This window comes from Eriocheir sinensis, chromosome 50, assembly GCF_024679095.1.
Source record: "Eriocheir sinensis breed Jianghai 21 chromosome 50, ASM2467909v1, whole genome shotgun sequence".
Classification (NCBI taxonomy): Eukaryota; Metazoa; Arthropoda; class Malacostraca; order Decapoda; family Varunidae; genus Eriocheir; species Eriocheir sinensis.
Genome location: NC_066558.1, coordinates 12691177 through 12746063, shown reverse-complemented (window position 1 = coordinate 12746063; position 54887 = coordinate 12691177). Strand labels below are relative to the sequence as shown.

Sequence of the window (54887 nt, the reverse complement as noted above, 5' to 3'; positions counted from 1 at the left end):
GATGGGTGGTCTTCAGGACAGCATGTGGGTAGTTTTAAGCCACTCGGTGACTGAAAAATCCCAGGTGGTGGCGTGGGGATTCAACCCGTCGTCCATCACGCGGTGAATGTGGGCCCAGCGCTACCACTCAGCCACCGCCTACCCTGTATATGAATGTATGCCTGTATGTCTGTATGAATGTATGCCTGTGTGTCAAGCTCAAGCTCAGTGACACAGATGTTTAACAAAACGTGGTGCTTTTGGCCGGAACTGTGCTGAGCTAACAGTGGAATCAGCAAGACTCGCACCGAACCTTGTAAGGGTAGGCTGTGGCTGAGTGGTAGCGTGCTGGGCCCACATTCACCGTGATGGACGACGCAGGTTGAATCCCACACTACCACCTGGGATTTTTCAGTCACCGCCGAGTGGCTTAAAACTACCCACATGCTGTCCTGAAGACCACCCATCAACCCGGACTCTAGAGGAAACCGTCCAAGTGAATCAAGAAGGAGTTCCGGGGGGCAGCATGAGCCAAGAGAAGATGGCGCCACTATAAACACTTGCCTGCGCCATGATGGGCTGGGGCTGACTACCATCCAGGCCCCTCAAGCAAGCCTACCGGCACTATAGGCGTGGACGTAAAAAAAAAAAAAAAAAAAAAAAAAAAGTCCGGCCAATCATCAGCCGGAAGATCAACACTTCCGTAACAGCTGCAACACACACAGTCTCACATTCATATACACATGATGATATATATAGATTACAAGTTATAACAAAAACAACACGTTTTTGGCAAATGGTTTGAGCCTGAGTGAGAGAATGCCCAAGGAAGGAAGGCTGACACACTCCCCCAGACGTCTGGCAGCGGCAACCTCCCACCAACCGTACATAAGGTCTTGCTGCCATGCTAAATCACACTTCCCTAATCTGTTAAGTTCCTCTAGACCAATCACCTCATGTATGTTGTTGCTCTGCGCACACACACACACACACACACACACAATCCTATACTGCTGAATTTGGTCGACCTGTTATTTTTTGGGTAAACTCAGAATTCTTTAACCCTTAGAGTACGGGTGGCGATGTATTTCTCTGGATGGTGTGCATGGGGAAAATTTAGGCATTTAAATGAAGTGGAAATGGTGTCTTTCTTCCCTGCAATAATTGTATATTGATGTAGTATATATGGTGGAGTAATAAAACTTCTCTCATAATAATAATAAAAAAGTTATGACACCCGAAAACATTGCGCATTTTCTCGTGGCCGTGACGCATCGCATGGAAGCACCCCACACTCTCTCTCTCTCTCTCTCTCTCTCTCTCTCTCTCAATGTCAGTACCACAGCAGTCATCAGAGTCACTACCACTTTGATCCTCCCGCACTCTACTTTCGCCCGGACAGAGGAACTGCTTGACGCATCACAAGACATGACAGATGTATTCCCAACAAGAGTGTAAAATGATCTGTGGCCTTCGGTAGGCTGAGACGAATGAGTGTGTACGGATGCCAGATGTCTCCACCATTCCTCTGAGTCAAGAACTTGCCGTATATTTGAAACGTAGGGAGTGTAGAGTGTGATGATTATATATATGATCCCCGTACGGGTGGGGCGTGTGGCAGCCCACTTATATATACGATCGCCGTAATGTAAGGGTTAACAAATTAATCAACTTGAAATATATCTTTTCCATCAATCAGCGGAGGGTGTGAGCTGGTACCATCGACGCTTCCACCAGGTTATCTGAGTGGATGCAAGTGGATGATTTTTAAGATGAATACATGAGGCTGTGCACACAGAATGGCCATACTATTTGATTTGTACTTCTTTGTCTCAGTTTCCCCTTCAATATCCACAATTTGCCGGCTTGTTCTACCTGTAAATTAGATCTCTCACTATTTGGACCTCACTACACATCAAGGAAGCTCCCCCCAGGCTGGCCACGGGAGCACTGGAGACTCGGCTAGGTGGGGGAGGAGGCCGCTGAACCACTGGCACTCGGGCTGATCATGTTTCGAGTCCTCAGCTTCTGAACTTCCTCCGCCAGATTCACTTGTTGCTCAAAGAAGCGGACCAGGTTTTCTTCGTTGGCGACATTAGCGAGAAACTGCCTAATCCATTAGCGAAGAAACTGCTCTGACGAATACTCTCCACTCCCGGTCAGGCGGCTGTATAGTGGAGGCGTGGCACTCCTCGGGGCTGTGTTGTTGGGTGCCAGAAGTAGTGTGATGCTGGTTCTGTCCCTCCTCTTCTGTATCTGTTGGCATGGTCTGGAAGTGCTCTGAAGGTTTGCCGCTGATGCTGGAACTGGAATCGAGTCTTGAGGTGGTGGTCATGTCGGCATCAGAGGGGTTGGCGGTCAGGGAGGATTTTACAGCACACTCGGGATCAGGGTTAGAGATGAGAGGCTTGGATTCTGCTATGGGGGAATGGCTGCCAAGGTGTGTGTCGAGTTCACTGCTCCTCCTGCCTTGCGTTCTGCACTGAGGTGAGTCTGCTGCGGCTGGCACTGCACCTGTTTGGCCCCCGCATGCCTCAGCTTCTGGGTTGTCACTGGGATGGCTACAGCTGCTGCCCAAGGAGTCACTGCAGATCTGTGGGAAAAACACCTCCTATTAGTCTTGTTCCAACAGGTCTGTGGTGGTGGTGGTGGTAACAGCGGGATCATGTTTCTTAATGGTCCCTCGAAGCGAGAAAAATGAGAAAAAATCACCCTCACACAAACCATTTCATAATACAGGTAACTCTCGATTTACGCGAGCTTGGTTTACACGTTTTTGAAATAACGCGTGGTCCAAAATCCAAATAAATGTTTAATTTACATGTTTTTTTCACTTCTACGTGATATTTCATGGAGTGTCCACCAGATGTCTCACGCAACTGTACTCACACGGCCACACAGCTGAGCTCAGTTCTTCCCGCGCGCCACTTGAACAGCTATACAGTACCCACGCTACTCAACAACAACAACAACAACACCCTCGCTGCTGTGCTACCACGAGGGGAAGGGCAGCCAGAGGAGGAACCACAAGAGGGAGAGGAGTCAGAGTGATACAGTAGGCAATAAAGGTACAAACCTACCTCTTGTTGGATTTACTACATTGTTTTGGATTTACGCCACCTCTTCAAGGACACAAGACTCGCAGAAATCAAGAGTTACCTGTACAAGTCCTTGCAGGAATCCCAAAGTTGCAGGAGATCCCAGAGTGCCCCACAATGCACTGAGTTAAACACTTTCTTGAGATCAACAAACGCTGGACAGTAAGGTTTGCAGTAAATAGATACCTTTTGTTTTACGCAAGTTTATCACCATCATTTCATGGACGCCTGCCCCTAGGAGCTCCCACCAGGGGATGGCCACGGCAGAAGAGCTTCCAACTTTCTCTATCCAGACACTCCCTCCTTGCCTGCTCAGAGTTTCTCAAAGATCTTTCCCCCTCTCCCTAACGTACTCTTGCACCCTATCCCTCCATTTCACAGGTCATCCTCTAGCATTCCCTCCCTCTATCTCACTCACATACACCCTTCTGGTCATCTTACTCTCCTCCATTCGCTCCATGTGGCCAAACCACTTTAAGGTCTGTCGCTTCACTTCTTCCACCACTCCACACTTGTTCCCTTCACCCCCATGACACATTCCAAAATGCTCGTACACAGTTACATCTTCCCCCTTCCCAAAGCAGAATGCCGTTTCCTGAAGGAAGATTACAAAAGTTAGCACAAGGCATGAAAATGAAGGATCTTGCCTACTCCTCCACCTTCTAATTCATCAATGCTCCTACACTCATCACTCCTACTTACAGTGGTCTGGGGGCTCTTGGAAACCTTCTCCTTCATTTTCCGACCCACTTCTCCAATCTGCAGCAACAGCGTGCCTGGGGAAGGGTTGATTTGGGTTAGACAGGAAATGCTTGTCATCAGAATTATGGCTTGTCACGATTTTTTAACAGGAATGATGAAGTAAATTTTAAGGGTGCTGGCAATGCTCTCTCTCTCTCTCTCTCTCTCTCTATCTTTCTCTATCTATCTATCTATGTATATTGCTTTAACCATTGGAAGGAGAGATGGATCAGTACTCTCTCTCTCTCTCTCTCTCTCTCTTCAATTTATCTCTCATTCTATCTTCCTTTTCTTCCTCCTTCTTTGTTTCTGAATTTCTCTTTCTTTTTTTTTTCTCTCTCTCTCTCTCTCTCTCTCTCTCTCTCTCTCTCTGACTCACCCACTCTGGATAGGGAGGTAACATCTCCTGGTCCGTCTCGAAGGCAAAGAAGCTGTACACTGTTCGCCACATATTGATGAACTGCTCCTGGGTCATAGTGGGCAGGAACCGCTGCTCATAGAGGCGATAATCACGGTTGTGGATGGTGGCGAAGCCGGTCAAGGGGTCGCAGTACTCTGGGGAGGAGAGGTGGAGGGGATATATAGACACAGACAGATATAGGATCGTATTTTAAAACATTTTGTCGCCCAAGTTCACATATTTGACAAGGCTTTCGTAGGAGCTGTAGGCCTTTCCAGGGGTAGTTTTATGACCCTGGTGGTAGTGTGACCCTTCCTCTGTACCATGAACCTAAGAAACACATATCTGACAAGGCTTTCGTGCGAGCTGTAGGCCTTTCCAGGGGTAGTTTTATGACCCTGGTGGTAGTGTAACCCTTCCTCTGTACCATGAACCTAAGAAACACATATTTGACAAGCCTTTCGAAGGCCTTTCCAGGGGTAGTTTTATGACCCTGGTGGTAGTGTGGCCCTTCTTCTGTACCATGAACCTAAGAAACACATATCTGACAAGGCTTTCGTAGGAGCTGTAGGCCTTTCCAGGGGTAGTTTTATGACCCTGGTGGTAGTGTGACCCTTCCTCTGTACCATGAACCTAAGAAACACATATTTGACAAGGCTTTCGTACGAGCTGTAGGCCTTTCCAGGGGTAGTTTTATGACCCTGGTGGCAGTGTGACCCTTCCTCTGTGCCATGAACCTTAAAAAACACTTATAAAGACCCGATTGATCCTCTCTTTGACCTTTAGAAATAGTCGATTTGAGAAGCGATGGTGTCTAAAAGTTTGGTCAATACACGAAAAATTGCGACAATCTTAATTATCACTTTGCTTTCACAACAAGAATCCTTCAATACACTTTCCTGTCACTCTGCAATCCTTCAATACACTTTCCCTTAACATGGTAGCAGCGACGGGCCAAATTTGTGGCTTTACCGTGTAGCAGCGATGGGCCAAATTTGTGGCTTTACCGTGTAGCAGCGACGGGCCAAATTTGTGGCTTTACCGTGTAGCAGCAACGGGTCACATTTGTGGCTTTTCTGTGTAGCAGCGACGGGACAAATTTGTGGCTTTACTGTGTAGCAGCGACGGGCCAAATTTGTGGCTTTACTGTGTAGCAGCGACGGGCCAAATTTGTGGCTTTACCGTGTAGCAGCGACGGAACGAATTTGTGGCTTTACCATGTAGCAGCGACGGGCCAAATTTGTGGCTTTACTGTGTAGCAGCGACGGGCCAAATTTGTGGCTTTACCGTGTAGCAGCGACGGAACGAATTTGTGGCTTTACCGTGTAGCAGCGACGGGCCAAATTTGTGGCTTTACTGTGTAGCAGCGACGGGCCAAATTTGTGGCTTTACCGTGTAGCAGCGACGGGCCAAATTTGTGGCTTTACCATGTAGCAGCGACAGGCCAAATTTGTGCCATGATTTAAACCCCAAAAAATAGAGGCATAAGGTATCGGAAAAGCCGCCCAAATTTTTCCACTCCGCCCGTACCACCTGACAAGCGATCTGTATTTCAAGTGGGTGTTCGCTGTTACGGAGTTGAAGACAGCCTCTCAGTGGATGGCCTTCCCTTAGGGCCGATGGGGTAGTGGCGGCTGCAGGGTTAGCCTCGCCCCGCACCTTGCCACACACTCCCAACAGCTCTCCCTTCCTCTGCAGCCGCCACTACCCCATAGGCCAGTTTCACGTGGAAAACTATAGCGTCGATCGCCGCCATTGGTAACGATCAAAACAAACAAAGTGACTGTGAAAGCGGCCCTAAATCTCTCTCGCACAAATTTGGCCCGTCGCTGCTACACGGTAAAGCCACAAATTTGGCCCGTCGCTGCTACACGGTAAAGCCACAAATTTGGCCCGTCGCTGCTACATGGTAAAGCCACAAATTTGGCCCGTCGCTGCTACACGGTAAAGCCACAAATTTGGCCCGTCGCTGCTACACGGTAAAGCCACAAATTTGGCCCACCGCCGCTGCTACACGGGTTATAGGCAAAAAAGTCCCACTGGATAAAGGGCAAAGGAGGTTAGGTACAAAGTCTATGATAAAAGTGTTACATAAGAGAACCAAGATCAAGAGGCTGAGAGGTTAAGGAACAAGCACAGATTGGCTGACCTCTCTTGGGCGAGGAGGAGGCTGCCGAGGGGGAGGCCGGGGAGTCATCGGAGAGGTCTAGGTCGACCCTGCCCTTATTTGAGTCTTCCTCCATGCAGTCAAAGTACTCCTGCGCTTCCACTGCCGTCTCCTCCTCCACCTCGGCTGAAAGTGGACGAGGGATGTTATTTTTTTCTATAGCAATGGAAGATTCGCAAGGGGAACAAAAGACAGGAAACAAAATTCCGCTAAGCATCCTTACAGCAAAGAGAGAACGTTTTGTTTAGTGGGCGCAACATCTGTGGTCATATGCCGGAGAGAGACAGAAGGGGAAGGAATTATGGGAGAAGGGAACAGTTGGAAAGTTTTGTTTAGTGGGCGCAACATCTGTGGTCATATGCCGGAGAGAGACAGAAGGGGAAGGAATTATAGGAGAAGGGAACAGTTGGAAAGTTTTGTTTAGTGGGCGCAACATCTGTGGTCATATGCTGGAGAGAGACAGAAGGGGAAGGAATTATAGGAGAAGGGAACAGTTGGAAAGTTTGGTTTAGTGGGCGCAACATCTGTGGTCATATGCTGGAGAGAGACAGAAGGGGAAGGAATTATAGGAGAAGGGAACAGTTGGAAAGTTTGGTTTAGTGGGCGCAACATCTGTGGTCATATGCCGGAGAGAGACAGAAGGGGAAGGAATTATAGGAGACGGGAACAGTTGGAAAGTTTGGTTTAGTGGGCGCAACATCTGTGGTCATATGCCGGAGAGAGACAGAAGGGGAAGGAATTATAGGAGAAGGGAACAGTTGGAAAGTTTGGTTTAGTCGGCGCAACATCTGTGGTCATATGCCGGAGAGAGACAGAAGGGGAAGGAATTATAGGAGAAGGGAACAGTTGGAAAGTTTGGTTTAGTCGGCGCAACATCTGTGGTCATATGCCGGAGAGAGACAGAAGGGGAAGGAATTATAGGAGAAGGGAACAGTTGGAAAGTCTGATTTAGTGGGCGCAACATCTGTGGTCATATGCCGGAGAGAGACAGAAGGGGAAGGAATTATAGGAGAAGGGAACAGACCCCAGGAGACGGGACACAACCCCCGATTAACCCTTTCATGGCTAAACGCTGGCAGCAGGCGTTAGGCGTATTTGTTGGTGGTGCTAAACGCTCGCTGCGGGCTCCAGCCGCACTCAAATCTCCCACATATGAGAGTGTTCCAACACTAATTCTCACAACACAGGATTGCCAATAGAGTGTGTTCATCACTAAATTTGGTGTAAAATCATATCAGCCCAGCGCGGCGAATCTATGGACGAGTAACTGGTGGATGTTCTTGCCCAATATAGCGGCATTTTTGCACAGCTTCACCTATCACCGACTGATTCTTTGACCAAATAGTTGTAAATATTGCAGTTGGCAATGCTCCCTTGCCAGAGTCTGAAGGAGAGATGTCCGCAGTTCCCTCAATATGGCTGATCATCGCGCACGCACCGACGTTAAGTGTTAACATTCAACACTCCCTGAACGTGCCTGTACGTTCACAAGAGAGGCATACATAACCAACTCCTATAGATCTGGACCTCCTCTTTCCAATGGTGTTTTGGTTTTTTAGCTGTGATGAATAGTTTTTGAGATACAGAGGTTAAAAGAGCCCCCCCATTGGACTGCCTGACTGTGCCTGAGGGGATAGTCGCGTCCACACTGCGCGCAAGGAAAGGGTTAATGGCTGGTACACTGCTGGGCACGATAACAGAAAACCTTGTTCCCGATAACCAATAACTGATAATGGAAAACCTTATTGGTGATAACCGATATTCATTAACTGGAGACACAAATATAGGCGATAACCGATACCGATATAAATCCACAATTCCGATACTAGCTAGTGATAAGTCCGATTGGCGAAAACGATACTATATTGATATTTCAAATAAAAAACCTAGATGAATTCAAATTTTCATTATCTGTATTTTAGAAAACTTACAAAACCTGAAAACCACACGTTGACACGTACCTATGGACGGAAATACTAGAAACGCCTGAACCGTGTTGTGTTATTTGGCGTCCCCGCCGTCAACGCTTTTGTTTACAAACACTGGTCTCTCGTGAACTGCGCATGCTCAGACCAGCAAGCGTAGACCTGTACAGTCTCACAAAGCTTTTTAACCATAATTAAGAGTTGCTGGAAGGCTGAATCAGACATACAGTGCCACTACCACCATCCCCGCTGTTTCTAGACCGACACTCTGTACGAGTTGTATTTATATGTACAGAGTGTCGTTCTAGAAACAGCGAGGATGGTGGTACTGTATGTCTGATTCAGCCTTCCAGCAACTCTGTTAAAAAGCTTTGTGAGACTGTACATGGCTACGCTTACTGGTCTGAACATGCGCAGTTCATGAGAGACCAGTGTTTGTAAATGACAATGGGACACCAAATAACACAACACCGGGTGCCTTCAATACCATGGCATGCTCACAAACGAATATGGAATATCAAATTTGAGGCAGTGAATAATCATTTTGGGGGCAAAGTTAAATGATTTTTCTCTTTGATATATTGATTTTTGTGTCTAACATGAAAAAAAAAATAGTGTTTTAATGTTGATGATCTAAGTATGAAATCTCTTCACCGAAGATATTTCATACCCCAAAGTTTTTTCATACAACACCGGGCGCCCGGCCACGTGTAGGGAGGAGACAATGTTTTTTTTTTGAGAGGCGGAAAAAAGTAGCGATTATCGCTAGTTTGCTTACACAAGTAACGAAGATACCGATATATATTTAAGTAAGTAGCGGATGGCCGATAACCCGATTTTGTTATCAGCGATAAAGTATCGCGATAACGCCCAGCTATGCCTGGTACCCACTCACTGCTGGGTGGACAGGGGCGTAGGGTATCGGAAAAGCCGTCCAAATTTTTCCACTCCGCCCGGGAATTGAACCCGGGCTCTCTCGGTTGTGAGCTGAGTGGCTCAGCCTCTTTGTGCAAGGTCATATCTCACACCTTCCACAGCCATCCACTCTGCTCAATCCCTCTCCACCAATCTGCTTCAACTTGTAGCTACCTGGGCTTCCTGGGCGATCCACCTCATCCAGCCTGGGCGGGAAGGCCAGGTGGAGGTAGTAGAACAGCCGCAGCTTCCTGGCCAGGTCGGCGCAGCACAGCACGCCAAACAGCCACGCCAGGGCACGGAAGGTCACCAGGTGTGTTCCCGCCACGTCCAGCATCTGTGGGGGGGTGGGGAGGGGGGGAGGAAAAGGTTAGGGAGAGGAAGGAAGGTGACATGTGGTAAATAACAGCCTCAAATGTAGAAATACTATAGTCTGTTTACTTAAGCTGGATTCCTGGTGCCTAGGCAGGTTGGTAAGCTTGCAGGTGATTGGCTGCACCGCTCCCCTGCTAACACTCATGTTGGACCACATCTTGCATGCTGGAGTGAGACATGTTTCTTTATTACATGCCACAGCTCACCTCACATACGAGGTAGCCAGCTTTGGTTGACACCGTCAGACTCAGCAGTGACTGTAGAATCAAGATGTGTTGTAAAAACTCAACAAAACAAAAAAGAAAATGGTATTATGATGAGTTGAACCGTGAAGATGTTAAAAAATGTTTATAACATGTTTTACTTATGCTCACTGTTTACAACAGTTGTTCATTGACTGCAGAAATATATTATTACGTTATGTAGGAAAATATCTTGTGAACACGACAGTGTGATCAGAATGCAGATAAAGCTCCATGTATGGAAAACACAGAGTTGTTTATAGCAACATGTCACTCGACACAACCATCACGGTGCACGACACCCTGCGTGACTATGTTAAAAAAAATGAGTGTCGTGCACCGTGATGGTTGTGGCGAGTGAAATGTTGCTATAAATAACTCTGTGTTTTCAATACATGGAGCTTTAACTGCATTCTGATCACACTGTCGTGTTCACGAGATATTTTCCTACATAACGTAATAATATATTTCTGCAGTCAATGAACAACTGTTGAAAACAGTGAGCATAAGTAAAACATGTTATAAACATTTTTTAACATCTTCACGGTTCAACTCATCATAATACCATTTTCTTTTTTGTTTTGTTGAGTTTTTACAACACATCTTGATTCTACAGTCACTGCTGAGTCTGATGGTGTCAACCAAAGCTGGCTACCTCGTATGTGAGGTGAGCTGTGGCATGTAATAAAGAAACATGTCTCACTCCAGCATGCAAGATGTGGTCCAACATGAGTGTTAGCGGGAGAGTGGAGCAGCCAATCACCTGCAAGCTTACCAACCTGCCTAGGCACCAGGAATCTGGCTTAAGTGAACAGACTATAGTATTGGTAACAGTAGCAGCACTTGTGGTATTACTATTGTCAGTACAGGTAACTCTGGATTCACGTGAGTTTGGTTTACGCGTTTTTGAAATAACGCGTGGTCCAAAATCCAAATAAACGTTTAATTTACACGTTTCTTTCACTTCTACGCGATATTTTCTGGAGTGTCCACCAGATGTCTCACGCAACTGGACTCACACGGCCACACAGCTGAGCTCAGTTCTTCCCACGCGCCACTTGAACAACAATACAGTACCCACGCTGCTCAACAACAACAACAACAACACCCTCGCTGCTGTGCTACCACGAGGGGAAGGGCAGCCAGAGGAGGAACCACGAGAGGGAGAGGAGTCAGAGTGATACAGTAGGCAATAAAGGTACAAACCTACCTCTTGTTGGATTTACTACATTGTTTTTGATTTACGCAATGACCTCTTCAAGGACACAATACTCGTGGAAATCCAGAGTTAGCTGTACTACGTCTACACACAATCGGTCGCCTGATATAACCGTACGAGAATGAGCCAAGTTCACCGAGTCCGTACATTGAAGGTGCTGGTGGCAAGGGCCTCTGCGCGGTCTCCCTGGCCCCACGGCGCCACGGCCAGGAAGAGCTGCTGGAAAGTGTCGTAGCCCAGCGTGTAGCCTTCCTGCGTGAGGGGGCCGCCCGAGCTGCTCCGTTGACGCACCTCCTTGTCGTCCCCGCCAAGGATCTGTTCCCCTCTCACGTACACCACCAGCTCCTGTGTCGGGGAAGAGACAGTTTGATTTACATAGAAATTCAGACCACACAGACCCCATGGTCCAGACTAGGTGGTGTGTCCTTAAGCCTAAGTGATTCTATGTTAATCAGATGGCTCCAAAACGCTGCATTTCAACTCTAGTTAATATAAGTTGAATGATTTTTTTTTTTTTTTTATTTACGTCGTGGCCTATTGTGCTGGTAGGCTTCTTCCCGGTGGATCCTGATGGTTGGTCCAAGGCTTCTTCCCGGTGGATCCTGATGGTTGGTCCAAGGCTTCTTCCCGGTGGATCCTGATGGTCGGCCCAAGGCTTCTTCCCGGTGGATCCTGATGGTAGGCCCAAGGCTTCTTCCCGGTGGATCCTGATGGTCGGCCCAAGGCTTCTTCCCGGTGGATCCTGATGGTCGGCCCAAGGCTTCTTCAAGGTGGATCCTGATGGTCGCCCAAGGCTTCTTCCGTGGATCCTGATGGTCGCCCAAGGCTTCTTCGGTGGATCCTGATGGTCGGCCCAAGGCTTCTTCCCAGTGGATCCTGATGGTCGCCCAAGGCTTCTTCCGTGGATCCTGATGGTTGGCCCAAGGCTTCTTCCCGGTGGATCCTGATGGTTGGCCCAAGGCTTCTTCCCGGTGGATCCTGATGGTTGGCCCAAGGCTTCTTCCCAGTGGATCCTGATGGTCTGCCTAAGGCTTCTTCCCGGTGGATCCTGATGGTCGGCCCAAGGCTTCTTCCCAGTGGATCCTGATGGTCTGCCTAAGGCTTCTTCCCGGTGGATCCTGATGGTTGGCCCAAGGCTTCTTCCCGGTGGATCCTGATGGTTGGCCCAAGGCTTCTTCCCAGTGGATCCTGATGGTTGGCCCAAGGCTTCTTCCCAGTGGATCCTGATGGTCGGCCCAAGGCTTCTTCCCAGTGGATCCTGATGGTTGGCCCAAGGCTTCTTCCCAGTGGATCCTGATGGTTGGCCCAAGGCTTCTTCCTGGTGGATCCTGATGGTTGGCCCAAGGCTTCTTCCCAGTGGATCCTGATGGTCTGCCCAAGGCTTCTTCCCAGTGGATCCTGATGGTTGGCCCAAGGCTTCTTCCCGGTGGATCCTGATGGTCGGCCCAAGGCTTCTTCCCAGTGGATCCTGATGGTTGGCCCAAGGCTTCTTCCCAGTGGATCCTGATGGTTGGTCCAAGGCTTCTTCCCAGTGGATCCTGATGGTTGGCCCAAGGCTTCTTCCCAGTGGATCCTGATGGTTGGTCCAAGGCTTCTTCCCAGTGGATCCTGATGGTTGGCCCAAGGCTTCTTCCCAGTGGATCCTGATGGTCTGCCCAAGGCTTCTTCCCAGTGGATCCTGATGGTCGGCCCAAGGCTTCTTCCCAGTGGATCCTGATGGTCGGCCCAAGGCTTCTTCCCAGTGGATCCTGATGGTTGGCCCAAGGCTTCTTCCCAGTGGATCCTGATGGTCGGCCCAAGGCTTCTTCCCAGTGGATCCTGATGGTCTGCCCAAGGCTTCTTCCCAGTGGATCCTGATGGTCGGCACAAGGCTTCTTCCCGGTGGATCCTGATGGTCGGCCCAAGGCTTCTTCCCAGTGGATCCTGATGGTTGGCCCAAGGCTTCTTCCCAGTGGATCCTGATGGTCTGCCCAAGGCTTCTTCCCAGTGGATCCTGATGGTCGGCCCAAGGTTTCTTCCCAGTGGATCCTGATGGTCGGCCCAAGGCTTCTTCCCAGTGGATCCTGATGGTCGGCCCAAGGCTTCTTCCCAGTGGATCCTGATGGTCGGCCCAAGGCTTCTTCCCAGTGGATCCTGATGGTCGGCCCAAGGTTTCTTCCCAGTGGATCCTGATGGTCAGCCCAAGGCTTCTTCCCAGTGGATCCTGATGGTCGGCCCAAGGCTTCTTCCCAGTGGATCCTGATGGTCGGCCCAAGGTTTCTTCCCAGTGGATCCTGATGGTCAGCCCCAGCCCGTCATGGCTCAGGCAAGTGTTTATAGTGGCGCCATCTTCTCTTGGCTCATGCTGCCCCCCGGAACTCCTTCTTGATTCACTTGGACGGTTTCCTCTAGAGTCCGGGTTGATGGGTGGTCTTCAGGACAGCATGTGGGTAGTTTTAAGCCACTCGGCGGTGACTGAAAAATCCCAGGTGGTAGCGTGGGGATTCGAACCCACGTCGTCCATCATGCGGTGAATGTGGGCCCAGCACACTACCACTCAGCCACCGCCTATACAGGTAATAGGCCTTGATTCAGTCCCACAGAGTGATCACTGATGTGGGACTGTCTTTCCAGGGATATCCCATGATTCTGTGTATGAACTTATTACTAAAGGCAGCAATATAATGGGGAGGCGGTGGCTGAGTGGATAGTGTGATGGCGCCGCGTTCAGGACGACGCGAGTTCAATCCCCGCCCGGTGCCACCAAGCTGGGATTTTTCAGTCACCGCCGAGTGGCTTAAAACTACCCACATGCTGTCCTGAAGACCACCCATCAACCCGGACTCTAGAGGAAACCGTCCAAGTGAATCAAGAAGGAGTTCCGGGGGGCAGCATGAGCCAAGAGAAGATGGCGCCACTATAAACACTTGCCTGCGCCATGATGGGCTGGGGCCGAACACCATCCAGGCCCCTCAAGAGAGCCTACCAGCGCTATAGGCATACACGTAAAAAAAAAAAAAAAATAAATAAAATAAATAAATAAATAAAATAAAATAACAGGCAACACTCACCCTCAGATCAGCCTGGCTCAGGAGACAGTCCGGGCCAACCGTACGCAGAGTGTTCCGCATCATGGCGTCCTCTAAGGTCTGCACCACCCTCAGCCTGTGCTTCACCCGCAGCCGCTCCACAGCCAGGTTGGTGATGAAGCCATAGTCCCTGTAAGCCGCCTCAAGCACCCCAATGATATTAACCTCCTCCTCCGCCTGGGTCTCGTCCGCCACGCTGTTTCGTCTCCTCCCGTAGCGACTCCCAGGGGTGGTGATGGATCCCAGGTACTCCGACAGAACCATCATGGCTTCTCCTTCATCACTGCAGCGCTCCAGCTTTGCGTGGTTAGCCCCCAGGATAGCCAGGGCGACCATGAACACCACCCTTGCACCGTCGTAAAAAAAACAGTCCACCACATGCACAGCAGCTTCGAACGGCATCACACTGAGGAAGAGCGTGAGGAACCAGGAGAGTGATACCAGGGAGATGACGCCAAGCTCGGAGAGGCGTGTGTGTAGCCCCGGCATGTGGTCCAGGATGAGGTCTTCCAGCACCCCTTGGTCGACGAGTGCCCCGACGACGCGTGTGTTGTAATAGTCTGGAAGCAGGCGTTCACTCAAGGCCGCAAGGAGCCAGAACGCCTCCTCTTCGTTGCAGTACACCAGCAGAACGGACGCTACAATGTTCATGGCCTGGCAGTACCCTGGGGATGAAAGCGATGTATTAAAACCAGTGCTCTAACTTGGGGATGTTCTGACCCTATTGGTGTGGTGACAGGGAGTGCTGGGGGGCAGCGTACGCAGAAACAAAGCTGGAAAGTTTGGTTTAGTCGGTGCAACGTCTGTGGTCATATGCCGGAGAGAGACAGAAGGGGAAGGAATTATAGGAGAAGGGAACAGTTGGAAAGTTTGGTTTAGTGGGCGCAACATCTGTGGTCATATGCCGGAGAGAGACAGAAGGGGAAGGAATTATAGGAGAAGGGAACAGTTGGAAAGTTTTGTTTAGTGGGCGCAACATCTGTGGTCATATGCCGGAGAGAGACAGAAGGGGAAGGAATTATAGGAGAAGGGAACAGTTGGAAAGTTTGGTTTAGTGGGCGCAACATCTGTGGTCATATGCCGGAGAGAGGCAGAAGGGGAAGGAATTATAGGAGAAGGGAACAGTTGGAAAGTTTGGTTTAGTGGGCGCAACATCTGTGGTCATATGCCGGAGAGAGGCAGGAGGGGAAGGAATTATAGGAGAAGGGAACAGTTGGAAAGTTTGGTTTAGTGGGTGCAACATCTGTGGTCATATGCCTGAGAGAGACAGAAGGGGAAGGAATTATAGGAGAAGGGAACAGTTGGAAAGTTTGGTTTAGTGGGCGCAACATCTGTGGTCATATGCCGGAGAGAGACAGAAGGAGAAGGAATTATAGGAGAAGGGAACAGTTGGAAAGTTTGGTGTAGTGGGCGCAACATCTGTGGTCATATGCCGGCGAGAGACAGAAGGGAAGGAATTATAGGAGAAGGAACAGTTGGAAAGTTTGGTTTAGTGCAACATCTGTGGTCATATGCCGGAGAGAGACAGAAGGGGAAGGAATTATAGGAGAAGGGAACAGTTGGAAAGTTTGGTTTAGTTGACGCAATATCTGTGATCATATGCCGGAGAGAGACAGGAGGGGAAGGAATTATAGGAGAAGGGAACAGTTGGAAAGTTTGGTTTAGTGGGTGCAACATCTGTGGTCATATGTCGGAGAGAGACAGAAGGGGAAGGAATTATAGGAGAAGGGAACAGTTGGAAAGTTTGGTTTAGTCGGTGCAACATCTGTGGTCATATGCTTGAGAGACACAGAAGGGGAAGGAATTATAGGAGAAGGGAACAGTTGGAAAGTTTGGTTTAGTGGGCGCAACATCTGTGGTCATATGCCGGAGAGAGACAGAAGGGGAAGGAATTATAGGAGAAGGGAAGAGTTGGAAAGTTTGGTTTAGTGGGCGCAACATGTGTGGTCATATGCCGGAGAGAGACAGAAGGGGAAGGAATTATAGGAGAAGGGAACAGTTGGAAAGTTTGGTTTAGTGGGCGCAACATCTGTGGTCACATGCCGGAGAGAGACAGAAGGGGAAGGAATTATAGGAGAAGGGAACAGTTGGAAAGTTTGGTTTAGTGGGCGCAACATCTGTGGTCATATGCCGGAGAGAGACAGGAAAGGAAGGAAAGTTTGGTTTAGTCGGTGCAACATCTGTGGTCATATGCCGGAGAGAGACAGAAGGGGAAGGAATTATAGGAGAAGGGAACAGTTGGAAAGTTTGGTTTAGTGGGCGCAACATCTGTGGTCATATGCCGGAGAGAGACAGAAGGGGAAGGAATTATAGGAGGAGGGAACAGACCCCAGGAGACAGGACACAACCCCCGATTAATACCTGGTACACTGCTGGGTGGACAGGGGCGTAGGGTATTGGAAAAACCACCCAAATTTTTCCACTCCGCCCGGGAATCGAACCCGGGCTCTCTCGGTTGTGAGCTGAGTGTGCTAACCACTGCACCACGAAGCCCCCTTACTCAGAAACAAACAAGGGACAGTAGTAATAAGTGTAATTCAAAGTAGTAATATATGTAATTTTGAAAACTAAAACCGCATCTTAATCGCTATTGCAGAATGGTTAGGCCTGATAGCCACATCTGAGTATGTCTAAACTTACAGCAGACACATAGACAATATATACTTGATGTTCACTCCAGCAATGTTACAACACCCAAGAATACACTGGTCATATAATTATAACACCTGTCATCTAAAGTCATACACACACACACACACACACACACACACAACTGGGGAAACATACAGTCTTCTCAGAAACACAAAAGCATCATTTACATATTTAGATGAAAAAATGCTGAACTAATATTTCCTCTTCTCTTCTCTTCTCTTCTCTTCTCTTCTCTTCCTTCTATAATCATTTCCCATTCCTTCCCTTTTCTCCCTTCCTTTCCCTTCCCTTCAATCCCTTTCTCTTCCTTTTCTTTCCCTTCAATCCCTTTCTCTTCCTTTCCTTCATATTTCTTTATCTTCCTTTCCTTTCCCTATATTTTCTCTTCTCTCCTCTTCTCTTCCTTCTATAATCATTTCCCTTTCCTTCCCTTTTCTCTCTTCCTTTCCCTTCCCTTTTCTCTCTTCCTTTCCCTTCCCTTCAATCCCTTTCTCTTCCTTTCCTTTACATTTCTTTATCTTATTTTCCTTTTCCTATATTTTCTCTTCTCTTCTCTTCCTTCTATGATCATTTCCCTTTCCTTCCCTTTTCTCTCTTCCTTTCCCTTCCCTTCAATCCCTTTCTCTTCCTTTCCTTTACATTTCTTTATCTTATTTTCCTTTTCCTATATTTTCTCTTCTCTTCTCTTCCTTCTATAATCATTTCCCTTTCCTTCCCTTTTCTCTCTTCCTTTCCCTTCCCTTCAATCCCTTTCTCTTCCTTTCCTTTACATTTCTTTATCTTATATTCCTTTTCCTATATTTTCTCTTCCCTTCCCTTCCCATCTTCTTCTCTTCCTTTCCTTCTTTATCCCCCTCCCCCTCCTACACACACACACACAATAAACTAATCACATTGATGATACGTCCAAGGCTGGAATATGCAGCATTAGTGTGGTCACCAAGATTGAAGAAAGAAATTATAAAGTTGTAAAGAATACAAAGAGCAGCGACTGAATTACCGGAAACTCTGAGAGAACGTACTTATGAAGAAAGACTGGAGAAATTGGGACTAACAACACTGGGGAGCGGAAGAGAGAGAGGGGACCTAATAGCATTGTACAGGATACAAGAGGGATTGGAGAAATTGGACAGGGAAGACCTAGTGGTACGTGACAGAAGTGTGACAAGAGGCAATGGTAAGAAACTGAAGAAGAGCGACTGTAGGAGAGACATCAAGAAATACAGTTTTCCACACAGAAGCACAACAACATGGAACGGACTTGACGAGGAGACTGTGTGTGCAAAAACGATTCATGAATTTATTAAAGCCAAACTGGATAATAAGGGTTATGGAGACAGGACAGCACGAGCCTAGTACGGCTCTTTTCCTGTATTTCACAACTAGGTAAATACAACTAGGTAAACACACACACACACACAGATTAAGTGAAGAAATAGTATCGGCAAAGAGTGTGCAAAGTTTCAAGGAAAAGTTGGATATTTATAGATATGGAGACGGGACCACACCAGCGTAAGCCCAGGCCTGTAAAATTACAACTAGGTAAATACAACTAGGTAAACACACACACACACACACACACACACAAATTCAAAACCTAACCTAACCTTGCCTAACTTTGCCTAACCTAACTTTGCCTAACCTAGCCTTGCCTAACCTTACCTAACCTAACTTTACCTAACCTAACCTTGCCTAACCTTACCTAACCTAACTTTGCCTAACCTAACCTTGCCTAACCTTACCTAACCTAACTTTGCCTAACCTAACCTTGCCTAACCTTACCTAACCTAACTTTGCCTAACCTAACCTTGCCTAGCCTTACCTAACCTAACTTTGCCTAACCTAACCTTGCCTAGCTTTACCTAACCTAACTTTGCCTAACCTAACCTTGCCTAGCCTTACCTAACCTAACTTTACCTAACCTAACCTTGCCTAACCTTACCTAACCTAATCTAACCTTCCCTAACCTAATCTAACCTTACCTAACCTAACCTTGCCTAACCTTACCTAACCTAATATAACCTTCCCTAACCTAATCTAACCTTGCCTAACCTTACCTAACCTAACTTTACCTAACCTAACTTTGCCTAACCTTACCTAACCTAATCTAACCTTCCCTACCCTTGCCTAACCTTACCTTGCCTAACCTTACCTAACCTAATTTAACCTTCCCTAACCTAACCTAACCTTGCCTAACCTTACCTAACCTAACTTTACCTAACCTAACCTTGCCTAACCTTACCTAACCTAATCTAACCTTCCCTAACCTAATCTAACCTTGCCTAACCTTACCTAACCTAACTTTACCTAACCTAACCTTGCCTAACCTTACCTAACCTAATCTAACCTTCCCTAACCTAATCTAACCTTGTCTAACCTAACCTAATCTAACCTTGCCTAACCTAATCTAACCTTACCTAACCTAACTTTACCTAACCTAACCTTACCTTATCTAACCTTCCCTAACCTAATCTAACCTTACCTAACCTAACTTTGCCTGACGTAATCTAACCTTACACACACACACACACACACACACACACAGACACACACACTCATGAATTTAAAGCCAAACTGGATAATAAGCGTTATGGAGACGGGACAGCACGAGCCTAGTACAGCTCTTTTCCTGTATTTCACAACTAGGTAAACACACACACACACACACACACACACACACACACACACACACACACACCACACCAAAACCTTGAGGAGGAGGTGGAAAAGATCGATAGGATGGGCCCTTACATAGAAGGAAAAACAAGGCCATTTAAATTAAGCTTAAGATCGTGGAAGGCAAGAGAGGAAATTTTATACAGAACAACTAAATTAAGGGAAATAAAAGAATGTAAGGAAAAATATATATAAAGAAAAATAGAAGGAAAGGAAGAAATGGAATGAACTTCTAGCAGAGGCAAAAGAGAGGAATAGTCTTGTGGTGTAAACTTGTGGAATAAATCAACACAGAATGATGTCACTGTGTTGTATGGAAAGTCTCATTAGTAAGGAAGCATATATGAATTTTCTGAGTCAAGACTGTTTGGGGTTTTGTTAGGTTAGGTTAGGTTAAGTTTACCATAAGAATGACCTCACTGTGTTGTATAGAAAGTCTCATTAGTAAGGAAGCATATATGAATTTTCTGAGTCAAGACTGTTTGGGGTTTTGTTAGGTTAGGTTAGGTTAAGTTTACCATAAGAATGACCTCACTGTGTTGTATAGAAAGTCTCATTAGTAAGGAAGCATATATGAATTTTCTGAGTCAAGACCTATAGTGACTGTTTGGGGTTTTGTTAGGTTAGGTTAAGTTTACCATAAGAATGACCTCACTTTGTTGTATAGAAAGTCTCATTAGTAAGGAAGCATATATGAATTTTCTGAGTCAAGACCTATAGTGACTGTTTGGGGTTTTGTTAGGTTAGGTTAAGTTAACCCTAAGAATGACCTCACTTTGTTGTATAGAAAGTCTCATTAGTAAGGAAGCATATATGAATTTTCTGAGTCAAGACTGTTTGGGGTTTTGTTAGGTTAGGTTAGGTTAAGTTAAGTTTACCATAAGAATGACCTCACTTTGTTGTATAGAAAGTCTCATTAGTAAGGAAGCATATATGAATTTTCTGAGTCAAGACCTATAGTGACTGTTTGGGGTTTTGTTAGGTTAGGTTAAGTTAACCCTAAGAATGACCTCACTTTGTTGTATAGAAAGTCTCATTAGTAAGGAAGCATATATGAATTTTCTGAGTCAAGACCTATAGTGACTGTTTGGGGTTTTGTTAGGTTAGGTTAAGTTTACCATAAGAATGACCTCACTTTGTTGTATAGAAAGTCTCATTAGTAAGGAAGCATATATGAATTTTCTGAGTCAAGACCTATAGTGACTGTTTGGGGTTTTGTTAGGTTAGGTTAAGTTTACCATAAGAATGACCTCACTTTGTTGTATAGAAAGTCTCATTAGTAAGGAAGCATATATGAATTTTCTGAGTCAAGACCTATAGTGACTGTTTGGGGTTTTGTTAGGTTAGGTTAAGTTTAGGTTAAGATCTGAAGAGGAAAAAACAGAGGTATTGTTTTGCCCTGTATTTCATAAGTAGGTAAACACACACACACATACACACACACACACACACTCACCAATGGCAGGGTTCCTCCAGGCATAGGCACACAGAACTCTCCTCAGCGCCGAAATCCCCGTGTCACTCTGGAAGGCTGGGTGTTCAGGCAGCGAGCGATGGAGGTCTCTCTCAATCTCCTCGTTGGCCGGCCCTCCTCTCTTCAGACCGGCCACCACCGCCTGCTCATAGTGGCCGGGGTGTGTGGCCTGTTCATTGATGGCACCTGGAGTGTTTGTGTGATAAGGGAGAGGGTGTTGAGGAAAGCTAAATGGCATGGACACACAAATCAGGTAGTAATAGAATGGAAAATGTTGGAAAGTTTTGTTTAGTCGGCGCAACATCTGTGGTCAAGACCTATAGTAACTGTTTGGGGTTTTGTTAGGTTAGGTTAAGTTAAGTTTAGGGTATCTTCAAACACATGATAGCCAGCCAGCACCTTATGGTATAAATCAACACAGAATGACCTCACTTTGTTGTATGGAAAGTCTCATTAGTAAGAAAGCATATATGAATTTTCTGAGTCAAGACCTATAGTAACTGTTTGGGGTTTTGTTAGGTTAGGTTAAGTTTAGGGTATCTTCAAACACATGACAGCCAGCACCTTATGGTATAAATCAACACAGAATGACCTCACTTTGTTGTATGGAAAGTCTCATTAGTAAGAAAGCATATATGAATTTTCTGAGTCAAGACCTATAGTAACTGTTTGGGGTTTTGTTAGGTTAGGTTAAGTTTAGGGTATCTTCAAACACATGATAGCCAGACACTTTTGGTATGGCATAAATCAACAAAGAATGACCTCACTGTGTTGTATAGAAAGTCTCATTAGTAAGGAAGCATATATGAATTTTCTGAGTCCTATAGTGACTGTTTGGGGTTTTGTTAGGTTAGGTTAGGTTTAGGGTATCTTCAAACACATGACAGCCAGCACCTTATGGTATAAATCAACAAAGAATGACCTCACTGTGTTGTATGGAAAGTCTCATTAGTAAGAAAGCATATATGAATTTTCTGAGTCAAGACCTATAGTGACTGTTTGGGGTTTTGTTAGGTTAGGTTAAGTTTAGGGTATCTTCAAACACATGACAGCCAGCACCTTATGGTATAAATCAACAAAGAATGACCTCACTTTGTTGTATAGAAAGTCTCATTAGTAAGGAAGCATATATGAATTTTCTGAGTCAAGGCCTATAGTGACTGTTTGGGGTTTTGTTAGGTTAGGTTAAGTTTAGGGTATCTTCCAACACATGATAGCCAGCACCTTATGGTATAAATCAACCAAGAATGACCTCACTTTGTTGAATGGAAAGTCTCATTAGTAAGAAAGCATATATGAATTTTCTGAGTCAAGACCTATAGTGACTGTTTGGGGTTTTGTTAGGTTAGGTTAAGTTTAATGTATCTTCAAACACATGATAACCAGCACCTTATGGTATAAATCAACACAGAATGACTTCACTGTGTTGTATAGAAAGTCTCATTAGTAAGGAAGCATATATGAATTTTCTGAGTCAAGCACTATAGTAACTGTTTGGGGTTTTGTTAGGTTAGGTTAAGTTTAGGGTATCTTCAAGCACATGATAGCCAGCAACTTGTGGAATAAATCAACAAAGAATGACCTCATTTTGTTGTATAGAAAGTCTCATTAGTAAGGAAGCATATATGAATTTCTGGGGTTTTGATAGGTTAGGTTAAGTTTAGGGTATCCTCAAACACATGATAGCCAGCCAGCAACTTATGGTACAGTATAAATCAACAAAGAATGACCTCTATTGTTTTTCCCTCATTCAAGTTGGACGGTGAGGATGTTGAAGTGAGATTAATTGAAAACATTGACTCGACGCTCACCAGAAAAGATCATCCACACTTCTCGCCGCACGGAGCCTGGCAGCCCCTTCAGGACGAGCCTCAGAGTCTCCACCGTTCGGTACATGGTCACCCCGCGGCCGTACTCCTCCCAGTGACGCTCCCAGTTCTCCTCCCGGCGACGATTCTGCTCCTCCTCCTGTGTGGGCGAGACAAGTTGAGTGGCTGCGGAGAATGCCAATCTGCCTTTGGTCGGCATTATAAGAGGCTTTCGCTCCCTACATCAGCTGTTTCTAAAGGTCAAAGATGGGGGCAGTTGGGTTCTAATGAGTGTTTCTTTAGGTTCATGGCACAGAGGAAGGGTCACACTACCACCAGGGTCATAAAACTACTCCTGGATATGCCCACAACTCCTATGAAAGTCTTGTCAAATATGTGTTTCTTTAGGTTCATGGTACAGAGGAAGGGTCACACTACCACCAGGGTCATAAAACTACTCCTGGATATGCCCACAACTCCTATGAAAGCCTTGTCAAATATGTGTTTCTTAGGTTCACAGTACAGAGGAAGGGTCACACTACCACCAGGGTCATAAAACTACTTCTGGATATGCCCACAACTCCTACGAAAGCCTTGTCAAATATGTGATCTTGAGCGACAAAATGTTTTATATATATGAACCTCGATCTTCAAAGTCTCTCTCTCTCTCTCTCTCTCTCTCTCTCTCTCTCTCTCTCTCTCTCTCTCTCTCTCTCTCTCTCTCTCTCTCTCTCTCTCTCTCTCTCTCTCTCTCTCTCTCTCTCTCTCTCTCTCTCTCTCTCTCTCTCTCTCTCTCTCTCTCTCTCTCTCTCTCTCTCTCTCTCTCTCTCTCTCTCTCTCTCTCTCTCTCTCTCTCTCTCTCTCTCTCTCTCTCTCTCTCTCTCTCTCTCTCTCTCTCTCTCTCTCTCTCTCTCTCTCTCTCTCTCTCTCTCTCTCTCTCTCTCTCTCTCTCTCTCTCTCTCTCTCTCTCTCTCTCTCTCTCTCTCTCTCTCTCTCTCTCTCTCTCTCTCTCTCTCTCTCTCTCTCTCTCTCTCTCTCTCTCTCTCTCTCTCTCTCTCTCTCTCTCTCTCTCTCTCTCTCTCTCTCTCTCTCTCAGGTGGGTGAGCAGAGAGGAAGGGAGGCGTTTCTTTGAATGGAAGGTGACTGACAGAAATAGTGAGGGCCTAGAATGGAATGTGAGAAAGTGGAAGAAAGAGATAGACAGTGCAGTGAAAGGTGACGGTCTGAGGAGGTGGAAGCATGTGATGGAGCGAAAGACTACTTTGGAGTGGTACAGGGAAAAGGAAGCCCCGCAGTGTGTCAGCTGGTATGATGGAAGCCTGGGTGGTGATCTTCTCTTCCAAGCTCGAGCGCAGTGTATGAATGTGAATGCAAGAAACTACAGGTGGTCTGAGTCCCGCAGCAAAGTGTGTCAGATGTGTGACAGGGGTGTGGATGAAACTGTCGTGCATGTGATACTGGTGTGCGGGAGGTACCGGAGAGAAAGGACGGAGATGATGAGGGTGGCAATGAGTGAGATGGGCTGGGATGTGAATGGGAGGATTGCGAGGACAGAGAGGGAATGGATGCTGCTGCTGCTGGGACTGAGTGATGAAGCAAATGATAGAATTATAGAAGCCATGAAGAGTTTTCTGGAAAAGATGTGGTGTGCAAGAAATAGGGAATTGGAAGATTTGTAATGGATACTGCTTGTGTTGTTTTTATTTTTACAGGGCGTGCCGATACGAAGGCCTGACTCTCCAACGGGTCACCTGTACAGCAAGAGCAAGAGCAAGAGAGCTCTCTCTCTCTCTCTCTCTCTCTCTCTCTCTCTCTCTCTCTCTCTCTCTCTCTCTCTCTCTCTCTCTCTCTCTCTCTCTCTCTCTCTCTCTCTCTCTCTCTCCCTTCCTTCCCCAATAAATTCCTCCCTTTCATTTTATTTCTTTTTTTACCTCACATATTTTCCCTCCCACCCTTTCTCTCTCTCTCCTTTCCTTCCTTCCTGCACCCTATCCTTTCCTCCCTTCCTTGCCTGGTATATTTCTCTCCCTTTTAATTCTCCTTCTTTCTTGTTTTCCTCCACATTTTCTCCCACCAGCAGCCTTCTCTCCCTCTCCCTCTCTCTCTCTCTCCTTCTCTCACTCACTCACCCCAACATCCTCCTCTGGGTCGCTGTACAGGGCCCTCAGTGGCAGGGTGCTTGTGCCAGCCTCTGAGGTGTCGGTGGGCAGGGAGCCGTTGTTCTCGGAAACGCTGCTAATGCCTGGCAAGGAAGAGACTGGTTGTATTATGTTCAGTGGAAAGTTTTGTTTAGTGGGCGCAACATCTGTGGTCATATGCCGGAGAGAGACAGAAGGGGAAGGAATTATAGGAGAAGGGAACAGTTGGAAAGTTTGGTTTAGTCGACGCAATATCTATGGTCATATGCCGGAGAGAGACAGAAGGGGAAGGAATTATAGGTGAAGGGAACAGTTGGAAAGTTTGGTTTAGTGGGTGCAACATCTGTGGTCATATGCCGGAGAAAGACAGAAGGGGAAGGAATTATAGGAGAAGGGAACAGTTGGAAAGTTTGGTTTAGTGGGCGCAACATCTGTGGTCATATGCCGGAGAGAGACAGGAGGAAGGAATTATAGGAGAAGGGAAAAAGTTGTAAATTTTGGTTTAGTGGGCAACATCTGTGGTCATATGCGGAGAGAGACAGGAGGGAAGGAATTATAGGAGAAGGGAACAGTTGGAAAGTTTGGTTTAGTGGGCGCAACATCTGTGGTCATATGCCGGAGAGAGACAGGAGGGGAAGGAATTATAGGAGAAGGGAACAGTTGGAAAGTTTGGTTTAGTGGGCGCAACATCTGTGGTCATATGCCGGAGAGAGACAGAAGGGGAAGGAATTATAGGAGAAGGGAACAGTTGGAAAGTTTGGTTTAGTGGGCGCAACATCTGTGGTCATATGCCGGAGAAAGACAGAAGTGGAAGGACTTATAGGAGAAGGAACAGTTGGAAAGTTTGGTTTAGTGGGCAACATCTGTGGTCATATGCCGGAGAGAGACAGCAGGGGAAGGAATTATAGGAGAAGGGAACAGTTGGAAAGTTTTTCACCATATTGTCGCGAATGATAGTCTCCATTAACTTACAAACAATAGATGTCAGGCTAATTGGTCGATAGTTTCCTGGATGAGACTTGTCCCCCTTTTTGAAAATTTGTGTGACATTTGCAAGTTTCCAATCCGACGGAACTTTTCCAGCTGTTAAAGATTTATTGAATATGATGGAGAGCGGTTTACAAATTTGATGTTTGATTTCTTTTAAGACCCTAGGGGTAATTTTGTCTGGACCAGGAGCTTTGCTTACTTTAATCTTTTCAACTGTGCGTAAAATGTCACTTTCTACGATGAGCACGCCACTTAACATCTTTTCGGCCCTTCTAACCTCCGGCGGTTGAGGTGATAAACAATCTTCGTCGGTAAATACGGATGCGAAAAAGTTATTTAGGATTGTAGCCATTTCATTTTCATCGTTCGTGTGGTTACCATTTTCATTAGCAAGCGGTCCGATACCACAAGTGAGTGACTTTTTATTATTTACATAGCTGAAAAATTCTTTAGGATTAGATTTACTTGTTTCCGCTATATATTCTTCAAGATTTTTACGAGATTTTATTTTTAATTTCAATGAAGACCGTGTCTACATTGGTTATAATATCTGTTTTCACGGATACTGGATGGAGAGAGTTGTGGATATAAGAGATAACGCCTCAACCCTGTCTGTCGGTAATCTATATTCCGCAATGAAATCTCTGTTTGAAGTGTCTATCCAAGATTCTGTGACTCCGATGATGTGATAATGATTTGTAGCTACAAGGACTTTTAAGTCTTCAAATTTGTTACGTAGGCTACGAGCGTTTCCATAGCAAGCTTTAATGTGATTCGAGTCGGGGGTTTTGTGGGTTGAGTGCTCCCTTATGGTGGAGCTGCTGGTGTTCTCGCCTCCGCGTTTTTTGTCTTTGGAAGAGCCACTTGGTCACAGAGCAGCCTCCCGAGACGGGCTGCTCCAACAGGGTTTAAGTGGATGCCATCAGGAAGGAACAAGTCTGAATCGTAGTAAAAACTGTTCCACAAGTTGGCGAACTGGACGTTTTCTTGTGAGCAGAGGGACTGAAGTCTGTTGTTTGTGCTGAAGGCCTTACTGTAAAAGCTAGATTCGGCACCGACCCTCGGGAGGATTCCTGAGATTATGATGTTACCGGCATGCGTTTTGCGTTTATACTGCTTGATCATGCGGCGGTATTTCTCAAGCAGTTCCTCAGAAAGGGTTGTCTGTACGTCATTCATCCCCGCATGAATGACAAAGAGGGTGTTTCGGTCGGCATTTCTCGTGACATCATCGCACGCTGCGGTGATGTCGTCCAGTCTGGCACCTGGATAGCAGTAACGTTTTCTGCGGCCGTTTGATGAACGACCACAGAACTCAACCAGCTGGCCACGCACCATGGAGTCCCCAACTAGGCGAGTCTCGAACTCATCCTCCATGGTGTCTGCCAGCACCTGGAACCTATTGAGGGTAGTGGGGGTCAGTAAATCCTTGCTTGCCTGCTTCGGTTTGGCTCCGTTCCTTACAGATTGGAACCCGACATCCTGTGAGGCAGGAAGAGAAGCGTTAAGTGGGGCAGGCTGGCAGGTGGCCTCTTGTCTCGAAGTCTCATAATTCATTCAGGAGTGGTAAGTAGCGGGCTTTTTTTTTTTTTATAATATTTTTTTTACCCCCTTGAACTGTCTCCTCAGCTGTAAAAAAAAAATAAAAAATAAAAATAAAAAAAAAATGTTGTCGTTTTTTTATTTTTTTTGGGCGAGACACGCACTCAACACACTGGCCACTCACTGAGGCTGCTGAGGCTGACCACTTCACTCTTGTCCTCGCTCACTGAGTTGGAGCGGCTGGCGGAACGCTCGCCACCCACCACCATCATCCCGTCTGGCAACACACTGCTGGGGAGGGGGGGGGAAGGCGGGGTGAGTAGACTGAGGTTGTGTGTTTGTTTATCAAGTTATTAATCTTCCAATACAAAAGCTTAACTTGATGAATGTAATACTATGGTTTGCTTGCTCGGCCCCTAAGAGGAAGATAATTGTTAGGGGGATATTCAGTAACCTAGCAAAGAGGGGACACAGCCACTCATCAGCACAGGGTAGGCGGTGGCTGAGTGGTAGCGTGCTGGGCCCACATTCACCGCGTGATGTACGACGCGGGTTCGAATCCCCACGCTACCACCTGGGATTTTTCAGTCACCGCCGAGTGGCTTAAAACTACCCACATGCTGTCCTGAAGACCACCCATCAACCCGGACTCTAGAGGAAACCGTCCAAGTGAATCAAGGAGTTCTGGGGGGCAGCTTGAGCCAGGCAAGATGGCGCCACTATAAACACTTGCCTGCACCATGACGGGCTTCAAAAAAATCAGAAAATAAAAAAAAGCTTTACTGTGGTCTGTATATCACCCTCGTACCCTTCTATTAGAGCCTCATACATACTTCTTAGTTGGGATACTCTTGCCCAGCATCTCCGAAAGCTTGTTGATGACGAAGTCCCTGTCTCCTACATCCGTGAAGAGGAAGGTATTGGACAGCGATGAGTTCTGGGCGGTGCAGACGAACACAACATTCTTCACATCACTGTTGCCCTTGATGCTGTCCGCCTTCTCAACGCTCTGAACCTCTCGTAGCGGGCAAACCACACTGACAAGGTTGGCGATCTGGGGATGAGTTTGACAGGGTTTGACAGGGGAGAAAGCTGAGAGTGGATGCTGGAAAGGTTAAGGGTAATTGAGAGGGCGAGAGAGCAGGTCATTGATTTTGAAAAGCTGTACAGAGTTTGAGCAGTGAGTACAATGTTTGGAAAGTTTGGTTTAGTGGGCGCAACATCTGTGGTCATATGCCGGAGAGAGACAGAAGGGGAAAGTATGGAAAGTTTGGTTTAGTGGGCGCAACATCTGTGGTCATGTGCTGGAGAGAGACAGAAGGGGAAAGTTTGGAAAGTTTGGTTTAGTGGGCGCAACATCTGTGGTCATATGCCGGAGAGAGACAGAAGGGGAAAGTTTGGAAAGTTTGGTTTAGTGGGCGCAACATCTGTGGTCATATGCCGGAGAGAGACAGAAGGGGAAGGAATTATAGGAGAAGGGAACAGACCCCAGGAGACGGGACACAACCCCCGATTAATACCTGGTACACTGCTGGGTGGACAGGGGCGTAGGGTATCAGAAAAGCCGCCCAAATCTTTCCACTCCGCCCGGGAATCGAACCCAGGTTGTGAGCCGAGTGTGCTAACCACTGCACCACGAAGCACCCCATGGATTAGGAAACAGGCAAAAATATATTGAAGATAACCTCAGAACAATTGAAAATATAAAGAGTGGAGTTGGTTAGGTCATATCACGAGTAGACTAGATAATAGATAAATGACCAAGGTGTGTGTGTGTGTGTGTGTGTGTGTGTGTGTGTGTGTGTGAGTGAGTGTGTGTGCCTTACCCTGCTCTCAAAACAGATGTAGTTGAGGGATATGCTGAGTGTTCCGCTGATGTAGGACTTCTTGTAGGGCGCCCACATACAGCAGGAAGTTGAGCCGTCCAGCTTCTCCGTAAGTGGCAATCTGGAGGGAGATGTGGCATGGGTACACACACACACACACACACACACACACACACACACACACACACACACACACACAAACACATATGTACTTATTCCGATATATATTTCATCAATTTTCGCATTCCTTCCCTCCTCCTCCTCCTCCTCCTCCTCCTCCGGATAACAGGGGAAACATACAATCTTCTCCATCACAGGCAAAACAAGATACAGGAAAGGCCTGGAATAAACTGCCTTGTAAAGTATAACATGAGATGACGTATAGAGATAATTCAAATGGAGGAGCGTACTGATGACCTCCCCTTGAGAGAGCGTTACAGGGTCGAGGAAACACACACACACACACACACACACACACACACACACGGGATATGATAAACAAATGAATTACCACTAAGATCAGGCCAAAGTTGGAATATGGGGAGGCAGTGTGGTTTCCCCATAAGAAGAAACACATCGAGAAACTAGAAAGAACACAAAGGATGGCAACGAAAATTGGTTCCGGAGCTTGAGGGATTGACACACCAGGAAAGACTGAAGGAAATGGACCTACCAACACCAGAACAAAGAGGAGAATGGGGAGACCTAATACAAATCTACAAATTATTGCGGAAAATGGGGGAAGGATTTACCACCAGGAACACAAAAGGACACAGTAGAAACTTGAGGAAGGGAAGATGCTTGAGAGACATAAGGAAATATAGCTTCCCGCAAAGAAATATAGAGGTTTGGAACAGACTAAGTGAGGATGCAGTATCGGCGAGGAGTGTGCAAAGCCTTAAGGAACAGTTGGATAAATGTAGATACGGAGACGGGACCACACCAGCGTAAAGCCATATTCAGAAAACACTTAGGGGCGGATTATAAGACAATTCGCTGCCCAAGAACACCTATTTGACAAGGCTTTCGCGGGAGTTGTGGGCATTTCCAGGGGTAGTTTTATGACCCTGGTGGTAGTTTGACCCTTCCTCTGTGCCATGAACCTAAGAAACACCTATTTGACAAGGCTTTCGTAGGAGTTGTGGGCATTTCCAGGAGTAGTTTTATGACCCTGGTGGTAGTGTGACCCTTCCTCTGTACCGTGAACCTAAGAAACACATATTTGACAAGACTTTCATAGGAGTTGTGGGCATTTCCAGGAGTAGTTTTATGACCCCGGTGGTAGTCTGACCCTTCCTCTGTACCATGAACCTAAGAAACACATATTTGACAAGGCTTTCGTAGGAGTTGTCGGCATTTCCAGGAGTAGTTTTATGACCCTGGTGGTAGTTTGACCCTTCCTCTGTACCGTGAACCTAAGAAACACATATTTGACAAGGCTTTCGTAGGAGTTGTGGGCATTTCCAGGAGTAGTTTTATGACCCTGGTGGTGGTTTGACCCTTCCTCTGTACCATGAACCTAAGAAACACATATTTGACAAGGCTTTCGCGGGAGTTGTGGGCATTTCCAGGAGTAGTTTTATGACCCTGGTGGTAGTTTGACCCTTCCTCTGTACCGTGAACCTAAAGAAACACTCATTAGAACCCGAATGACCCCATCTTTGACAGTTAGAAAGAGATGATGTGAGAAGGGAAGGAGTCTTGAAATACCAGCCTTACAACATTGTGAGGCCGAGGTGCAGCGTCCGACCCTTACACCCGAATTCAGGAAACATCCGGGAGGTTATAAAATAGGTGTCAGGAGGATGTACGTTACAACCTTGATGGAGGTGGTGTAGATCTTACAACCTTCTTTATATTGACGTGAAATATGTCCTAATTAGTGTTTCTTGACAAAAAAACGAAAGCATGTAGAGGCAAGATTCTTCCATAAAAGCGAGATGGTACATGGGTCGCGTGTGTTTACATCCTCAGTCAGCCGGCCAGCACCCACGATATTATTGGCTCAGGGACAAAAATACATTCGGTAATACTGAAGTTTAGGACCAGTCTGCATTTCACTATATAGACAAGCTTTATCCCATGTTTTTTTTGTGTTCTGAACGAGTCTAACCTTGTAACGGGCTTGTCGGGGGGCGTTTAAAGGGTGTTGATTAAGACTTCAGCTTAATTAAGCCTTAAGGAAGCTGAAGTCTTAATCAACACCCTTTAAACGCCCCCCGACAAGCCCGTTACAACCTTCGCTTTCACCAGAGATGCTTCGGGTGAGGAAAAAGGGGAAACGATGTATGAATTCAGCGATGTCAATGAAGATCAAAACATAAAAACATCAGAAGAAACTGTTGTACATGGTGTTGTTTTTGATGGTTTAGGTATTAAGGTGTTTACATCCTCAGTCAGACCACGGCCGGCCAGCACCCATGATTTTATTGACTCAGGGACAAAAATACATTCGGTAATACTGAAGTTTAGGACCAGTGTGCATTTCCCTATATAGACAAGCTTTATCCCATGTTTTTTTTGTGTTTTGAACGAGTCTAACCTTGTAATGGGCTTGTCGGGGGGCGTTTAAAGGGTGTTCATTAAGACTTCAGCGCTTAAGGAAGCTGAAGTCTTAATCAACACCCTTTAAACGCCTCCTGACAAGCCCGTTACAACCTTCGCTTTCACCAGAAATGCTTCGGGTGAGGAAAAAGGGGAAACGATGTATTCAGGGATGCCAATGAAGATCAAAATATAAAAACATCAGAAGAAACTGTTGTACATGGTGTTGTTTTTGATGGTTTGGCTATTAAGGTGTAGAATGTGGCGCAGCAACACTGTAACAATTAAGTCTGCCGTGGGGTGTACACCGTCGCCTGCCTCTGCCCCGCCCACGGCACGCCACGCAGGCAAGGCCGTGTTTGGCTTTTCCAATGTCTACCTTTCTGCTGTCAGTAACACTTAAGTCACCACTGCCTTTAAGTCACCAGTGCGCTTAAGTCACCACTGTGCGCTTAAGTCACCAGTGCGCTTAAGTCACCACTGTGCGCTTAAGTCACCACTGTGCTTAAGTCACCAGTGCACTTAAGTCACCACTGTGCTTAAGTCACCACTGCACTTAAGTCACCAGACGTCACATATTATGAACATTAGCGTCCATGACCTACACCCTTCCCTCCATGACCTACACCCTTCCCTCTATGAGCTACACCCTTCCCTCCATGACCTACACCCTTCCCTCTATGAGCTACACCCTTCCCTCCATGACCTACACCCTTCCCTCTATGAGCTACACCCTTCCCTCCATGACCTACACCCTTCCCTCCATGAGCTACACCCTTCCCTCCATGAGCAACACCCTTCCCTCCATGAGCTACACCCTTCCCTCCATGAGCAACACCCTTCCCTCCATGAGCTACACCCTTCCCTCCATGAGCAACACCCTTCCCTCCATGAGCTACACCCTTCCCTCTATGATCTACACCCTTCCCTCCATGAGCAACACCCTTCCCTCCATGACCTACACCCTTCCCTCCATGAGCTACACCCTTCCCTCCATGAGCTACACCCTTCCCTCCATGAGCTACACCCTTCCCTCCATGACCTACACCCTTCCCTCCATGACCTACACCCTTCCCTCTATGAGCTACACCCTTCCCTCCATGAGCTACACCCTTCCCTCTATGAGCTACACCCTTCCCTCCATGACCTACACCCTTCCCTCTATGAGCTACACCCTTCCCTCCATGAGCTACACCTTCCCTCTATGAGCTACACCCTTCCCCATGAGCTACACCTTCCCTCCATGAGCTACACCCTTCCCTCCATGAGCTACACCCTTCCCTCTATGAGCTACACCCTTCCCTCCATGAGCAACACCCTTCCTCTATGAGCTACACCTTCCCTCTATGACCTACACCTTCCCTCTATGAGCTACACCCTTCCCTCCATGAGCTACACCTTCCTCTATGAGCTACACCTTCCCTCCATGAGCTACACCCTTCCTCCATGAGCTACACCTTCCCTCCATGAGCAACACCCTTCCCTCCATGAGCAACACCTTCCTCCATGAGCTACACCCTTCCCTCCATGAGCTACACCCTTCCCTCCATGAGCAACACCCTTCCCTCCATGAGCTACACCCTTCCCTCCATGACCTACACCCTTCCCTCCATGACCAACACCCTTCCCGCCATGACCAACACCCTTCCTCCATGAGCTACACCCTTCCCTCCATGAGCAACACCCTTCCCTCCATGAACAACACCCTTCCCTCCATGAGCTACACCCTTCCCTCCATGAGCAACACCTTCCCTCCATGAGCAACACCCTTCCCTCCATGAGCTACACCCTTCCTCCATGAGCAACACCCTTCCCTCCATGAGCAACACCTTCCCTCCATGAGCTACACCCTTCCTCCATGAGCTACACCCTTCCCTCCATGAGCTACACCTTCCCTCCATGAGCAACACCCTTCCCTCCATGAGCAACACCTTCCCTCCATGAGCTACACCCTTCCCTCCATGAGCAACACCTTCCCTCCATGAGCAACACCCTTCCTCAATGACCTACACCCTTCCCTCCATGAGCAACACCCTTCCCTCCATGAGCAACACCCTTCCCTCCATGAGCAACACCCTTCCCTCCATGAGCAACACCCTTCCCTCCATGAGCAACACCCTTCCCTCCATGACCTACACCCTTCCCTCCATGAGCTACACCCTTCCCTCCATGAGCAACACCCTTCCCTCCATGACCTACACCCTTCCCTCCATGACCTACACCCTTCCCTCTATGAGCTACACCCTTCCCTCCATGACCTACACCCTTCCTCCATGACCTACACCCTTCCCTCCATGAGCTACACCCTTCCCTCCATGAGCTACACCCTTCCCTCCATGAGCAACACCCTTCCCTCCATGAGCAACACCCTTCCCTCCATGACCTACACCCTTCCCTCCATGACCTACACCCTTCCCTCTATGAGCTACACCCTTCCCTCCATGACCTACACCCTTCCCTCCATGACCTACACCCTTCCCTCCATGAGCTACACCCTTCCCTCCATGAGCTACACCCTTCCCTCCATGAGCTCCACCCTTCCCTCTATGAGCTACACCTTCCCTCCATGAGCTACACCCTTCCTCCATGAGCTACACCCTTCCCTCCATGAGCTACACCCCTTCCTCGATGAGCTACACCCTTCCCTCCATGAGCAACACCCTTCCCTCCATGAGCTACACCCTTCCCTCCATGAGCTACACCCTTCCCTCCATGAGCTACACCCTTCCCTCCATGAGCTACACCCTTCCCTCCATGAGCAACACCCTTCCCTCCATGAGCTACACCCTTCCCTCCATGAGCTACACCCTTCCCTCCATGAGCTACACCCTTCCCTCCATGAGCTACACCCTTCCCTCTATGAGCAACACCCTTCCCTCCATGAGCTACACCCTTCCCTCCATGAGCTACACCCTTCCCTCCATGAGCTACACCCTTCCCTCAATGACCTACACCCTTCCCTCCATGAGCTACACCCTTCCTCCATGAGCTACACCCTTCCCTCCATGAGCTACACCCTTCCCTCTATGAGCTACACCCTTCCCTCCATGAGCAACACCCTTCCTCCATGAGCTACACCCTTCCCTCCATGAGCTACCCTTCCCTCTATGAGCTACACCCTTCCCTCTATGAGCTACACCCTTCCCTCCATGAGCTACACCCTTCCCTCCATGAGCAACACCCTTCCCTCTATGAGCTACACCCTTCCCTCCATGAGCTACACCCTTCCCTCCATGAGCAACACCCTTCCCTCCATGAGCTACACCCTTCCCTCCATGAGCTACACCCTTCCCTCCATGAGCTACACCCTTCCCTCCATGAGCTACACCCTTCCCTCCATGAGCTACACCCTTCCCTCCATGAGCTACACCCTTCCCTCTATGAGCTACACCCTTCCCTTGTCCGGAGGGTGTAAGTCTCCAGGTTATAAGGAGCTACACCCTCGGGCTTACACCCTGGTTTCTGAATATGGCCCAAGCCTGTAAAACTACAATTAGGTAAACACACACACACACACACACACACACACACACACACACACACACACACTCCACAATACAATACATTACTATCATCCACCTCCCCAAACCACCCCCACCACCACCACTACCATCACCCCCACGTACCTGAATTTGCTGCGGTATGCGTCAGAGTGAGCACGGGCGTCCAAATCTCGCTTGAGGAATGACGGCTTCTTCGGCACTTTCTTGCTGTGAACGGAAAAAAAGATTGGGAAAGTTTGGTTTAGTGGGCGCAACATCTGTGGTCATATGCCGGAGAGAGACAGAAGGGGAAGGAATTATAGGAGAAGGGAACAGTTGGAAAGTTTGGTTTAGTGGGCGCAACATCTGTGGTCATATGCCGGAGAGAGACAGAAGGGGAAGGAATTATAGGAGAAGGGAACAGTTGGAAAGTTTGGTTTAGTGGGCGCAACATCTGTGGTCATATGCCGGAGAGAGACAGAAGGAAGGAATTATAGGAGAAGGAACAGTTGGAAAGTTTGTTTTAGTGGGAGCAACATATGTGGTCATATGCCGGAGAGAGAAAGAAGTGTAAGGAATTATAGGAGAAGGAACAGTTGAAAGTTTGGTTTAGTGGGCGCAACATCTGTGGTCATATGCAGGAGAAATACAGAAGGGGAAGGAATTATAGGAGAAGGGAACAGTTGGAAAGTTTGGTTTAGTGTGCGCACCATATGTGGTCATATGCTGGAGAAAGACAGAAGGGAAGGAATTATAGGAGAAGGAACAGACCCCAGGAGGCGGACACAACCCCGATTAATACCTGGTACACTGCTGGGTGGACAGGGGCGTAGGGTATCGGAAAAGCCGCCCAAATTTTTCCACTCCGCCCGGGAATCGAACCCGGGCTCTCTCAGATGGAAGATTATATTACAGTTAGGGGTCACTATTCTCAGGACAAACAGCTATCTATCTATCCATCTGTCTATCATCTTCCTATTTTTTTCTTTTATCTAAACATTTTTCTTTTTTTTCCGTCCCAACAATTCATACACAACAAGAAATGAAAAGTGTGTAAGAGAAGGACTATTTGGCCTCAAGGGAGTGTCAAATCCTAGCACTCTTCTTCCAAATTTCTGCAAACCTTCATGTTGTTAATATTTCAATATAATAATAATAACAGGCATAGGAAAAACATTCTGAGGAGCCCCAAAAAGTTTGCATTCAGGAGTAACAGGCAGATGATCCCCTTAACCCTTTCCTGGCTAAGCGCTCACAACGAGACCATCCCCTCAGGCGCGCTCGGGCACCCCAGCAGGGGAAGGGGATCTCTTTTAACTGTTGTATCTCAAAAACTATTAATCACAGTTACAAAACAAAACACCATTGGAAAGAGGAGGCCAAGATCTACACGATTCAGTAATGTAAGCCTCTCCTGCAAGAGTACAGGCACGTTCAGGGGGTGTTGCCTGTGAAGACATACATTTATGTGTGCGCGACGGTCAGCCATAAGGCAACTACTGTAGATCTCTTGATGATGGGGTGCTGGCAGGGCAGTATTGACAACTGCAATATTTATAATTACAGTCGTCCCTCAAATAGTACGGTTTCCAATAGTCCGGTTTTGGTTTTATATGGAATGTCATGAAGAATTATTTTAGGATTTAAAAATTTCCCGCTCGTCGCACCAAGTAGCCATGGCGTGAGTGGCAACACTGTTCCACCCAAACACCTGCTGAAAGCACCCAAAGCGTTCAAGAAAGTGTGCACCTTGCAGAAGGATTCAGATTTAGGAGAAGTTAAGTTTTGTGATGAGTTACGTTGTGGTAGGGAGAGCACCACACCACGTGAATGAGAGCAGTGTTCATCACTGTGTCTATCATATGTTGTGTAAAAGAAATTCTTGCCGCAGTGACTGCCCGTGCTGCAAGAGTGCTGCAGGAGTGGAGATAAAGGGCGTCCTTTTCTGTTTGTTCATAAATTAACGTATTATAAACACATAAATGGCCATTTCCTTACCTTAAACAAGAAATTGGTGGGCAGGAGTGGCCACTACTATGGAATCTGGGTTTCCCGCCTGGCTCAGTTTCTACTTGCCGGCAAAAGTTGCCAGTTCTGCATTTTTTGGTGTAGTGTTTCCACGCTGGACAAGTGAGCCATCCTGGCAGCGCTGCCTTCCACACTGTCAGCCAGCGAGCCGTGTCATACACTCACACTCTCTCTTACTCTCTACCACAGTTTCTATTGCTCTCTAATTCATACTTGAAACAAGATACCAAACAGTAATTGTGGAGACTGACTCCGCGCCTCCAAAATACAACATTACGCATCCATGTTATATAGTTGAGGGACGCATATTTGAACTACTCCAACCGAATGTTAAATTACCTGACCTCTAACGGGACCCCCCAGCGTGGAAACACTGCACTGTGACAGCAGCAGAAAATGCATAACTGGCAACTTGGTCCCGTGGGTAACGGCTGAGCCAGGCGGGACCCGGATTCCGTAGGAGTGCCCAGGAGGGTTTCTACGGGGGCACTAATTTTATAAAGATTTTTTAATAGTACAGAGGTCCTGGGTCCCTAACACCCATACTATTTGAGGGACGACTGTATTTGGTCAAAATATCAGTCAGGTGATAGGTGAAGCTATGCAAAAATGTCGCTATATTGGTCAACATCATCCACCAGTTGCTTGTCCGTAGATTTTCTGCGCTTTTCCGCGCTAGACTGATATGATTTTCTACCAAATTTCATGGAAAACCCACTGAATTGGCAATGCTGTGGTGTGAGAAATAGTGTTGGAACACTCTCATGCACGGGAAATATGAGTGCGGGTGGAGCTCACAGCAAGCATTTAGCACCACCGCCAAGTTACACTAGTGCTCGCTGCGAGTGTTTGGCAAGGAAAGGGTTAATCTTATATTGCGCCAAGCCTCTGCTGACCACTCACCTAACTTTTGTCAGCAAATCTTTGTCTTCCGAAAACTCCTCATCGTTGATCAGTCTGAAAAAAAGGACTGAGTGAGTTTTAAATAATGTTATGAAGCACAAGATATGGAGAGAGAGAGAGAGAGAGAGAGAGAGAGAGAGAGAGAGAGAGAGAGAGAGAGAGAGAGAGTTTTGTTTAGTGGGTGCAACATCTGTGGTCATATGCCAGAGAGAGACAGAAGAGGAAGGAATCACAGGAGAAGGGAACAGACCCCAGGAGACGGGACACAACCCCCGATTAATACCTGGTACACTACTGGGTGGACAGGGGCGTAGGGTATCGGATAACCCGCCCAAATTTTTCCACTCCGCCCGGGAATCGAACCCGGGCTCTCTCGGTTGTGAGGCGAGTGTGCTAACCACTGCACCACGAAGCCCCCCCCACGCAAAGAGAAAAAACTACTTGTGAACTGTGCTGTAGATGACCTCAAACATACTCTATTAAACCCCTGACAAGCATGAAGGAGAAAAGAATGAACACAACAATGGGTCAAGTAACTCACTGCTTCATAGCCATGTTTGCAAGCTGTTCCATTAGCTCATAGGTTTCCTTCTTCCTGAGCAGCATGGAGAAGTAGTGCTGTGGGGGAAAACAACAACTTCTGAGTATGCGGAGGGGTAGGGTAGGCGGTGGCTGAGTGGTAGCGTGCTGGGCCCACATTCACCGCGTGATGGACAACGCGGGTTCGAATCCCCACGCTACCACCTGGGATTTTTCAGTCACCGCCGAGTGGCTTAAAACTACCCACATGCTGTCCTGAAGACCACCCATCAACCTGGACTCTAGAGGAAACCGTCCAAGTGAATCAAGAACGAGTTCCGGGGGGCAGCATGAGCCAAGAGAAGATGGCGCCACTATAAACACTTGCCTGCTCCATGATAGGCTGGGGCCAACTACCATCCAGGCCCCTCAAGCAAGCCTACCAGTGCTATACGCATACACGTAAAAAAAAAAAAATAATAAATAAATAAATAAATAAATAAATAATAATAATAATAATAATAATAATAATAATAATAATAATAAAAATAACCACTCACTCACTGATCCTCACCCATTCACATCCAGACTCCACACACACATCCAGACACCCATTGCTCTTATTATGTGGAGAATTATGTGGAGTTACAGTGAGAGAAGAGAGAGAGAGAGAGAGAGAGAGAATATATTTTTTAACCAGAAAAGTTTGGAAAGTTTTGTTTAGTGGGCGCAACATCTGTGGTCATATGCCGGAGAGAGACAGAAGGGGAAGGAATTATAGGAGAAGGGAACAGTTGTAAAGTTTGGTTTAGTCGGCGCAGCATCTGTGGTCATATGCCGGAGAGAGACAGAAGGGGAAGGAATTATACGAGAAGGGAACAGGCCCCAGGAGACGGAACACAAACCCTGATTAATACCTGGTACACTGCTGGGTGGACAGGGGCGTAGGGCATCGGAAAAGCCACCCAAATTTTTCCACCCCACCCGGGAATCGAACCCGGATTGTGAGCTGAGCATGCTAACCACTGCACCACGAAGCCCCTGAGATTTTGTGGAGTTACAGAGAGAGAAGAGAAGAGATAGAGAGATAGAAAGAATATAGTTTTTGACCAGAAGGGGGAGGAAAAATGAAGGGAGAGAAAGATATGAAGGAAAAACTGGAAGTATAATTAAGTAGATGATGAACAGGATGGAATAAGAAAAGAAATGATAAAAATGACCTCACAGTTCTTTCCTCGTGTAGTGTGGCGACTATGCCTGATGAACGAGCCTCCCATAACCCACTTAGCCAGGGGGGTGGGTGGGGGGGGGGTACCTCTTTGGCTGACTCGGTAAGGGGCGGTTCTCCCGTCACGCTGGTCCCGGGTTCAATCCCAGGCAGGCGGCGAATACCCTCTCCTGGTCTTGCTTAATTTCTCGTGTGTTTGGATACACGCAGAGGACGTGTTGGAGAATAGAGGCAAAGAGAAAATGCAGCTCTCAGGGCGTGACACAAGACCACGGCCTGAGAGGAGAGGTGAGAGAAGGTGGGGTTCTAAAGTAACCAATATACAGTCATTCACTAACCCTCGGCCATCCACGTCACATCACACACACACACACACACACACACACACACACACACACACAACACAAATCAGAATATTAGAATTAAGTGGTGGAGGCAAAGAGTGTGTGCAGAAAGTTAACCCCTTCACTACGGCCGGGCCAAAACAGCGCCCTGCGTCGTATCCGAGATCGCCGCGCGCCAAATTTCAAATGTTGCTGTTGAATATAACAAGTTTTCAGCCATAAACTCAACACAATCATCATGTATTATATATGAAAACATGCAAAATTAAATGGTACACGTAAAGAAACTCACTATGGCTGGACCAAAACAGCGCCCCATGCCGTACCCAGGATCGCCGTGTGGGCCAAATTTCAAATGTCGCTATTGAATATAACAAGTTTTCAGCCATAAACTCAACATAATCATCATGTATTATATATGAAAACATGCAGAATTAAATGGTGCACATAAAGAAACATAAATTAATTGATAGTTTTGAGATGTAAGCATGAATATAAAGATAAAATAACTTGTATATTGGCTAAAGCGAGCCAGGACGCACGTCTTCAGATATGATGCAGGCACGCAGGGCAGCATACTCGTCCTCGTGTTCAACGGGTTAAGAAAAACCTGGACAAATATCTATGAAGTCATGAGTGCACATGTAGCTCAGGCCCTGTACACCACACACCACCATGGAAGCAGGCACACACACCCACCTCATGGTCGCGGGTGGAGACGCGAATACTGTCGGGGAAGATGAGCGCGTTGGTGCAGTCCAGCAGCGTCACGTCCCGCCAGCGGATGATGACCCTCGTCTCCTTGCCCAGCAGGAAGGAGTAGAAGCACAGGTAATTGACGCTAAGGTACAGCCAGCCCTGCCGCGGGAGTCTGTGGTGCCAGTAACTGTGAGGGAGGGAGGGAAAGACGTGACAGGGAGGAGGAAAATGAGATGGAAAGGAACGCAATGAGATGATGAACACTGAGGTACAGCCAGCCCTGCCGTGGGAGTCTGTGGTGCCAGTAGCTGTGAGGGAGGGACAGACATGACAGGGAGGAGGAATGTGAGAGGGAAAGGAACGCAATGAGATGATGAACACTGAGGTAAGGCCAGCCCTGCCGTGGGAGTCTGTGGTGCCAGTAGCTGTGAGGGAGGGACAGACATGACAGGGAGGAGGAATGTGAGAGGGAAAGGAACGCAATGAGATGATGAACACTGAGGTACAGCCAGCCTTGCCGTGGGAGTCTGTGGTGCCAGTAACTGTGGGGGAGGGAGGGACAGACATGACAGGGAGGAGGAAAATGAGAGGGAAAGGAATGCAATGAGATGATGAACACTGAGGTACAGCCAGCCCTGCCGCGGGAGTCTGTGGTGCCAGTAGCTGTGGGGGAGGGAGGGACAGACATGACAGGGAGGAGGAATATGAGAGGGAAAGGAATGCAATGAGATGATGAACACTGAGGTAAGGCCAGCCTTGCCATGGGAGTCTGTGGTGCCAGTAACTGTGAGGGAGGGAGGGAAAGACATGACAGGGAGGAGGAAAATGAGAGGGAAAGGAATGCAATGAGATGATGAACACTGAGGTAAGGCCAGCCCTGCCGTGGGAGTCTGTGGTGCCAGTAACTGTGAGGGAGGGAGGGACAGACATGACAGGGAGGAGGAAAATGAGAGGGAAAGGAACGCAAGGAGATGATGAACACTGAGGTAAGGCCAGCCCTGCCGTGGGAGTCTGTGGTGCCAGAAGCTGTGGGGGAGGGACAGACATGACAGGGAGGAGGAACATGAGAGGGAAAGGAATGCAATGAGAGGTTGTTCAATTTAAAACATGGTAGTTAGTTTAAAGCAATTCAGATGAACGTGACTTATTTGCAGTATATCACAACTGGGTACACACACACACACACACACACACACACAACACTGAGGACATTGTTGAAGTGGGCAGGGTCTGTAAAACTAAGGAAGAACTGGACAAACATTGGGAGAGAGAGGACTATCCCAGCTTGAGGTTCGGTCCTGTATACTACACACACACACACACACACACACACACACACACATCCACTAACACACACACACACACACACACACCTGCAGGAGTAGTAATTGACGAGCTTCTCTCCCTCTGGCATGTTGAACAGCTTGCGGAACTTGTAGGAGACTGCCTTGAAGGTCTCCGAGTCCGGGTCTGGAAACACAGGATTATACATGACACAGATTAACAACACTTTTTCTCTTAATCCTGATGTTGAATTCCTCGGTACATAAATGAGTGTCCGTGGAATGTTTTGTGTCGTTATTTGTGAAGGTACGAGAGTTTGAGGCTTGAAAATGTTAAATACAATGCAGTGAGTACGATAATTTGGCAACACACAGCTCCCGATAGATGGCGCCCTTGCCCTTACTCATTATTATTATTATTATTATTATTATTATTATTATTATTATCATTATTATTATTTTGAACTTTTCCTGCTTTGTATCGCTCCTCAATACTTCTTTCTATCTGTCTATCTATCAATCAATCAATCTATTTCTATCTATCTGTCTATCTATACAATTTTGACTTTAATTTTTTTACTAATAATGTTTATAGAACCTTTTTTTATGAGGAAATAAAATAGCACCATCTCCATAGGCCTATTTTTTTTTAAACGCATCATAGAGTATAAGGTAAACAGTGATCTCTCTCTCTCTCTCTCTCTCTCTCTCTCTCTCTCTCTCTCTCTCTCTCTCTCTCTCAATACTTCTTTCTATCTATCTATCTATCTATGAGTCTGATAAAAGGAGGATATATGATACAAAATAACAAAACTTTTTCCCTTACTCCTGATGTTGAATTCCTCGGTACATAAAGGAGTGTCCGTGATGTGTCTCGTCTTCCGATAATGTGAAATGAGTGTTGAAATTGGGATCGTGTGACCTTCGTGTGATGTCCGTGTGACCTTTGCGTTGGTTTGCCTTTCTGCTCCGTCCCAGCTACCACCTTCAGGCTCTCCTCTACATCTGCTTCATACTGGATGAGTTTTACATGCAGGTAACTCTTGATTCACGCAAGCTTGGTGTACGTGTTTTTTAAATATCGCGTGGTCCAAAATCCAAATAGATGTTAAATTTACACGTTTTTTTTCACTTCTACGCGATATTTTATGGAGTGTCCACCAGATGTCTCACGCAACTGGACTCACACGGCCACACAGCTGAGCTCAGTTCTTCCCGCGCGCCACTTGAACAACAATACAGTACCCACGCTGCTCAACAACAACAACAACAACACCCTCGCTGCTGTGCTACCACGAGGGGAAGGGCAGCCAGAGGAGGAACCACGAGAGGGAGAGGAGTCAGAGTGATACAGTAGGCAATAAAGGTACAAACCTACCTCTTGTTGGATTTACTACATTGTTTTGGATTTACGAGACCACTTCAAGGACACAAGACTCACAGAAATCCAGAGTTACCTGTACAAACCTACCTCTTGTTGGATTTACTACATTGTTTTGGATTTACGAGACCTCTTCAAGGACACAATACTCGCGGAAATCAAGAGTTACCTGTATATCCGAGTCCACAATAACAACACAAATGTTCCATCATGTCAGGAAAGCCAAGGAGGACGTGGAGAAAGGTAAAGGTGGAGGAAGATATGAGGAGGCTGAACACACGGAAGAAATGGCTATGGACCGGCAACAGTGGAGGAGGCTCATATCCCCCACCATAGGGAAGAAATGGACGCCAAATTGGGTAGGCTGTGGCTGAGTGGTAGCGTGCCGGGCCCACATTCACCGCGTGATGGACGACGCGGGTTCGAATCCCCACGCTACCACCTGGGATTTTTCAGTCACCGCCGAGTGGCTTAAAACTACCCACATGCTGTCCTGAAGACCACCCATCAACCCGGACTCTAGAGGAAACCGTCCAAGTGAATCAAGAAGGAGTTCCGGGGGGCAGCATGAGCCAAGAGAAGATGGCGCCACTATAAACACTTGCCTGCGCCATGACGGGCTGGGGCCGAACACCATCCTGGCCCCTCAAGCAAGCCTACTGGCACTACAGGCTTACACATAGAAAAAAAAAAAAATAAATAAAATAAAATAAGTGATGATGATGATGATGACTGCTAGCCCATCCTATCCCTCCCTATCCCATCCTTCCCCCCCCCCACCCCCCACTGCTTAGCTTGCCTGATTGCTGGAGCGGAGTCGGCCCGTCGTGGAGTTGGCGACAGGGACTCAATCTTGCAGCGCACAAAGTCAGTGACGTCCTCATCCTGGTCGAAGGTGGCCAGGATGCTCATCAAGTTCCGCTCCAGCCACGTCCAGTTCTCGTCTATCTCCTCCTTCTTGAGCGACACGGCCACCACTGGGGACGGAAGGAGTGGGAAGTTAACCCTTTCACCCCGGCTAAATACACCTAAATATCACAAAAATAATAGATAAATTAATCTGCGAAATAGTTCTGGAATGGTGCAAGCAAAGTGGTGGCCATCCCCAGCAGCTGTGTCAACTAGACTAAAACAAATACAGTCGTCCCTCAAATAGTACAGTTTCCAATAGTACGGTTACCAATAGTATGGTTTCCAATAGAACGGTTTACAGTGTGAGTGGCAACACTGTTGTACCAAAACACCTGCTGAAAGCACCCAAAGCATTCAAGAAAGTGTGCACCTTGCAGAAGGATTCAGATTTAGGAGAAGTTATGTTTTTGGATGAGTTACGTTGTGGTAGGGAGAGCAGCACACCACGTGAATGAGGGCAGTGTTCATCGCTGTGTCTATCACATGTTGTGTAAAGGAAATTCTTGCCGCAGTGACTGCCCGTGCTGCAAGAGTGCTGCAGGAGTGGAGATAAAGGCCGTCCTTTTACTAAGCCTCGTCGTTGCTATGGTAACGGCGTCTCACTCGCAGCAAAATGGCGTACGCTGATCTTCCTTGCAACGTTTAACATGCATTACCAGCTGTCCCGGCTGACCAACTCCTTGCAACAGAGGATGAAAAGGAAGCTGCAGTGGTTATGGTGGCACAGAGAGGTGGAATGCAATGGAAGCACTTATATGTGTTTGTTTGGGCCGCCATATTTGCTGATGACAGCATCACAGCACGGAGGCACCCCACCTCTCAAAGCCGGGAGCCAGCAGACGTGCCGCGTCATGCGTTTGAGAGCACTCGGGACGTTCCGGGAGGTGGGGCACTAATTTTATATGGATTTTTGAATAGTCCGGGAGTCCTGGGTCCCTACCCCTGTACTATTTGAGGGACAACTGTAAATCTACAAGGCAGCCGCTCTACAGGCTAAGCCAAACCAAGCAAAGGCCGCCGCCAGCCAGTGTGAAGCGTGACGCCTTTCAGTGTAAAAGCTCAGAGGACGGTGTGCGGTGCAGGATGCGGTAGGGTGGAGGCTTGGTGTCAAAGACTGAGTCCAGCGTCCCCACCAGCAGCCCCGCCAGGCCGCGTGAGGTGGCGCTGCCCGAACCCTTCCTCTGCTGCAGCAGGAAGAATGTGTTGGCCACCTCTGTGTCCCTGTGGAGGAGAAAGACAACTTAAAACAATCATCTACCGCAAGGGGAATGGTGGAGACGGGAGAAGGTGGAAAGTTTGGTTTAGTCTGCCCTTTAACTGGCTTTTCCGACTACCATATGGGGAGTTAAATACCTGAAATAACCTTGAATAGTTAATACCACTGTTTCCCTTACAAATTATACTACTAAATATACCTAAATATCACAAAAAAGTTGGAAAGTTTTGTTTAGTCGGCGCAACATCTGTGGTCATATGCTAGAGAGAGACAGAAGGGGAAGGAATTATAGGAGAAGGGAACAGTTGGAAAGTTTAGTTTAGTGGGCATAACATCTGTGGTCATATGCCGGGGAGAGACAGGAGGGGAAGGAATTATAGGAGAAGGGAACAGTTGGAAAGTTTTGTTTAGTGGGTGCAACATCTGTGGTCATATGCCGGAGAGAGACAGAAGGGGAAGGAATTATAGGAGAAGGGAACAGTTGGAAAGTTTCGTTTAGTCAGTGCAACATCTGTGGTCATATGCCGGAGAGAGACAGAAGGGGAAGGAATTATAGGAGAAGGGGTGGTGAGGAGGCGGGACACAACCCCGATTAATACCTGGTACCTGCTGGGTGGACAGGAGGCGTGGGGTATCCAGGCAGCCCAAATTTTTCCCTCCACCTGGGAATGAACCGGGGCTCTCTCGGTTGTGAGCTAGTGTGCTAACCACTGCACCACAGAAGCCCCAGTGTTTAGGGAAATTGTTGGAAATTTGTATATAATGCCTCCTGTTACATTTCACTTATGTAATTAGGGAGGGATACCTGCACAATGTGAGGAAATAGCACTTTAGTGCCAAATGGATTCATTGTTATGGTTCAAGTAATTTCAGCAACAGTGAATGCTAAGTGGGAGAAACCATTATTACCAGCAAACATTTTTTTTACAACAAAGGAGGCAGCTCAAGGGCACAAAAAACTAATAATAAAAAAGCCGCTACTCGCTGCTCCTAAAAATAATCAAAAGAGGTGGCGAAAAAGATGGGGTCAATTCGGGAGGAGGGTGTCCTGATGCCTCCTCTTGAGGATTCAAGTCGTAGGCAGGAGAATACAGATGAAGGAAGATTGTTCCAGAGTTTACCAGCGTGAGGTGGAAAGAGTGAAGATGCTGGTTAACTCTTGCATAGGGGATTTGGACAGTATAGGGATGAAAGAGTGAAGATGCTGGTTAACTCTTGCATAAGGGGTTTGGACAGTATAGGGATGAAAGAGTGAAGATGCTGGTTAACTCTTGCATAAGGGTTTGGACAGTATAGGGATGAAAGAGTGAAGATGCTGGTTAACTCTTGCATAAGGGGTTTGGACAGTATAGGGATGAAAGAGTGAAGATGCTGGTTAACTCTTGCATAATGGATTTTGACAGTATAGGGATGAAAGAGTGAAGATGATGGTTAACTCTTGCATAAAGGGTTTGGACAGTATAGGGATGAAAGAGTGAAGATGCTGGTTAACTCTTGCATAAGGGATTTGGACAGTATAGTGATGAAATAGTGAATATGATGGTTAACTCTTGCATAAAGGTTTTGGACAGTATAGGGATGAAAGAGTGGAATGTTGGTTAACTCTTGCATAAGGTTTGGACAGTATAGGGATGAAAGAGTGAAGATGCTGGTTAACTCTTCAATAAGGGATTTGGTGAGTATTGGGATTAAATAATGAAGATGCTGGTTAACTCTTGCATAAGGGATTTGGACAGTATAGGGATGAAAGAGTGAAGATGCTGGTGAACTCTTGCATAAGGGGTTTGGACAGTAAAGGGATGAAAGAGTGAAGATGCTGGTTAACTCTTGCATAAGGGGTTTGGACAGTAAAGGGATGAAAGAGTGAAGATGCTGGTTAACTCTTGCATAAGGGGTTTGGACAGTATAAGGATGAAAGAGTGAAGATGCTAGTTAACTCTTGCATAAAGGATTTGGACAGCACAGGGAAGAAAGAGTGAAGATGCTGGTTAGCTCTTGCATAAGGGGTTTGGACTGTATAGGGATGAAAGAGTGAAGATGCTGGTTAACTCTTGCATAAGGGGTTTGGACAGCACAGGGAAGAAAGAGTGAAGATGCTGGTTAACTCTTGCATAAGGGGTTTGGACAGCACAGGGAAGAAAGAGTGAAGATGCTGGTTAACTCTTGCATAAGGGGTCTGGACAGTATAGGGATAAAAGAGTGAAGATGCTGGTTAACTCTTGCATAAGGGGTCTGGACAGTATAGGGATAAAAGAGTGAAGATGCTGCTTAACTCTTGCATAAGGGGTTTGGACAGTATAGGGATGAAAGAGTGAAGATGCTGGTGAACTCTTGCATAAGGGGTTTGGACAGTATAGGGATGAAAGAGTGAAGATGCTGGTTAACTCTTGCATAAGGGGTTTGGACAGTATAGGGATGAAAGAGTGAAGATGCTGGTTAACTCTTGCATAAGGGGTTTGGACAGTATAGGGATGAAAGAGTGAAGATGCTGGTTAACTCTTGCATAAATTTGGACAGTATAGGGATGAAAGAGTGAAGATGCTGGTTAACTCTTGCATAAGGGGTTTGGACAGTATAGGGATGACAGAGTGAAGATGCTGGTTAACTCTTGCATAAGGGGTTTGGACAGTATAGGGATGAAAGAGTGAAGATGCTGGTTAACTCTTGCATAAGGGGTTTGGACAGTATAGGGATGAAAGAGTGAAGATGCTGGTTAACTCTTGCATACGGGTGTTTGACAGTATAGGGATGAAAGAGTGAAGATGCTGGTTAACTCTTGCATAAGGGGTTTGGACAGTATAGGGATGAAAGAGTGAAGATGCTGGTTAACTCTTGCATAAAGGGTTTGGACAGTATAGGGATGAAAGAGTGAAGATGCTGGTTAACTCTTGCATAAGGGATTTGGACAGTATAGGGATGAAAGAGTGAAGATGCTGGTTAACTCTTGCATAAAGGGTTTGGACAGTATAGGGATGAAAGAGTGAAGATGTTGGTTAACTCTTGCATAAGGGATTTGGACAGTATAGGGATGAAAGAGTGAAGATGCTGGTTAACTCTTGCATAAGGGGTTTGGACAGTATAGGGATGAAAGAGTGAAGATGCTGGTTAACTCTTGCATAAGGGATTTGGACAGTATAGGGATGAAAGAGTGAAGATGCTGGTTAACTCTTGCATAAGGGGTCTGGACAGTATAGGGATGAAAGAGTGAAGATGCTGGTGAACTCTTGCATAAGGGATTTGGACAGTATAGGGATGAAAGAGTGAAGATGCTGGTTAACTCTTGCATAAGGGGTTTGGACAGTATACGGATGAAAGAGTGAAGATGCTGGTTAACTCTTGCATAAAGGGTTCAGACAGTATAGGGATGAGCATGAGTAGAAAGTCGTGTGCAGCGGGGCCGTGGGAGGGGGGGAGGCATGCAGTTAGGAAGTTCAGGAGAGCAGTCAGCGTGGAAACATCGATAGAAGATAGAAAGAGAGGCAACATGGCGGCGGAATTTAAGAGGTAGAAGACTATCAATAAGAGGGAAAAGTATTCGTATTCTGAAATAGTCTGTCGAATACTTGTTTTTTCCTTCCCTCCTTTTATTCATCTACATATTCATCAGTTTTCCATCTCCTTATCCTTCCCATCCCTCTCCTCCTTTCCTTCCCTCTCTGTCTCAACTGTTTTGTTTACATTCTTCTTAATCACTGTTTTCCCCTTCTTTCCTTCTCTTTGTCCAGCCATTCACCAGTTTTCCATCTCCTTATCCTTCCCATCCCTCTCCTTTCCTTCCCTCTCTGTCTCAACTGTTTTCCTTACATTCTTCTTACTCACTGTTCTTCCTTCCTTCCTTCTTGTTATCCAGCCATTCACCAGTTTTTCTCCTCCTTATCCTTCCCATCCCTCTCACTTCCTCCTTTCCTTCCCTCTCTGTCTCAACTGTTTTCCTTACATTCTTCTTTATCAGTTTTTCCCTTCCCTCCTTCTAGTTATCCACATATTCACCAGTTTTTCTCCTCCTTATCCTTCCCATCTCTCTCACTTCCTCCTTTCCTTACCTCTCTGTCTCAACTGTTTTCCTTACATTCCTCTTAATCTCTGTTTTTCCCTTCCCTCCCTCTAGTTATCCAGCCATTCGCCAGTTTTCCATCTCCTTATCCTTCCCATCCCTCTCCTTTCCTCCTTTCCTTCCCTCTCTGTCTCAACTGTTTTGTTTACATTCTTCTTACTCACTGTTCTTCCCTTCCCTCCTTCTAGTTATTCAGCCATTCGTCAGTGTTTTTCTCCTCCTAATCTTTGCCATATTCCACTCATCTCCTCTTCTGCTTCCTGTCTTTCTCCTGTTTTCTTTACATTCTTCTTACTCACTGTTTTTCCCTTCCCTCCTTCTAGTTACTCAGCCATTCGTCAGTGTTTTCCTCCTTCCTAATCTTTGCCATATTCCACTCATCTCCTCTTCTGCTTCCTGTTTTTCTCCTGTTTTCATTACATTCCTCTTACTCACTGTTCTTCCCTTCCCTCCTTCTAGTTATCCAGCCATTCGTCAGTGTTTTTCTCCTCCTAATCTTTGCCATATTCCACTCATCTCCTCTTCTGCTTCCTGTCTTTCTCCTGTTTTCTTTACATTCTTCTTTATCACTGTTCTTCCCTTCCCTCCTTCTAGTTATCCAGCCATTCGTCAGTGTTTTTCTCCTCCTAATCTTTGCCATATTCCACTCATCTCCTCTTCTGCTTCCTGTCTTTCTCCTGTTTTCTTTACATTCCTCTTTGTCAGCCTCTGCTCCTGAGTCAAATTACCATCATTCCTTCCTACGGCCTTTACGGTTAAGTCTTTGGTTGTACATATGTAAGGTTCCAGGTGAGTTGCTCCATATAGCCCAAGTATATACGGTCCCGTGACACAGATCTGCAGGGGACAAGCCGGCTCATCCAGCACCACTCCACTTCTCAACAGACTCCCTAAAAGGCTGAGCTTAATGAAATGAGTAATTCCCAATGGGGTATTCCAGAGACGATCGTATCACTGAATCACCCTGATATAATTATGGCTCTGTTGTATTAGGAAAATATTTGGTAATTGTGGAGATTCATTACACGCCTCCAAAATATGATATTACGCCTCCATATTATAGTTAAGGGATGAAATACATGTCCCTTAAGCATAATATGAAGGCGGAAAAACTTAAAAGTAAAATAAATGTGGTAAAGGTCGTGAAAAGGTACATTATACATACATGCGCTGTGTTTTGGTGGCGGCAGTATTGGAAGGTGAGCAGTGTTGCCAACGATCCGGTTAGCGATGGTATGCTAGGTTAGCGATGGTATGCTAGGTTAGCGATGGTACGTTTAGTTAACCATTAGCCCACACATGTGAGACCAGGTCCACCACGCATGGTTATTTTTATCTTTTTTGGAACAAGCACCTTTACCCAAACGGTTTTGTGAAGGTTTGGGCCGGGTAGAGTATTAGGTAAAGGTGCGTCTTCTAAAAAAAAATAGTCACGCGTGGTGGACCTGGTCTCACATGCGTGGGCTCATAGCTGGGCACGATAACAGAAAACCTTATTCCCGATAACCGATAACTGATAATGATAATGAAAAACTTAACCGATATTCGTTAACTAGACACAAATATAGGCGATAACCGATAACCGATATAAATCCACAATTCCGATACTAGCTAGCGATAAGTCCGGTAGGCGAAAACGATACTATATTGATATTTCAGATAGAACAACATTGATGAATTCAAATTTTCATTATCTGTATTTTAGGAAACTTTAAAACCTTAAACCCACACGCTGGACACGCATCTATGGACGGGTAATACTAGAATGCTGAATTGAATAAGTTAAAGATACGCCCCTGTATTTTAGGAAACTTACAAACCTTAAAACCACCATGCGTTGACTATGAATGATATAGTAATACTAGAAATGCCTGAACTGTTGTTATGTTGTCCGTCCCCACGTCCCAACCGTCAAACAACACTGGTCTCTAGATGAGCGGTGCTGCACTCAGACCAGCAGATGTGAACCTGTACAGTCTCAAAGATTTTAAACCGTAATTAAGAGTTGCTGGAAGGCTGAATCAGACATACAGTACCTACCACCATCCTCGCTGTTTCTAGGGTACAGACACTTGTGTCGCTCTATAAACAGCGAGGTGGTGGTACTGTATGTTTGATTCAGCTTCAGCACCAGCAACTCTTAATGTTAAAAAGCATTGTGAGACTGTTCAGATTTTACTGGTCTGAGCATGCGCAGTTCACGAGAGACCAGTGTTTGTAAACAGCGCCAGCTTTTGACGATGGGACACCAAATAACACAACACCGGGTGCCTTCAGTATCATGGCATGCTCACAAACGAATATGGAATATCAAATTTGAGGCAGTGAATAATCATTTTGGGGGCAAAGTTAAATGATTTTTCTCTATGATATATTGATTTTTGAGTAGCATAAAAAAAATAACCAGGTGTTTTAATTTTCATGATATAAGTATGAAATCTCATCACCGAAGATATTTCATACCCCGAAGTTTTTTCATACAACACCGGGCCACGCATGTGCAGTAGGGAGACAACATTTTTTTCTGAGAGGTGGAAAAAAAGTAGCGATTATCGCTAGTTTGGTTACAAAAGTAACGAAGATACCAATATATATTTAAATAAGTAGCAGATGGTCGATAATCCGATTTTGTTATCAGCGATAAAGTAATGGCTAACTAAGCGTGCCATCGCTAACCGGATCGTTGGCAACACTGCTATACTGCAAGACCAAGAGCTGACACCAAAACACAGCGCGCGTATGTATAATGTGCCTTTTCACGACCTTTCCCACTTTTTCTTTACTTTTACGTTTTTCCACCTTCATATTATTGTTAAGGGACATGTATATCGTCCCTTAACTATAATACGGAGGCATAACATTGTATTTCTGAGGCGCGTAGTGAATCTCCACAATTACCAAATGTTCACTGTATTGGAGCCACGTAAGTAATAATCAGTTGGCAGCAGTTCAAGTTAGGGAGTTTTCTTTGACTTGCAGCTCCTCGTCACCACCAGCAATATCCTACAAATTTTATTCTGGAGGTCAAAAATTGTCAGAGCTTTCATATGTGGTGGATGATGCACTTTTAACCCTTCAAAAGGCAATGCTTAGTGCACAACAATGGGGAACGACACACGAAGAGAAAACCAGTGTGCTGCTTCACCGTGACTGAAAATAAAGCATGAGGGGATTGAACTCACGTCATCCTGAACGCGGCGCCGTCACGCTATACATTCAGCCACCGCCTCCCCATCTTAGACGTGTGCTATACAAGTTTGGGTCAAGGTATTTCTTTTATAATGGTGATAATGATGGCGATGATGGTGGTGATAGTGACTTCTTTCCCAATGTTCTCCACCTCTCGATAGACAACTGTGTGTAGATAGATAAAGTGAAAAAGAGGGAGAGAGAGAGAGAAAATACCATAAGCCAGCCCCTCACACGTACCATGCCACTCCCAGGGCCACTAAGCCACCAGCGTCTCTGCCACCCCGTATGTTATATATGATGGACAATATGAGTGAGGAATTAGTGTGTCCGTGCTTACCAGAACCCCCCGGCCACCAGCACCTCCTCGGGCTTAATCCACATCTTATCTCCCTGTCACAGCCGCGCCGCCGCCCCCATCAGCTGTTCTTTGTTGACACTACGCGACTTGGCTTCTTCTCTCCCAGCGTTGCCAGATTGTCGTACTCAGCTTCTTATATTCGCTTATTTCGGACCAAAACTCATCACACCCATAAAACTAACGATACCCATTTCTAGTTGTTGCTAAAAATGTTAATTATAGAGGGTTTTTTATAATTGTTATGCGTTAGAAATAGGAAAATCCGGTGTGGTGAGTACGATAACGTGGCATTCCTGGGCTCTCCACAGATGGCGCCCTTGCCAGATTGTCGTACTCAGCTTTTTATATTCGCTTATTTCGGACCAAAACCCGTTACACCCATAAAACTAACGATACCCATTTCTAGTTGTTGCTAAAAATGTTAATTATAGAGGGTTTTTTATAATTGTTATGCGTTAGAAATAGGAAAATCCGGTGTGGTGAGTACGATAACGTGGCATTCCTGGGCTCTCCACAGATGGCGCCCTTGCCAGATTGTCGTACTAAGCTTGTCATTTTTCCCGATTTCAGGCTAAAAAATATCCCACCCACAAAACTAACGATACCTAATTATATTTATTGCTAAAGTGTTAATCATAGACTTTTTTGTGCAGTCATTATGCGTTAGAAGGGGGAAAAATCTTGTTCGGCGAGTACGATACCGTGTCATCCCTGCACAGATTGTCGTACTCATCGCATTGCATTTTCGTAGTGTCTGACCGATAAGTATGGCAAAAAAATAAAACATCGATAAGTAACAGTTTTGACCTTAACTTTATTTTTCTATTGCCATTTGTGAAGGTACGAGAGTTTGAGGCTTAAAAATGTTAAATACAATGAGGTGAGTACGATAATCTGGCAACGCTGCTCCCCACATATCTATCTATTAATCTATCTATTTCTATCTATCTATCTATCTATACAATTTTGACTTTAATTTTTTTTAATAATAATGTTTATAGAACCTTTTTTATGGGGAAACAATGTAGCACCGTCTCCATATAGGACTATTTTTTTTAAACGCATCTTAGAGGATAAGGTAAATATATATAGTGATTCTCTCTCTCTCTCTCTCTCTCTCTCTCTCTCTCTCTCTCTCTCTCTCTCTCTCTCTCTCTCTCTCCTTCCTTTCTCAATTCAATTCTCTCTCTCTCTCTCTCTCTCTCTCTCTCTCTCTCTCTCTCTCTCTCTCATCTTTTTTTCTTTCCTTCCTCTCTCTCTCTCTCTCTCTCTCTCTCTCTCTCTCTCTCTCTCTCTCTCTCCTTCCTAAATCCCGCCACACCCATCCCTTGGCCCCTTAACCCCTTCTTCCCTGCCGCCACCACCTCCCAGTACACCTGCCCCTGTCCAACCAGCGTTTTGCGTCGCGAGCAGACTATGCAAAGCTCGTTTTCCCAGGCAACCCGTCGGTGGAAACGAAACTACGGTGGATGTCAGAACTCAACAAAGTCTTCCAGTTAGATCGTTGTC

At 46.5% G+C, this 54887-nt stretch overlaps 1 protein-coding gene across 2 annotated transcripts; it reads right to left on the bottom strand.

The window, feature by feature from the left end:
• Nucleotides 1-2425: 2425 nt before the first annotated feature.
• LOC126982390 (TBC1 domain family member 9-like) lies at nt 2426-53456 on the bottom strand. 2 transcript variants are annotated; one of them, XM_050834404.1, is made up of 21 exons: nt 53358-53456; nt 45608-45779; nt 44488-44624; nt 42356-42499; nt 40983-41169; nt 38734-38810; nt 38193-38246; nt 35406-35489; nt 29236-29356; nt 28243-28463; nt 27594-27697; nt 24869-24981; nt 22743-22899; nt 20914-21117; nt 14112-14794; nt 11209-11406; nt 9400-9562; nt 6368-6511; nt 4198-4373; nt 3780-3853; nt 2426-2572 (listed from the first exon to the last, which is right to left on the bottom strand). In XM_050834404.1, the coding sequence occupies exons 1-20, from the start codon at nt 53399-53401 to the stop codon at nt 3812-3814; spliced, it is 3225 nt and encodes a 1074-aa protein (XP_050690361.1). In that variant the 5' UTR covers nt 53402-53456; the 3' UTR covers nt 2426-2572; nt 3780-3811. The 2 variants fall into 2 exon arrangements, with proteins under 2 accessions (XP_050690361.1, XP_050690360.1); XM_050834403.1 differs by lacking the exons at nt 44488-44624; nt 45608-45779; nt 53358-53456 and having other exon boundaries at nt 27594-27700; nt 42356-42489.
• Nucleotides 53457-54887: the final 1431 nt, after the last annotated feature.

Coding starts and splice junctions, on each gene's coding strand:
- LOC126982390 (XM_050834404.1), bottom strand. CDS start 53,401: ATGTGGATTAAGCCCGAGGAGGTGCTGGTGGCCGGGGGGTTCTG. Junction 29,357..35,405: donor GCATACCGCAGCAAATTCAG/GTACGTGGGGGT, acceptor ATCTCCCTCCAG/ATTGCCACTTACGGAGAAGC. Junction 6,512..9,399: donor GGATCGCCCAGGAAGCCCAG/GTAGCTACAAGT, acceptor GTCCACTTTCAG/CCGAGGTGGAGGAGGAGACG.